The sequence below is a fragment of the Cnephaeus nilssonii genome (genome assembly GCF_951640355.1).
Source record: "Cnephaeus nilssonii genome assembly, contig: SCAFFOLD_114, whole genome shotgun sequence".
NCBI classification, from domain to species: domain Eukaryota; kingdom Metazoa; phylum Chordata; class Mammalia; order Chiroptera; family Vespertilionidae; genus Cnephaeus; species Cnephaeus nilssonii.
Window position 1 is genome coordinate 1 of NW_027645410.1, and position 70958 is coordinate 70958.

The 70958-nt window shown below is 50.1% G+C and overlaps 1 long non-coding RNA gene across 3 annotated transcripts; it reads left to right on the forward strand.

The window, feature by feature from the left end:
- The first annotated feature begins 53 nt into the window (after positions 1-53).
- On the forward strand, positions 54-18336 carry LOC307096646. 3 transcript variants are annotated; one of them, XR_013813304.1, is made up of 5 exons: positions 54-8838; positions 9707-10744; positions 11111-11600; positions 16637-16795; positions 17060-18336. It is a non-coding gene; the product is annotated as an uncharacterized lncRNA (long non-coding RNA). The 3 variants fall into 3 exon arrangements; XR_013813302.1 differs by having other exon boundaries at positions 54-10744; XR_013813303.1 differs by lacking the exon at positions 11111-11600 and having other exon boundaries at positions 54-9818.
- The last annotated feature ends 52622 nt before the right edge of the window (positions 18337-70958 follow it).

Consider the following 70958-nt stretch of genomic DNA (forward strand, 5'->3'; position numbering starts at 1 on the left):
AGTTTTTAATTGATTACAGGGAAGAAGGGAGAGAGAGAGGAGAGAGAGAGAGAGAGAGAGAGAGAGAGAGAGATCATGAGAGAGAATTATAGATTGGGTATCTCCTGCATGCCTCCTTCTGGGGATCCAGTCCACAACCGGGCATGTACCCTAACCATGAACCTAACCGTGACCTACTGGGTTCACAGATGGATGCTCAACCCCTGAGCCAAACCAGCCAGGGCTTTCTTCCAATTTTTAACCATATTTATTTGCTATTGTGTGTTTTGAATACTTTTTCTAGTTTATAGTAAAATAGATCTCCTTTTGCATATGTTGAATTGTGCTTTCCAAATATTAAATTCTTGTTTTATTTACAAACTAGTGGTCCACTGCTCGGATTCCAGCACATTGAAAGGAATTAATTAGAAGAAACATCTTAATATCACTACTGGCCCCTTCTCTATAACTGAAGTGTCAGAGATGAAAGAAAATTAGTAAAATGTATATTAAAATAGTATATAAATTGATTAATAAATAGAAAATTACAGCATGATATAACAACAAAGACTTACAAAAACATGATATAGATAAAATATTGATGAAAGCAATGACTGATAATTGATTAAACTTATTCTAATATCTCCCTGTTTACCACATTAAGAGTAAAACCCTTTTCAGAGTGCTTGACTAATTTTCTTTGTGATAAAATATTTACAACTTTAATGTCACAGGCTCCTGGAACTCGAGAGGAAGCAAAATATAACTGACCATGTCTGAAAAGGGATTTAGGTAGGAATATTCCTACTCTGTCTGGAGTTTGTCCTTGTGATTTATTAACAGGTACATTTTGTCATTGACACTGCTTTCTTTCAGCTTCAGAATGTCAACAGAAATGACCAAATTCATGATCCACAATGACAGATTGAACCACACGTACGTGATTGGCACCAGCTAGCACTTTATATGTATTTGCATTGTGAAAGTCAACTTTTTTTTTTATTATTGATTACAGAGAGAAAGGGAGGGGAAGAGAGAGAGAGAAATATCAGTGGTAAGAGAGACACATCAATTGGTTGCCTCCTGCATCTGCCCAACTAGGGTTGATCAAGGCTGCAACTGAGGTACGTGCCCTTGACTGGAATTCAATCCAGAACCTATTTGTCCTCAGGTTGATGTTCTATCCAATGAGCCAAACCGGTCAGGGCATCAAGGTTTAGTTTTAAATTGCCAATGCGCGTCCCGTGTACGGGATGGTTGGTCGACGGACTTACCGTCAGTCACTTATTCTTTTATATATACAGAAGATTCCATGTTTTTGGCAACTCTGCATTCAGGAAGTCTAGTGTGGCTATTTTTCCATTAGGCTCAATGTCTACCAGTGTTTACCCATAAAGTGATTTTAATGAATTGATGCAGAACAGTGTTCGGCAAACTGTGGCTCTCAAGCCACATGCGGCTCTTTGGCCCCTTGAGTTTTTAGCAAAGGCCAGCTTAGGAGTACCCTAATTAAGTTAATAACAATGAACCTATCTATATAGTTTATGTTTTAAAATTTTGGCTCTCAAAAGAAATTTCAATCGTTGTACTGTTGATATTTGGCTCTGTTGACTAATGAGTTTGCTGACCGCTGATGTAGAATGTTTTCAGCAACACTGTTGTCTTCTTCATGGCCTTTATTATTGTGTTACATAACATGACTTTCTCTCTGTATCACAATATTTGCTTTATTTGGTTGATCTGATCCGAATGCACATATCTTCAATATATTCCTATGATTTCCAAGTATGGTCTCCCACCCTCCAGTTGATTTCCTTTTCATTTAATTTTGTTATTGCTTTTGTGCTGGGAAAAAGCACTTTGATTTGTTTTAGCTCTGACTGTTGATTTTCTCTTTTTTTGCCCGGTGGTTGGTGCCACATCCCAGAAATCATGTCCAAAACAAGTCTCCAATCGGTTTCCCTGGGTCGTCTTGAAGAACTTCAAAGTTTTAACATGGACATTTAATATTTTCATGCAATCTGAATAAATGTTTATCGGTGCTTTTGTTGTTTTCCATATGAGTACCTGTTTTTTCAATAACCCTCATTGAAGAAACTGTCCTTTTTTTTTTCTTTTTTTTAAATATATTTTACTGATTTTTTACAGAGAGGAAGAGAGAGGGATAGAGAGTTAGAAACATGGATGAGAGAGAAACATCGATCAGCTGCCTCCTGCACACTCCCCACTGGGGATGTGCCCACAACCAAGGTACATGCCCTTGACCGAAATCGAACGTGGGACCCTTAAGTCCACAGTCTGATGCTCTATCCACTGAGCCAAACTGGTCCGGACGAAACTGTCCTTTTTTAAGATTTCTTGTGGTTTTGTCAAAGATTACCTGAACCTATGGGCCTGGGTTTATTTCTGTGTTTTTTGCCTTTGTTTTTGGTTGTATTTCAATACCAAACTGTTTGGTTGCTTTGGCTTTGTAATAGATTGAAAACAGCAAGTGTGATGCCACCTCGCTTGTTCTTGCTTAAGATTAAGTTTGCTATTTGAGATCATTTGAGGTTTCTGAGATTGGAGTTATCATCCAGATTGCATTTGATTTGGAGATTGCTTTGGGCAGAACAGGATTTTAAGGATATTAATTTTTCAAATGCAAGTACACCGGATATCTTTTCACTTTTTGTGGTTTCTCCCATTCTTTCACCACTGTGTTCTAGCGTTAGGTGTACAGATGTTACATCTTTATGGTTAAATTTATTCCTGAGTATTTTATTCTTTTTATTGCTATTTTAAACTTGACTATTTCCTTCATTTTTTTTTAATGAGTTGTTGATTTTTTAGAAGGAGAGGAATGGAGAGAGAGAGAGTGAAACATCCAGCTGAGAAACAGCGATCAGCTGCCTCCTGCACGCTCCCTACCTGGGTTCTTGCCCACAACCTGGGCATGTGCTCTGACCAGCAATAGAACTGGTGGCCTGTCAGTTCATGGGAAAATGATCAATCAACTGAGCAACACCATTGAGGGTCCTTTCTTCCTTTCTTTATCAAAAAATCCACTGTTGGTATTTAGAAATGGAACTGATATTTGTATGTTGATATTTTATCCTGGAACTTTTTTAAAAATTTCTTTTTTATTTAATACTGGTGGCCAGGTGCACAGATTCTTGCACCCACCATGTTCCCCAGGGACACCAGCCCTGCTGCCCCGCCTCTGCTCCCAGCCTCTTGGTCTCAGCCAAGTGGACACCCACAACTTGGATGCGCACTTTCATCAGGGCAGCGGCTGTGCAGAGCCAAGCTGGCTCCAGGCCTAGGTTGGGTGCACCCTTCCCCCACCCCAAAGTCCTCTCCTTCGCAGACTCTGGCGCCCCAAGTCCACTGGTGCACAGGTGTTGACAGAGCCGGCAGGGGTGCTGGAAAGTGTTGCACATGGAGGCTGAGAGCCCAACCTGCCAGATCCACAGTCCTGGGCTTGTGGCCACCCAGCTGCTCTCTCTCTGTGGAGTCAGAAGGAGATGACGCCCGAGGCGGGGCATGGACAGGGAACACGGGACAGGGGGCCTGGAGTGGGGCCTGTGTGAAGGGGCTTGTTTTTCTCGCTCCGACTCAAAGTTGTTTGGGATCCTGGTCTCAGCTGCACGATCGCAGGGCTTCACATTTTGACAGGATATCCTGGAGCTCTCCAGAAGTGGCCTTGTGAATCAGTCTACAGCTGTCCCACGTCTATATTTATTTGGGCCTTATCTTAATCAGGGATTGGTGCCTTCTTTACTTCTCTCCAATCCTCTTTAGGGCAGTAGGCTGGACGATGGGGGGGTCCCCCACCCACTCACACCCCCACACACACACCTGTCTTGGCTGTCGGCCTGCGTCCTCTTGCCAGCTCCCACAGGGGTGGGGGGTGGGAGGTGGGGATGAGGAAGAGCAGCTGCTGCGTTGAGCGTTTGTTCCCTGGTGGTCAGTGCTTGTCATAGCGACTGGGCATTCGGCCTTTTGGGCGATTTGCATATTATATTTTAGTATATAAGGTAGGATTTGTTTATTGCTTTTAAAGTGAGTGAGACACAGACATTGTTCTCTTCCACCCATATTTTTATTCATTGGCTGCCCGCTGCATGTACCCTGATGGAAAATCAAACCCACTACCTTGGCCCATCGGATCCACACTCTCACAAACCAAGCCACCTCGCTAGCGCTCTGAATTTTTTAAATTAATTTTGGAAGTTTATAGTGAGTTTGATAGAGCTAAACTAGGTTGACTCCATGAAGTTTTTTTTGTTACTTTTATAATGCTTCTTTTGTTCTGTACCCGCCGTTCTGCAACTCTTCTTGCTGCCCTTCCCTGTAAACCGCGAGAATGTAACAGTTGCACAAACCTGCCAATAGGAATGCAGAGAAGTGGACTCAGTCCAAATTAGGCAAACTGCACAGTACCCCTGTGTAACCAGACCCTTGATCCTGCCCCCTGACCAATCGACGGGGGCCACGAACGTTCCCCCTGCCCACTGCTTTGGACCCCCTATAAAGCCTTTGTTCTCCCAAGCTTCTCTCTCTCTCCCGCTGCTGCGCCGGTGACTGTTGGAGATGGGAGCTCGTGCTAGCACGAATAAAGGTTCTTTTGCTTTTGCATCGGTCTCAGCTGTTCCCTGGTGGTCTCTGGGGATCATGAAATCTGGGTATAACATTTGGGGGCCCACCCGGGATCCCCAAGACCCCGGAGGGACCTCAGACCTGGAGAACCTGACTGGCCATGGTAGGTGTCTGTTTGTCTTTTGTCTCTTGTGTGAGCTCGAATCTGAATTTCTGGCAGTGCCTGAAGCGGTCTAGGTGGACACACTGGAAGACCACGGGTGGGAGGAATCGGGAGACGTTCCAATTCTCCTTCAGGAGGGACGTGTATTCCCCTTACAATCTGAGACGAGGCGGGTCGCTCCTGCCAGTCGGCGTGAGGCTGTCGTCTAGCTTTTGGTTTTGCTTCCACGGAGTTGGAAGACTGTTCTCTGGGGCCCTTTGTTTGTCTGTGTTTGTGTTTCTCTGTTTTATTCTGTGAACTTACTGGATGGACATTATGGGACAGACTCAGCCCACTCAAAGTGAGTGGAAGGGGGGGCTTGATAGCGCCCCCACCTCCGGAGGCCATAGAGCTTCCTCAGACAAATTAATCAGGAGTCAGGAATCAGGTGACTGTTGAAACTCTGGTAAATATATGGTAGGAGCCAAAAACTCAGACTGTTTGGTATATAAATGTAAGTGTAAGAGTCTATGTAAAATAAAAACTACTCTGTGCTATCTGGCTGTACACATGAGAGTATTTGTTATCTCTTTCTATTGTTTAATTTGTTTAAAGATAAAACCTGCTGTGATAGTCTGCAAACGTCTTAAGCAGCGCTGCTGAGTAATTTTTTTCTCAGAGATGTTTGCTCTCTACCATGGTGGGAGGGAATCATCCCATTTAGTTAATAGAAATTTCTCTCTCTGTTTGTATGTTTGTATAAGTAAGAGTTTCAGTTTGCTCTGATTTGTGAGTTTGCTACATTTCAAAGAACAAAGAACTTTTATTTATGGCTTTCTTATCTCTTTTGGTGCTGGGAGACTTCCAAGGACAGGGCTCACAGCTCCACAGGGCAGAGAGATTTACAGGCCCTGTCCCTGCTGGTGACATCATAGTCCAACATGGAACTAAGGCTGAAGTTATTATTAACTCTCTATAGACCCCGTTAACTGTTTGTTTAACTTACTGTTTTCAGTCATTAGGATCCTCATAGAGGACATAACCTGGACTTTCCCTTCCTCTCTCATCCTGATTCTGATAGCATCTGTAACTGGATTAAAGATCTTTTCTTTCAGGAGGCCATCCAAGCTTTCAGCTTGCAAGAAATCTCCCTCCTGAGGAAGAGGAGAAGGACCCCCCAGAAGGGGCTGGAGGCTCTCCCTCCTGACAGGTGTTTGTTTTGTGTGTTTTCGTGTTGGTGTCAGGACTGTTTGTTTTGTCTTGTTGTCTTGGTTTGTCTGTCATATTTAGGCCCTATGTGTGTATTATTTGTTGAGTTTTGATTTGTCAAGGTTTTGTCAGTTTGTTGTCAGTTAGTTGAAATCCTCTTAGAGGACATTGAGTGGTTCTTCCCTTCCTGTTTAACCTTTGACTGTATGATTAAATTACTGTGCTTTTTACCAAGGTTCCTTGCAAGGTTTTGCCTCTCCTGGAATAACCCTCTATGTATAACCTGTCCCTCCCCGAGCCAGACTGCAGGATGACTTTTCCTTCACAGTCTCTGGCGGACTCCAGGAGTGTTTTAACTTTTTTTCCTTTAACACACTGGTCCTGCCCAGTGGCCTGCGGTGGTGGTGTCAGCGGAGCCAGAAAAAGCGGTGGCTGTGGCGGGGCCGCGGAGTTTGCGAGTCTATTCATCTTGTTTCCTTTGTCCAACATGAGTGCCATTTCTATTTTGCTGAAACATGGGTCAAGAATCCTGTCTTGGGATATGGGAAAGGGAAGCCCCCATCAGGGGACTTAGAGGCAGTGTTCCTGTTATCTGCTCAGGTCCCAAGACTATAAGAATACTTGTTTACTAAAATGGTATAAGTACAGATGTTTATTTAATATTTTGTTTGTCTGCCTGGTTGTAATTATTTGTTCATATGTAGAAGTCTGTAAGAAGGAGGAGGGGAAAAAAAAAGTCACCCAGCCTTCAGCACCCCTCTACTCTGTCTTACAGGGGGGAACCGAAGAAGAATTAATTTTTCCTCCCCTGTATTAGCCCCCAGGATGCCGAGAGACGCAATCCTCCCCCTCCTGGGGAAGCAGACCCTGTTCCGAGAGCAGGGGGCGGAGGCGCTCCAGTGGGAAGCCCGCCCATTACCAGACAAAGGGCTCAAAGGGAGCAGACTGCCTCCACCGCTGACTCCACCATTCTATACCTGCAAGCCACCGGTTCCCCAAACGCGGGGGGAAATCAGCCCTATCACTACTGGCCTTTCGCCACTAGTGACCTTTACAATTGGAAAGCTCAGAATCCTAAGTTTTCTGAGAAGCCGGCAGGGCTTATTGATTTACTAGACTCTGTCCTTTTCACCCATTAGCTGACTTGGGATGACTGTCAGCAGCTTTTGCAGGTCCTATTCACCACCGAGGAGAGGGAGAGAATACTCAATGAGGCCCAAAAGTTAGTTCCGGGCGCAGACGGGAATTCTACCACCAACCAGGCTCAGATAGATACCTCTTTTTCTCTAACTAGGCCTGAATGGGATTTCAACATGGCAGAAGGTAAAGAGAGGCTCTGGGTCTACCACCAGACTCTAATGGGGGGTCTCCGCATGGCTGCTAGGAAGCCGACTAATCTGGCCAAGGTAGGGAATGTTCAACAGGGAAAAGATGAGTCTCCAGCGGCCTTCCTAGAGCGAGTCATAGAGGCATTCTGTACCTATACCCCCATGGACCCAGAGGCTACCGAAAGCAAGGCGGCTGTTGTCATGGCCTTTGTAAACCAATTGGCTGCAGACATTAGGAGAAAATTGCAGAAGGTAGATAGATTAGGAGAGAAAAATCTGCAGGACTTGCTGATAGCCGAGAAGGTGTACAACAATCAGGAGCCGCCTGGAGATAAACAGGCTCACGCTGTGGCGGCTGCCAGCAGTAAGCAAACCCGAGACCTAGCTAAGATCCTGCTCGCCACCACCACGGACTCTTCCAAGGAACAGAACCGCCGTCTCCGCTGACTCGCCAGCAACCAGGAGGACGGTAAGGGGACCTCCCGGGGCGGGAGGCGGAAGCTGCAGAAAGATCAGTGTGCTTACTGTAGGGAGATTGGGCACTGGAAACAAGAGTGTCCTAAAAGGGAGGCGAAGCAAATCGAGTGAAGGTCCTGGAGCTAGATGAACTGAGTGATTAGGGGAGTTGGGGTTCAGACCCCCTCCCTGAGCCCAGGGTAACTCTTAGAGTGGAGGGGACCCCTATTGACTTCCTTGTCGACACTGGAGCGCAACACTCGGTCCTCCGTACGCCTCAAGGAAAATTAGCAAATAAGAAGTCTTGGGTGCAAGGGGCAACTGGTATGAGCCAGTATTCATGGACTACCCGAAGAACGGTGGATTTAGGGATGGGACGAGTATCCCACTCTTTTATGGTAATTCTGGAATGCCCCTACCCACTGTTAGGACGAGACTTGCTCACTAAGATCGGAGCTCAAATAACTTTCAGACAAGGGGGGCCTCAGGTTACTGATGGCGAGGGCCACCCCATTCAGGTCCTGACCATGAGGCTGGAGGATGAGTACCAGCTTCACCAAAAAGCCTCTCCAGTAGAGGACAGCATGGACAAATGGCTGCAGAAGTTCCCCACGGCTTGGGCGGAGACAGGGGGAGTGGGGCTCGCCGCCCACAGGGCCCCAGTCCTGGGAGATTTAAAACCAGGGGAAGGCCCGGTGAGAGTCAAATAGTACTCCATGCCTCAGGAAGCCCGGAAGGGAATTCAGCCAAACATTCGGAGACTGAGGGGTATAGGGGTGCTGGTCCCCTGCCAGTCTGCCTGGAACACCCCCCTCCTGCTAGTCAAGGAGCCCCACACGAATGACTACCAGCCAGTACAGGACCTCCGGGAAGTAAATAAAAGAGTTATGGACATACATCCAACGGTCCCCAACCCATACACTCTCCTAAGCTCTCTGGCGCCCTCCCATGTCTGGTATACTGTGTTAGATTTGAAGGATGCCTTTTTCAGTTTGCCGCTGGCACCCCACAGTCAACCCCTGTTCACCTTCGAGTGGCATGACCTCGAAGAGGGCTACAGCGGACAACTGACATGGACCCGGCTGCCTCAGGGGTTCAAGAACTCGCCCACCATCTTCGACGAGGCCCTGCACGAGGACCTGAGTGAGTACCGGAGAACACACCCCAACCTCACTCTCCTTCAGTATGTGGACGATATCCTGATTGCAGCAGACACGGCTGAAGACTGCAAGCAGGGGACAAGGGACCTGCTGGCCTCCCTGGGGGCCCTTGGGTACCGGGCTTCTGCGAAGAAGGCCCAGATATGCAGAGAAAGGGTTAGTTACCTGGGATACATCCTGGAGGGTGGACAGCGGCGGCTGTCAGATGCCAGAAAAGAGACTATGCTGAAAATCCCAACCCCCACCTCCCGAAGGGAAGTAAGGGAATTCCTAGGATCGGCTGGCTACTGCCGCCTCTGGATACTGGGTTTTGCAGAGATTGCCAGGCCTCTATACGAGGCAACCAAGGAGGGAAAGGCATTTGAATGGACTGAGAGAGAGGAGACAGCCTTTAAGTAGTTAAAGAAAGCCCTCCTAAATGCTCCAGCCCTGGGCCTTCCAGACATCGAAGCCCTTCCATCTCTTCGTAGATGAACACAATGGAATAGAGAAAGGGGTCCTGACTCAAACCCTAGGCCCCTGCAGCCGCCCAGTGGCTTATTTGTCCAAGAAGTTAGACCCTGTAGCTGCCGGCTGGCCGCCATGCCTAAGAATTATTGCGGTGACAGCTCTCTTAGTCAAGGACGCCGATAAACTGACCCTGGGGCAGGAAGTCTGGATCACAACCCCACATGCAATAGAGGGAGTCCTGAAACAGCCTCCTGATAGATGGATGAGCAACACACGGATGACCCATTATCAGAGCCTCCTGCTCAACCCTCCCAGAGTGCGGTTCCACCCCAGTGCGGCCCTCAATCCTGCAACCCTACTGCCTGACCCTGACCTAGATGCCCCCCTACATGACTGTGCAGGAATCCTAGAGCAAGTGCATGGGCTCCGGAAGGACCAGACCGACCAGCCCCTTCCTGATGCAGATGTCACCTGGTTTACGGACTGAAGCAGCTTCGTACAGGATGGAAGCAGGTATGCGGGTGCAGCTGTAGTCACTGAAACGGACACTGTATGGGCAGAGGCCCTGCCCTCTGGGACATCAGCCCAGAGAGCAGAGCTTGTGGCCCTCACCAAGGCCCTGACACTGGGAGTTGGAAGGCGGCTCAACATCAACACAGACAGCCGTTATGCGTTTACCACCGCTCATGTTCATTGGGGCAATCTACCATGAAAGAGGGTTACTAATAGCAGAGGGGCAGACTATAAAGAATAAACAGGAGATACTCGACTTGCTCTCGGCCTTATGGCTCCCCGCCAAATTGGCCATCATACACTGCCAAGGGCCAGAAGGCTGACGACCCAGTGGCAAGAGGAAACCGCAGGGCTGACCAGGTGGCCAAGGCAGTAGCCCTTTCTCCAATCCCCACTATGGCCCTACAGCTCCCAGACCCAGGGGACCAAGTACTGCCAGTTCAGCCAGGATATTCCCTGGAGGAGTTACAGCGCATTAGGAACCTTCCCCAAGCACAGGAGGAGAAGGGGTGGTGGTATACACCACAAGGGGAGCTCATACTGCCAGACCAGCTTGGAGTCTCCATGATAAATCACATGCACCGGTCCACTCACCTGGGGGCACGAAAATTAAAGGACTTAATCCGACACGAAAGAATTAAGATCCACCAGCAGGACATTAAAATAGAGTAGGTTGTATCTGCCTGCAAGACCTGTCAACTCACAAATGCGAGAACCGGGCCGAGTGAAAAAGGAACCAGGCTCAGAGGAACCAAGCCTGGAGCACAACGGGAGGTCAACTTCACTGAGGTTAAACCAGGAAAGTATGGCTATAAATATCTTTTAGTATTTGTAGATACCTTCTCCGGACGGGTAGAAGCATACCCAACTAAGCATGAAACAGCTCAGACGGTAGCTAAGAAGCTGCTGGAAGACATCTTGCCCAGGTACGGTTTTCCCGCTGAGATAGGGTCGAACAATGGACCAGCCTTTGTCTCGCAGGTAACACAGGCAGTGGCCAAGGCCATTGGGGCAAATTGGAAATTGCATTGCGCTTATAGGCCCCAAAGCTCAGGGCAGGTAGAGAGAATAAATAGAACTCTAAAAGAGACCCTTACCAAATTGACCATGGAGACTGGCGGGGACTGTAGCTCTCCTTCCATATGCCCTTTACCGGGTTAGGAACTCCCCCTACACCCTGGGTTTTACTCCTTATGAGATCATGTTCGGCCGGCCACCCCCTATTATCCCTAACCTTAAAGCTGAATTTCTTGCAGAATTTGAAAGTCAAGAACTGTTTCTTTCCTTGGAAGGGCTCCAGAGGGCACACGAGGACATTTGGCCACGCCTCCGTGCTATCTATGAGATTGGCTCAGCCCCGACTCTTCATTAGCATAAGCCCGGGGACTGGGTCTACGTGAAGAGACACCGCCGAGAGACCCTTGAGCCACGTTGGAAGGGTCCCTATGTCGTGGTGCTGATGACCCCCACCGCTCTCAAAGTAGACGGTGTCGCGACCTGGGTCCATCACACCCACGTTCGGCCAGCAGACCCCTCAGCAATCTGGGAAGACTTCATCGCCCAGTGGAGCATTACTCGAGACCAATGCAACCCGATCAAGCTCAAGCTGCGATGTTCTCAACCTGCCTGATGCTGGTAACCCTGCTTGCGGCCACTCCCACCACCGGGAGTCCTCACACCCCCTTCAACATCAACTGGCAGATCATAGACACGAGCTCAGGAACTATACTTAATCAGACTTCCCAGTTACACTCTAGAGACACGTGATTTCCAGAACTCCAGGTAGACCTCCAGACTTTCTTTCCCGACATCCGGTACTCCCCCGCATTCTTCGGAGGGTATAATGATCCAAAGGCTCTCTGAACCCTGTACTTCTATGTTTGCCCTGGTTAACCACCCTCGTCTCCGCCCTTATTGGGCCCCTTATAATCCTACTCCTGCTGCTGACCTTCGGCCCCTACATCATCAATAGATTAGTTTGGTTCATCAAGGAACGAGTAGTGGTCGTACAGATGATGGTATAAGCACACTAGGTATAAGCATCTACCAACGGAAGAAGAAATGGGAGTACCAACCGACCCATGATTGGGCCTGGAGGTCTCATGACAAGGGGGGAATGATAGAGCTAAATTAGGTTGACTCCATGAAGTTCTTTTTGTTACTTTTATAATGTTTCTTTTGTTCTGTACCCACCGTTCTGCAACTCTTCTTGCTGCCCTTCCCTGTAAACCGCGAGAATGTAACAGTTGCACAAACCTGCCAATAGGAATGCAGAGAAGTGGACTCAGTCCAAATTAGGCAAACTGTACAGTACCCCTGTGTAACCAGACCCCTGATCCTGCCCCCTGACCAATCGACGGGGGCCACGAACGTTCCCCCTGCCCACTGCTTTGGACCCCCTATAAAGCCTTTGTTCTCCCAAGCCTCTCTCTCTCTCCTGCCACTGCACCGGTGATTACTGGAGATGGGAGCTCGTGCTAGCACGAATAAATGTTCTTTTGCTTTTGTTTCGGGCTCGGCTGCTCCCTGGTGGTCTCTGGGGATCATGAAATCTGGGCATAACAAGTTCTTTACAGTTTTCTCCATGTAAGTTCATGTCATTTGTCAACAATTCTTATGCACCATTGTGCTTCAATGTCAGGTGTAATGTCCTGTCTTTCATTTATACTACTTTTACTTCTTTTCCAATTTGGATGCCTTTCATTTCTTCTTCTTGTCTGATCACTATGGCTAGCACTTCCAATACAGGTGTGGTGAAAGTGGGCATTCCTGTCTTGTTCCTGTTCTTAGGGGAAATGGGTTTAGTTTTGGACCACTGAGTATAATGTTGGCTGTAGGTTTCTTATATAATGCTTTATTTATGTTGAGGTATGATCCCTGTACTCCCACTTTGCTGTGAGTTTTTATCAAGAAAGGGTATTGGATTTTGTCAAATGCTCTTTCTGCATCAGTTGATATGATTATATAATTTTTGTCTTTTAATTTGTTTATGTGATGTATCATGTTTATTGATTAGTGGATATTGTACCATCCTTGCATCCCCAGAATAAATCTCACTTGGTCATGGTGTATGATCTTTCTAATGTAATTCTGGGTCCGATTTGCTAGAATTTTGTTGAGGATTTTAGCATCTACGGGGACTACTGTGAATACAGTGGGAGAGCTGCTGTGCAGGAGACACCCCTATGGAGCAGGACTTGCTTCATTGGGGCTTTTGTGCTCAGTGAGTCTGCTCCTTGAGTGTGTTGCTTATGGATGTAAAGAGTTGTAAGCTGGTATGGTATGACACTGCCCACTGGGTACAGTGGCTCTTGGGTCTCTAGGGAGGTGTAAAGTCAGCCACTGACTAGGGCCACCCAGCAGGATCTACAGAGAAATCTGCAGAATCTCCTCTTTGTATTGGGTTTGGAAGGGCCCCGACAAGGCCCAGCTGTGAAGCAAGGAAGGCTAGTGCTGGTGCCAGGTCTTGGGCTTTATTGATAGTTTTGGAACTTCTTGACCCAACTGCAACTTGTTTGACAGATTTTAGCCTGAGCAAGGACAGGCCATTCGTATACAAAAGCTGCATCACACAGCTTGGGTGGCTTGTAAAGTGGGTTTGGTGTGGTCTCAGGGAATCACCAGGGCGAAGCAAACAGAAATGGCTGCCAGTCAGCCCTGGGACCCAGAATGTCCCAGCATAGGTGTAATGACTGCTGTTACCACCTCCATCTGGTAGAAAGCCGCCCTCAAGTTCCATCCCCGATGCCAGTCCATTTTCACTTCATAATTGTCTGGGTCCCCCGCCTTCCCCCCTTCTGAGGTTTGTCCAACAGTGTAATTCAGAGGAAGCGGGAGCTTGTAAATTCAGTTTGTGGTGCTGGCATTGTAAGAGGAGCAACTGGGGTCACCTGCAGCCTCTGTGTCACTGAGCCCCAATATGCAATGGTTTTTACAGCCTGTAGTTCTTACTGCCAGTAGGGTGTTCTCCCCAGCTCTGAGGCCCTGGGCTGGGCATCTTCTGTGGGATTGGGACTCCTTGCCCCTCCAGGTGACCTCTGCAGAGACGACCTCGCTCCCAATTAAAAAAGTGGCCCACATGGGTACAGGACCTGCACCTTCTGTGCCTCCGCACCTCCTACCAGTCTCCGTGTGCTGTCTTCTTTACTTCTCTAGTCATAACACTTCTTTCAGCCAGCTTTCCAGAGGTTCTGGCTGATGGTTGTTCTGTATTTTAGTTTTAATTTTGATGGGGTTGTGGGAGGCAGCGAGTACAGGCCTTTGCCTATACCGCCATCTTGGATGTCCTCTCCCGTAACTTTTCTGAATTTCATTCCTTATTCTTCTTTTATCTTCACCCGAAGAGTGAGAATATTTTTTCCACTGATTTTTTTCTTAGGGATAGAGAGGAGAGATGAGAGAAAGAGAGAGAGAGAAACATCATTTAGTTGCCTCCCTCATGTGCTGCCACTAAGAGGGGGGATCAGACCTGAAATCCACGTCCCTGCACTTTACTAGGAATCGAACCCGTGACCTTCCAGTGTACAGGCAGGCACTCTCAGCACTGAGCGACATGGGCCAGGGCTCTTTATTTATTCTTTAAATTCTTTATTTTTTAAATATATTTTTATTGATTTCAGAGAGGAAGAGAAGGAGAGAGACATAGAAACATGAATAATGAAAGAGAGTCATTGATCAGCTACCTCCTGTATGCCCCCCACTGGAGAGTGAACCCAAAACCTGTGCATGTGCCCTGACAAGGAATAGAATTGTAATGTCCTAGGTTATGGGCCGATGCTCAATCACTGACCTGTACTGGGCAGCCTTTATTTATTGATTTTAGAGACAGGAATGGAGACAGAGAAAGAGAGGGAAACATTGATGTGCTGTTCTACCCATCTACGCATTCATTGATTCTCCCCTACATGTGCCCTGATGGGGGATGGAACCCACAACTGTGGTGCATCGGGACCACATACTCAACAACTGAGCCACCTGGACAGGGCTCTGAATTTGTTTATTAATTTCAGAAGCTCAAATAGGATCTTGACAAATTTCTCTATGGAGGGTCATTTCATTTCCTAACATCAACATCTCTTATGATGTTTTGTGGTTCATAATGTGAGGTGCATTGTCTTAACTTTAATTTCTTTTTTCATTTCTTTGAAGCTTGTTTTCTTGTTTGTTTTTTGCTTTAGTCTAGCTCCAGGTTTGCCAACTTTTGTTTTTTTTTAAAAAAATACCCATCAGGTATCCTTTTATTTTATCTTATCTACCTTTTATTGATGCTTGTTCAAATATTTGTTGTTTCCTTCCTTTGCAAACTTTGGGTTTACGTTCTTGTTGTGTTTCTAGATTCCTGAGATGGTAGGTTAGGTTTTTTTGAGATCTGTTTTCATAATGTAAGCATTTATCCCTATGAAAATTCCTCTTAGAATTGCATTTTCTGAATTTTGTAAATGAATTTTTGTAAGTGGTCTTTTTATTTACTTTGTCTCTAAACTTTTTTGAGTTCTATTTTGTGTTTGGGTACTTGAAAATACATATATATATATATATATATATATATATATATATATATATATATCTTATTGATTTCAGAGAGGAAGGCAGAGGGAGAGAGAGATAGAAACATCAATGATGATAGAAAATCATTGATTGGCTGCTTCCTGCAAGGTCCCGCCCCCCCACCCCCACCACCGCCCCCACCCCGGGATCGAGTCCACAACCTGGGCATGTGCCCTTGACTGGGAAAGAACCTGGGACCTTTTAGTTTGCAGTCTGATGCTCTATCCACTGAGCCAAACCGGCTATGGCTACCTTGAAGTTCTTATTTCTTTGTTTAATATTGGTTTCAGATAAAGAGGAAGAGAGACGGGGGGGGGGGGGGGAGAGAAAGAGAGAGGGAGAAAGAGAGAGAAGGAGGGAAACATCAGTGTGAGGGGAAAACATCAATCAGCTGCCTTCTGCACACAAACTAACTTGAAATGGAACCCGCATACTGATATGTGCCTTGCCTGGAAATTGAATACTAGACGCTTTGTTATACAACCAACTGAGCAATACTGGCCAAGGCAGTCTGTGGTTTTTAAACACAATGATTTCCAGTATTTTTTGAAGAATCCACTATGGCCAATGATAGCAGAAGCACAGAGGCTGCTGGAGGACCCTTGTTTTTGACTGTGGGTATCTTCACGTATGTTTGTTCACCCAATCTTTCCAGTCATCCTTTCTGTACAGTTCTCCTTTATTTGTGTCTGTAATGCTATTTGTCTTCATGGTACCCTGATTCCCATTTCCTGTGGGCTTCTTTGTTTATGCATAGCTGTCTATTTACACTGGGATGGGGGGAGATGCTCATATTTCTGCTCCTGCCAATTTTCTGATGTCACTCACATAGGTCTTTTGCCTGTGATCTCATTTGTCCTTTGTTGTCTACCACAGCGTTGATCATCCATATTTTCTGTTTTTCTTTGAAGATTCGCATCATTTATCCCATGCAATGGCTCAAATGGGCTTTAAGGGGAAGAATCATTTGTGCATCACAGAAGAAACGTGACTTTATGAATGACACAGTAGACCCACAGGCGGTCTTGCCTTGATGAAGCGTCGTTGGGGAAGCTTTCACGCCTGGCCTTTGTTACATTCATAACTAGAAACTCATTTTATTCATCAGTGTTTTCTTACTGTTGCCCAGTCCTTACCCAGTTATGCTTGTTTTGGGTTATTATTGATATTTTGCCAACGACACAGGTTGAATAGTGATCATTTCTACTCCGATTCCCAGCCCACGGATAACCTTAACCTCTCTGGACTTTGCACCTTTGCCTCTTTCACAGGTCTCTCTTTACTGCAAACCAACGTTGGACCATGCCTGAACTACCTTGGAGTGCACAAGTATTATTATATTGACGTTGAACCTCGTGTGCTCTAATACAATTAATGTTTATGGGATGAGCACCTTCAAATGATTCTATACGGACTCACATGGCCAGCAGGTAAGGTCCTCAGAAAAGCCTTTGTGCAGGAACAATGAGTAGAGAATTCTTCTCCTCTTTGTATCCCATCCTGTGCTTCTGTCCTTCCAGTGGTGATATTTTCATTGTTGACTGACCACGTTATGTACTTTAAGAGTGATTTCCTCAGAGTCTACTTCACTTGTCTAGAAAATCTCTCTAGTCATAACCGATAAATATTTATGGTAAAGATACTGTGATTTCATAATATCAACATGTACTTTACCAGATTTTCCTTTTGTTCAGGTTGCTGCTGTGGAGCAGAGAAAGTTGAGACCCCGACTGAACAGAAGGTTTCTGTAAGAGTGTCACAGGCAAGGAATCCCAAGGTAGCCTTATCTTCCCAGAAGAGCCATCCCTGTGAGAGTTGTGGGCTCGTCTTGAGAAACATTTTCCACTTGACTGATCTGCAAAGAACACAACACGGACAGATACTGTTGAGGTGTGGCGCATGTGCAAAACCGTTTTAAAACCGTGTAAAATTTCACCAACAGCACGTGAGACACTTTCAACACAGGTGCGGACAGGATATCATTTGCAAACAGCTGCAATTTCAATGTATCACAGAATCGTTTCACATGTGGGGAGGTTGGGCATGGTGTCTTTAACTGGTCAGGACATCTCCACCTAAAGGGTACTCAGACCAGGGACAGTCCAACTGCAATTTTGACGTGTGGAATGACATTTCAAAGGCGAAAAAATGATTACACCAGAAAAGAATGTAAGGAAGACATTAGTTTTACCCACATGTTTATTCTGGAAAAAGGTGTCTATGTTGGAAGTCAGTGTTTTGATAGCTGTGAATGTGGAAAAAATGTTACCAAATATTCTAGCTTTCATTATCAACAGCGAGGTCACAATGGAGAAAGGCCTTCTCAGTGTAGTGAATTTGGGAAAGCTTTTAGCAGTAGTAACAGCCTAGGTAATCACAAAGCTTTGCACACTGGAGAAAGGCCTTATGAGCTCAGTGAATGTGGAAAAACTTTTACCGGTAGCAGTGTCCTCCATTATGAGCATAGAGTTCACACAGGAGAAAGGCCTCAGGAGTACAATGAGTGTGGGAAATCTTTTACCAGTAACAGTATTCGTCATTGTCATCGGAGAGTTCACACTGGAGAAAAGCCTTATAAATGCAGTGAATGTGGGAAAGCTTACAGCACTAGCAGTCATCTTTATTGTCATCAGAGACTTCATACAGGAGAAAAGCCTTATACATGCAGTGAATGTGGAAAATGTTTTACCTCTAAACGCATCCTTCATCAACATCAAAGAGTTCATATGGGAGAAAAGCCTTATAAATGTAGAGAATGTGGGAAAGCTTACAGCACTAGCAGTAATTTTTGTCATCATCAGAGTTCATACGGGAGAAAAGCCTTATAAATGTAGTGAATGTGGGAAATCTTTTACCCAGAATACTAGCCTTCATAGTCATCAGAGAGTTCATACAGGAGAGAAGCCTTATAAATGCAGTGAATGTGGAAAATGTTTTACTCAGAGCACTACCCTTCATTATCATCAGAGAATTCACACTGGAGAAAAACCTTATCAAAGCAGTGAATGTGGGAAATCCTTTACCCATCGCATTGCCCTTCGTAATCATCAGACACTTCATACAGGGGAAACGCCTTATAAGTGCAGTGAATGTGGAAAATCTTTTAAAGGGTGCAATGCTCTCCAATATCATCAGAGAGTTCACACTGGAGAAAAAAAGCCTTATCACTGCAGTGAATGTGGAAAATGTTTTACAAATAGCAGTGGTCTCCAATATCATCAGAGAGTTCACAATGGAGAAAAGCCTTATCACTGCAGTGAATGTGGAAAATGTTTTACAAATAGCAGTGGTCTCCAATATCATCAGAGAGTTCACACTGGAGAAAAGCCTTATCAATGCAGTGAATGTGGGAAATCTTTTACCCATGGCACTGCCCTTCGTAAACATCAGAGACTTCATACAGGGGAAAACATGGTGACAAAGACTATCTTTAGTCCAGGGATGTGGCTTTTTTGGGTTTGGGTGAAAGTTCTTCATTGTTTGTTACATTTTCTGTCATTGAGATGAGACTCTCACCCAGAGGGCATAAGTAGGGGGAATGAATATAGAGTTACAAAACCTGTTCTTCCAGAATAGCTGAACTTATATTTGTTTTCTCTTGGACCATTGATAAAAACTGTAATGAGTAAATTACATGTGTTGACTATAGTGTTTCATAAATCTTGACATGTGCATGAAACTGAAGCCATCATTACAAATTCATAATGCTGACCATATCTGTCTGCGTAATTGGTTCATGACCTCTTTTAATCTGTCCATGTTCGTCGCAGATTTCCTAGTTTCCATGGATTTACATTCCATTTTCATAGAGAACTTTATTTTTCTAAGTATTTTTGTGCTTTAATTTATGTTTCAGAAATACTTGGAGATTAAGTAAAGTTACATTAATAATGCATCTTTATGGTGGGGGTTGATGACAAATATGTGATACCTTAATCAATAAAGTAATTAAAAAAATAATGCAACTTTTTTTCTGATAGATATTCTTTTAAAAAATATATATATATATATATATCCTACCTAATAATAGAGTAAAATGCAAATTGACCGCACCTTCGCTATGCCTAAGCCACGCCCACCAACCAATCAGGGTGAGTATGCAAATTAACCCAACAAAGATGTCGGTTAATTTGCATATCAAGACAGCGTAGAAAGAAGCGAAGCTGTGAAGAAGCAAGCAGGCAGGGCAGCGGAGAAGGGAGGCAAGCCAGTGCTGCCTGACTTAGCCCGATTGGTCCAGGCCGCCATGGACCCAGTAGGCTGGTGGGCAGCACCTGATGTCAACCACAAGGTCCAGGCCATGATAGTGACCGGGCAGACTCGGCAGGCAGCACCTGACGCTGTCCGCAGGGTCCAGGCAGTAATCGGGACCAGGCAGGCCCAGCTGAGAGTGCCCGACATCACCCACGGGACCGGGAAGCCATTGGGACTAAGCATAGCAGCTGTCTGCGGGGTCCAGGGGGCGATCCGGTAGGGCAGGCGGCATGGACAGCGCCTGATGTCACCCGTGGGGTCCAGGCGGCAATCAGGACTGGGCTGGCCCGGCAGATGGCGCCTGACGTCGCCCGCGGAGTCCAGTCTTCAAACGGGACCGGGAGTTTCAGCAGGCAGCACCTGACGCTGCTCACGGGGTCCAGCGGGAGATCAGGACCTGGCAAGTGGCATGGACAGCGCCTGACACTGCCCGTGAGGTCCAGGGTGCTATCGGGACCAGGCATGCAGCATGGACAGCACCTGACGCTACCCACGGGGTCCAGGGGGAGATCGGGACTGGGCAGGCGGCATGGACAGTGGCTGATACTACCCACGGGGTCCAGGCAGCGATCGGGACCGGGCAGGTGGCATGGACACCGCCTGACGCTGCCCGCGGGGTTCCCGCAGCGATCGGGACCTGGCTGGCGGCATGGACACCACCTGACGCTGTCTGTGGGTTCCAGGGGACTATCAGGACCTGGCAGGCAGCATGGATAGCGCCTGACATCACCCACAGGGTGCAGGCGGTGATCGGGACTAGGCAGTTCTAGCAGGCAGCGCCTGATGCTGTCTGTGGGATCCAGGGAGCTATCGGGACCAGGCAGGCGGCATGGACAGCACCTGATGTCACCCGCGGGGTCCAGGCAACGATCAGGACCAGGCAGGCAGCATGGATAGCACCTGATGTCACCCGCAGGGTCCAGGGTGCAATCGGGACTGGGCAGGTAGCGTGGTCAGTGCCTGACTTTGCCTGCGGGCTCCGTAGGTGGAGGTGGCCAGGGTCTCTGGGATCACTGTCTGCCCTGGGCCACCTGAGGACACCAGTGGAGCAGGCCAGGGTTGAACATTTTAATGAAAATCCGATGCCTGTGCCCTGCCCCACCGCGCCCTGTCCCTGGAGAGGAGAGGGAAGTGGGCAGTTAGGAGGCACCGGGGTTCTGAAGTGGCTGGGAACAACCTGCAGGTGAGCTACCAGGAAGAGGTGCTGAACCATGAGGATGCAGAGGGCTGGCTGATGGAGGTGAGCAAAGATGCAGATGAGGCGGCTCTTGCCAGCACTGAGCTGGAAAAGTGCATCGAAAGCCTGATGGACAAAATCGCCTTTCTGAAGAAGGTGCATGTCCAGTATGCTCAGATCTCCGTGGAAATGGACGTGTTCTCCAAGTCCGACCTCTCCACTATGCTCAAGGACATCCGCACCCAGTATGAGAAGCTGGCTGCCAAGAACATGCAGAATGCTGAAGAATGGTACAAGAGCCGTTTCACCATGCTGACAGAGAGCACTGCCAAGAGCACCTACATGGTGCAGGCCAGCAACTGCTCAAGGCCAAAACCCTGGAGATTGAAGCAAGCTGGGGCATGAACAAAGCGCTGGGAAAGCAGCTGCAAGAGCTGGAGGATAAGCAGAACACTGATATTAGTGCTATGCAGGACACAATCAACAAATTAGAAAATGAGTTGAGAACCGCAAAGAGTGAAATGGCAGGATACTTAAAAGAATACCAGACCTCTTCAATGTGAAGATAGTTTTGGATATTGACATTGCAGCTTACAAGAAACTCTTGGAAGGTGAGGAGAACGGCTCAGTTTCACCAGCATGGGAAGCATAGCCAGCAGCTACTACCAGAGTTCCCAGGTCTTTGGTCGATCTGCCTACGGTGGTTTACAGACTAGCTCCTACTTGATGTCTGCTCACTCCTTCCCTTCTTAGTACACCAGCCACGTCCAGGAGGAGCAGATCTAGGTGAAGGAGACCATTGAGGCTGCAAAAGCCGAGGAAGCTAAGGATGAATCCCCTTCTGAAGGAGAAGCTGAAGAGGAGGAAAAGGAGAAGGAAGAGGCTGAGGAAGAGGAAGGAGAGAAAGAGGAAGAAGGTGCCAAGGAAGAATTTGAGGCTGCAAAGGAGGAAGAAGGAGTTGGATGTGAAGGAGACGATGCCCAAGAAGCTGAGGACGAGAAGAAAGATGAAGGTGCTGGGGAGGAGCAAACAACCAAGAAGAAAGATTGAGCCCTTCTTTCCTTAATTATTTCAGGAATAATCCTCCCAAAACCAGGTCAACCCCGCCACCAACCAAGCAGTTGAGTTCCCAATACTATATGAATTAAGAAGTCAATATATATAACATTCTGAGGTGACTCAGGTTGGACATTAAATGTTATGCTATGACTTTTCTCATTATGCAAAGTATCTGTTTGCTTGCAGAGTGGCCTTCCTGGCTTGCTGCCAGCCTGTGCATGGTCCACACTTATGAGTTCAGGATCTATGACAATGTGAATAATTCAGATGTTTACAATAAAAACACATGAATACAGGAATTCACTAATGTTAATGTTAAATTTCATGGAAAAAATAATCCTTTGAATATTTGGTGGTTAGAAATTAAAGACCTCAAATCATGTGCAATAAACAGTAAATAAAGTTACACTGAATGACAAAAAAAAAATACATTAGGGGCCAGGAAATGTCAAAAGAAGTGGGGAACCATTCCCAGATCAGGAAGGGAAGTCACAGGGTATATATTATTGCTACAAATACAGTATTTCCTACTACTTACAACATATACAATGTAATGTATTAGATGCCTTCCTATTGGATGAAGTATGTATTCTCATAGAGTAATACTGGTAGATATGTTATAGTTATGGCAGTATGTCATATCCTATCTATATTAATAAAAGGGTAATATGCTAATTATACCATGAGACCTTCCAGATGTCCTTCTGGACAAAGCCATGGTGGTGGGGATGAAGCAGAAGCGGTTATGGGTAATCAGACCAGGAGGGGAGGGCAGTTGGAGGTGAGCAGGCTGGCGGGGGGGTGTAGTTGGGGGCAAGCAGGCCAGCAGGCAGAGTGGTTAGGGGAGATCAAGCAGGCAGGCAGGTGAGCGGTTAGGAGCCAGTAGTCCCACATTATGAGGGGTTTGTCCAATTGCAGGTTTAGGCCCGATCCCACAGGGGTCCCAGATTGGAGAGGATGCAGGCCAGGCTGAGGGACCACCCCCTCCCCGTGCATGAATTTTGTGCACCGGGCCACTAGTATATATATATTATTGATGGTAAAGAGCGGAAGTGAGGTGTAGAGAGTTACAAACATCAATCAGCTGTCTCCTGCACAACTCCTACTTGCAGTGTGCCCGCAACCAAGCTACATGCCCTTGACCAGAATTGAACCTGGGACCCTTTAGTCTGCAGACCGTCTCTGTATCCACTGAGCCAAACCAGTAAGGGCTCTGATACATATTCTTATCATTGATATATCACCCTCAGTGTGACCATTTTAATAAATATTTGGTTATTTCTAACAAAGGTGGCACAAATTGTTCTGTATAATTCCTTGTCCTCCCTAATAATAGACAAACATGTAAATTGACCATACCTTCACTATGCCCATAGCCAATCAGAATGAGTATGCAAATTAACCCAAAAAGAGGCAAGGCAAGTCAAGGCAAGAAAAGGCAAGGCAAAGCAAGGCAAGGAAAAAGGCAAGGCAAGGCAAAAGGCAAGGCGCAAGGCAAGGCAAGGCGCAAGGCAAGGCAAGGAAAAAGGCAAGGCAAGGCAAAAGGCAAGGCAAGGCAAAAGGCAAGGCAAGGCAAAATGCAAGGCAAGGCAAAAGGCAAGGCAAGGCAATGCAAGGCACTGAGTTCTCTGTGAGATCTGACATTCTTTGTTCTTCTCCAGAATACCTCAAGGACAAATACATCACTTATTTATCCATGCATTCTTAATACCTAGCACAATTTGGGAATATGGTAGCAGTTCCTTAAGTACATCTGTGAACATCTGGGTGTCCCTACTATGGGGGTACAAGGGAAAAGCTCTGCCCAAGTCTCCCCATCCAAAATGGTGCCTCCACTCACTCTCCCTGCCCTTTCCATGCTTCTGTTCTCATCAATGCACTCATCAATGCTTGGCATAATTATATTTGTATTTGTTTTTCAGCTTTATTGTTCATCTTTCCCACTAAAGTAGCAGACCATGAAGGCAGAGACTGTTCCTAAATGTACTCACCTAGAACAGGATCAGGCCCCTAAAAGATGGTCAGTCACTGATTTCACTCCACAAAGAAGCGAACAAAGTGATTCAGGATGGTGGAGCAGAGAGGATAAGGGAGAGCTTCCAAACATCAGTCCTGGCGGCCCACCCCGACCCAGTCTCTTCCTATTATTTTCACCTGACACCCTGAACTCTCTGCCTGGGCCGTTTGGACCCACTACATCCTCCTTCCGCTTTCCCTCTACTTATGATCCCACCCGAGGCTTCTGTTGGAGGCCTCCTGGCCAAGGTGGCCCTCTGCCTCCTTCACAGGTACTGACAGAGGCGAGGCAGGTCTGTGAGAAATCAAGGCTAACGTCTTGGCCTCAGCCAACCTACCCAGGGCCAAGCCCTCAGCCAGCCAGCAGCCAGGCCTTTGCTGCTACTGGCTCCAGGTTAGCGTACAGAGGGTTTCTCTGTCTCAGGCCCGGCCTCTGCCTTCCAGCTTCTCTCCAGGTTTTCCTTGTTTCCAGCTTTTCTGTGTTCCTTTGCTCATCCTCGGCTTTTTTGCCAACCTAGGGTCGTGGTCGGAAAACTGTGGCTCGCGAGCCACATGCGGCTCTTTGGCCCCTTGAATGTGGTTCTTCCACAAAATACCACGGCCTGGGCGAGTCTATTTTGAAGAAGTGGCATTAGAAGAAGTTTAAGTTTAAAACATTTGGCTCTCAAAAGAAATTTCAATCATTGTACTGTTGATATTTGGCTCTGTTGACTCATGAGTTTGCCAACCACTGACCTAGGGGGACTTGCAGTAAATGTGCATGGAGAGAATAGTGAGAGATGCAAAATGGCATTAAACATGCAAAATGGCATTAAACATTTTGAGGAGCCTCGGAAAGTCGTTGCCCTGTAATTTCTCAGCAGCTTGGAAACGGTGTGCTATCCTGGTGACTTCTTGTGGTTTTCCCTACCCAGGCAGCATGTAGCAGACACATGGCCAGTTCTGCCTTCTCTCCCTTTTCGTGTGGCACAGATGTGGGGTTTATCACTTCTGCCATCTTCTCCAGGGACCTGTGAAGGTCTTTGCCAAGTCACAGTCATTAGAAGCAGGAACCCCCCAGCCCACCTGGCCAAGAAAAGTGAGGGAAGATTGTGGCGGGCTGGCACGGCCATGGCATGCTCAGCCCCAAGGCGCCTTCTGTGCCGCGCCAGCTCAGCCAGGTCCAGTGACCCTGAGTGGGGGTGGCTGAAAGGCTTAGAAAAGACAGACAAGAGAATGAAAGCTGGGTCTCGGTGGGACGCTGCTCCCTCATGGAGAGACAGCGCCACGGATTACAAGCCATGTCTTTATTTTATAGCAGTTGCCATGAGGCAAAGGAAGGGCATGGTCGAGATGTTTACAACATTCTCCTGGGTTTGGATCCTACTCAATTACATGTACCCCATCAAGCTGTGTTAACTGGCAGCCTATATCACTTAGGCACGTGGGGCCACGTGTTCGGACCATAGCTTCAAGCTTACAACTATAGCTGTTGGCTATAATTGTGCTGGGAGGGCTCTGCCCTCCACGCTGGAACTTGCATGGGGCCATGAGAGGACTGTGCCTTCTCATCAGTCCAAGGTTTGAACCGGTCAAAACACTGTAGCTGCGCCCCACAGAAGATGTAGTCCGAAGCTGCAGTCCTTATGGGAGCAGAACTCCAGCAGGTTTGCTGCTTTCTCTGGCAGTTCACATAGGGGCCTCCTGCATCGCGGCATCCACTTGTGACCGTGTCCCACATACACCCTACATGTCCTAGGTGATTTCTGGCTGCAAAAAAAAAATAAAATACAACTTTGACATCTTCCCTGGCCTTAGAATCATGAACACTGGAGCTGAAAGGAATATTACAGAGCATCTGAGCCTGTCACTCCCGGCACCAGTTCACACACATATGACCTCAAAATTGTTTGGGACACGTGAAAAACACAGATGCCTCATTGGTGCCACCCAGATTCGGACCCAGTAGGTCTGAGTGGACCCAGGAATCTGTATTTTCACAGGCAAAGCACAATGGCTTTTCAGGGGAGTGAAACTAAGCTGTATGAAATTATATAGGCGAATCCATTTGTCCAGAAGCAAAGAGTGAACCCTAATGGAAACGGTGGACTTGGGGTGGTGATGACATGTCAATGTTGTCAGTTGCAACTAATAGCTGTTGGCTATAATTGTGCTGATGTTGATACTGGGGGACGCTGTCCATGTGGGTGTGGGGGGAACCTCTGTACCCTCCTGTCAATTTTGCTGTGAACCTAAAAGAGCATTTAAAGAGTCTCGCTGCCCTCACTCTTGTCTACAACTTGCCTGGAATTGAACCTAGGACCCTACAGTCTCCAGGCCCCAAGCTGATGCTCTATCCACTTAGCCAAAATCAGCTCAGGCTGCTTTCCCTTCTTCCCAAGGCAGTTTATAGGTTTCTAGGCATCACCTGTTGGCCAGAGCTGGGCTCAGTGCAGAGCCACAGAGATGAGAAACCTAGTCTCTGCCCTCAGATTTTTAGAAAGTGAGGAAAGGAGGGAGGGAGAGGAGAGAGAGAGAGAGAGAGAGAGAGAGAGAGAGAGAGAGAGGAAGGAAGAGGGAGAGAGAAACATCTATGTGAAAGCAAACATCAATTGGCTGCCTCCTGCACACCTCTTACCAGGGATGGAGCCCACAACCCAGGCAGGTGCCATGACTGGGAATCAAACTGATTACCTCTTGGTTCATGGTTGTCACTCAAACACTGAGCCACACCAGCTCGGGCTACATTCACTTCTTCCTAAGGCAGTTTATAGATTTCTAGGCATCACCTGTGTGCCAGAGCTGGGCTCAGTGCAGAGCCACAGAGATGAGAAACCTAGTCTCTGCCTTCAGGTTTTTAGAAAGAGAGGAAAGTGAAGAGAGAGAGGGGAGGGAGGGAGAGGGAGAGAGAGGGAGAGGGGGAGAGAGGGGGGAGAGAGAGAGAGAGAGAGAGAGAGAGATAGAGAGAGAGAGAGAGAGAGAGGAGAGAGAGAGGAAGGAAGAGGGAGAGAGACATCTATGTGAAAGCAAACATCAATTGGCTGCCTCCTGCACATCTCTTACCAGGGATGGAGCCCACAACCCAGGCATGTGCCATGACTGGGAATCAAACTGATAACCTCTGGGTTTATGGTTGTCACTCAGACACTTAGCCACACCAGCTGGGCTATTCTGTCTTTCAATGTTACTCTAAATAAACATGCAGATGCTACAATGTTAGCTCCATGAAGCAGAGAGATTTCTGTCATTTCTATCCTTTTCTGTCCAATAACATAGTCCAAATACCCAAAATAGTGCTGAGCATGGAGTAGGCCCTTAAATATTTGTTGAATTAATGATAAGGATCAAATAAAATCTCTACTGACTCATTCCAACAATATCAGCTTCAAACAGCCCCAAGTTCTCTGTCAGAGCCACTGGCCTCTAGTCCCAATTTTGCCTCCCCAAGATCAAATGTCAGCCCGGTGCTCCATTTTCCTGATCTGTACAGGGGGAGCAGCATACCCTAGCCTGCTTGCCTGATAGGGCCTTTCTAGGGAACTCAAAGAGAGGCCCATGGGAGTGCAGACCCTGAGTAGTGCAGGCCCTCTCAGACCTAAATTCATGCACGTGCTGCGGAGCTCTTGTTCAGAGGCAGGCTCTGACTCAGATCTGGTGGGCCCACGACTCTGCCTTTCAAACAAGCTCCCAGGTGATGCTCTGCTCCTGGTCCTCAGGCCACACTTGGAGTAATCCGAGGTCAGTTCCGAAGCTAAAGTGATGCTTGGTCCCTGGAGTCGTGGGAGTTCTTACTTCTCTGACATGGCGAACAGAGATGGTTTGTGGGCTCATTGGCCCCTCACTTCCGGCTGTAACTGCAGATATTCAGTGCTGCTGATTTAGCGACCCTGCTCTCATTTTATTAGCTCGTCCCTGGTGAACATTAGCCAGGACTCCCTGGCTAAACACCAACTGGAGTTTGAAGCTTCGTGATCCTCTATTGGTATTTTGGCTGCTAACATGGGCCTGTTCAGTATTCATCAGTCCCCTTGATTTCCTTCTTTATTTGTTTTGGGTGTGACTAATCCCACACTGCTCTTGGGCCTGCAGCATTTTCCTGAGTAATTTGTAAACTGATATGTTTTCCAGGAGACATATAATCAGCGAATTATTGCTCGGCCTCAAATGGTTTATTGTGTAAGAGGCACAGGGATGCGGCCGGGGAAGAGGTTCTGGTGAAGAAACAGCATCCAAGGAGAGTGGAAGGAGGCCTCTCCTCCCACCTCCTCCTCTCTCACCCCCCACCCCCAGTTCACCGCTCAGCAGTCCCATGACAACAGATGTGCTGATTTCTGCATAACAGAAATATCAGTTCATGCCATAGCTTTAGGGATTGTCCCATGCAGTTTGAGAGTGAGTGACAGTTTTAAGGTTTTAACAGTCAGTGGAGGGTTTGTGTGGCTGCTGAGAGATGGGATGAGGAGGAGGCAGGGCTGGCATCAGAATGTAGGGATGGTTTACGATCTCATTTGCTCAGGTTGACATAGTAATGTTTTTTTTAATTTCTTTATTGATTAAGGTGTCACATATTTGTCCTCATGCCCCCATTCCCATCCCACACCCCTCCCCACGGATGCCCCCACCCCCCTGTTGTCCTTAACCATTGGTTAGGCTCGTATGCATGCACACAAGTCCTTTGGTTGATCTCTCCTCCCTACCCCCACACTCCCCTACCCATCCTCTGAGGCCCGACAGTCCGATCGATGCCTCCTTGTTTCTGGGTCTGTTCTTGTTCATCAGTCTATGTTGTTCATCATTTCCCCTAGATGAGTGAGATCATGTGTTACTATAAATATACTTATAAGAACCGAATGTGAGACGAGCAATAATAGTTATGCTGACAGGCAAATGAATCAGTCTGTAATGAGTTTCTTTCTGGACCAACAGTTCTTTTGAGACCCAATTTCAATGTCCACCAGTTCCTTATGTGTACATATCGGCACTGACTTTTCAGCTCTGGATGGTGGACAAATGGTGGTAATGCAGGTCCGACTCCCTCTGGTTTGGTCTCGCCCAAACCCTGGGGCGCGGCCTCACCCTGACTCAGGGGCGCGCAGCCTCACCCGGACCTGGAACCCAGCATCACCCAGGACCTGGGGCGCGTGGCCTCACCCGGACCCAGGGGCACGTGGCCTCACCCGGACCCGGGGGCGTGTGGCTTCACCCGGGCCTGGGACTCAGCCTCATCTGGACCCAGGGGCGGGTGGCCTCTCCCGGACCCAGGGGCGCGGCCTCACCCAGACCCGGGACCCAGCCTCACCCGGATCCAGGGGCGCGTGGCCTCACCCGGACCCAGGATCCAGCTTCACCTGGACCCAGGGGCGCGTGGCCTCTCCCGGACCCAGGATCCAGCATCACCCGGGCCCCGGGGTGCGCGGCCTCACCCGGACCCGGGGGCGTGCGGCCTCACCCGGGCCCGGGACCCAGCCTCATCTGGACCCAGGGGCGGGTGGCCTCACCCGGACCCAGGGGCGCGGCCTCACCCAGACCCAGGGGCATGCAGCCTCGCCTGGACCCGGGACCCAGCCTCACCCGGACCCAGGGGCGTGCGGCCTCACCCGGACCAGGGACCCAGCGGGGCTTCATCTTCTTGATCCCAATTCCTGTCAGTCAATTCCCTCTCAGCAATTCCTTTGGCCATTTTCTCAAAGCTCTGGGGCGGCTTCCACGGAACTCGCTGGGTGGCAGGCTCGGCGAAGCTCCAGTGCACCCGGTGCACGGCGGCGGGCTGGTCCGAGGTCACTGCGGCGGCACTCGGGTCTGCAGCGGTGGCCGGTCGCTGGGCATGCGTACCTGGCCACTTCCGGGGAACAGAGATTCTCGAATGACTCGGAGGTCAGCAAGCGCGGAGTCTCCCACCCCATGACCCCCAGGGGCTCGTCTGTCCATGCTCGGCAGCGAGTGGAGCCATCCCCTCAGCCAGAGACCTCCGGGGGAACCGCGCCGAGCACGTTCCAGGCCACCATTGTGTCGCCAGAGCCGTAGTTCTTAAAGTGTGATCTTTGGCTCATCGGCATCAGCATCATCCCGCGTCCCCCTCTCTTTTATTCTAGTTGTAGAGCATCCGCTCAGCCAGCCCTCCGGTGGTTCTGGATGGTGTCTGCTCTGTTTTCCAGTTGTAGTTTCAAAATTGTTGTGGTAGGCAACAATCAGGCGTCTGCCCTATGCCGCCATCTTGGTCCTCCAAAAGATTCTTAAGTAACCTTATAAATGTGGTTCTGAACACTGTGTCGTCCATTAGTTTACTTTCCTTCATCCCTTCTATTCGTGACCTGCTTTGGTGTCTCCACATTTTGGCTGCCTCCCTATGTTGATGGAGTGGCTTTGTGTGGTCAGTGACCTATAGGGGCTGGTAGCTCAGCTTCCCCAATCTCCCTAGGTGGTCGCTCTTGGTACCCCCCTTTGTGGGCTGAGTGCAAAGTCTTGGTGTTGTTAAGCCTTGGTACACTGGGAGGATTTGACCTCCAGTCCAATTGGCTGTGAGGATCAGCTGTGTCTACGCCGGGAGACAGCCTTATTCAACTAGACTTGCAAAATTGTAAAAGCCTCTGTGCTCAGCTTGGATGGGGCGGAGTTTCAGGGTGGAGCCTACAGCCTTGGCTTCCCGTCAGCCCCGCCCTATGAGGTTCCTGTGTCTCAGTGTCCCTCTGTACTCCCTGCAAACACCTCTGAGAGAAAGGCGCCCTGGAGTTTCGCCCGCTGCCAAACAGTCTAGTCTCTCCCCCAATGAATCTGGATTCCCAGATTCTCGCCCGGAACTGGGTTTCAGTGTAGTCGGAACTGGGGCTCAGCGCAGTCTGGAGCTTTTGTCTCCTTTCCACTAGGGCAATTCACTGGCACAGTCAACAGACCATCCTCTGCGCGCATTCCCGTGCGTGCCTCCGGAGCTCTGCCTTTCGCCGCTCCTCTGCGTTTCCGCCTTACAACCCAGATTCCCCCAGTATGAGCCTGGCTTCCCAGGGTCTCGCCCGGAACTGGGGTTCAGTGCAGTCAGAGCTGGGGTTCAGCGCAATCTGGAGCTTTAATCTCCTTCCCGCTAGAGAACGCCGGCCAGGCACTCAGCAGTCCCGTCCTCTCCGGCTCCGTCCTCCCCACACGTGTGCACGCCCCTGTCTCTGCCCGTGTCTCCATACCTCAGGTTTTTACGGCTCCTCTGATTTTCCTTGTGGTTTTCTCTTTCCTTCTAGTTGTGGGCATTTCAGTCAGCCAGCTTTCCTGTGGTTCTTGATGATGTCCGTTTTGACTTTTAGTTGTATTTTTGAAATTGTTGTTCCAGGTTGTAGGTTAGGTGTTTAACCTATGCCGCCATCTTGGTTTTTTCCCATAGTCAGTAATGTTGAAATCCATGTTATGACCTTTAACCTCATGCTTTTGGTTGCTGGCACATAGACCTAACAAGTTAAAGTGCTGGAGTAACTAACCATCCCAGTTTACCTAGCACTTACCCAGTTTTCACATCAAAAGTCTCACATCCCCGTTTTAACATGGAAATGGTCTCCCAGATGGGACCAAGATTTGAATCCAGGACTATCCTACCTATTGCAGAGCCCTCCTTTTGCTGTGCCAGTGCTCCTCACACTGTAATGACAACCACTTGCTTAAAAGATAGAGTCTAGTTCAGCGGGTCCAGGGCAGGACCTGAGGCTTTGCATTTCTAACAAGCTCTGGGTGATGCCAGCGATGCTGTGGGCCAGGACCACACTTTGAGTAGCAGAGCTCTAGGCATTGCTTCCATGGCAGCCCTGAAGCTCAGCCCCCACACGGGCTCCCACCATGTGGGGCCTGGTATGGCCATCAGCCCAGAAAGCCCACCAGAACCATGAGTGATGGTCCTGCCAGTTGATCGGTGGGGATTCCAGGGACTTCTGGTGTAGCCCCTCCCCTCTCCACTGACCCCTCTGACCTCAGACAAGCCCTCTCTCTCCCCTGTGGGAGCCTCACCCAGCTGCCCTATTCCCCTGACATTTATTGAGGGACCTCAATGCCAAGTTTATGTCTCTCAGGTGCAGGCCTAGGAAAGCCCTCTAAAGGCTGCCTGCATGGGTGCTTCAGACCTGCAGGTCTGTCCCCTTGAGATCTGAGTGAGAAGAGCTTACTGCAGGCAAAACGCAAATTGTTTGTCTTAAGGACCTTGAATTTTGGGGACTGATCCAATTACTATGGTTAGGGATGCTTCTGCCTGCCATCAAATATATGTCTAGTTATAATGTGAAATTCTGGGATCCTCTGCCGTTTACAGCACCATTGAATAGGAACCATGTAGGTTAAACTTCAGAAGACTGGAGATAATATTGGCACTGAAGTACATCCAGGATCTGTCTGGCACTGTCCCTCTGATCTGGCCCTGCCTGAGTATACATCAACAAGACTGCAACATGTCGAACATCAGAAGTTACGCAGGTCTCATATAAAGTGTGATCTTGTAAGTGGCTTGAGTTCAGACTCTGCCACTTACAAGCTGAGCAACCTTGTATTAGTTGCTTCCTGAGCCTCAGTTTTCCTATTTATGAAATGGGTTTATTATTACCTGTCTCACCACACCACGGTGAGAATGGAGGAAGATCATAGGAAGCACTCAGTAAATACTACCATCACCACTATCAATTACTGTTATTCTTCCCTCAGGAGAAGATTCAGTTCCTCCCTTGCTCACTGCAAGGTGCTGAGAGCAGAGTCAGTGACTCCTGGGCTCCTGGTTGCGGGCTGAGAGGAGAGTATGATGCCTCCCAGGCTCCCAGCAGGGTGCTGAGAGCAGAGTCAGTGCCTCCCAGGCTCCCGTTTGGGTGCTTAGAGCAGAGTCAGGGCCTTGCTGAGAGAAGAGCACGGTATCTCCCAGGCTCCTGTCAGGGAGCTGAGAACAGAGTCACTGCCTCATGGGTTCATGGTAGGGTGCTGAGAGCAGAGCACAGTGCTTCCTGAGCTCCTGGCAGGGTGTTGAGAGCAGAGTCAATGACTCCTGGGTTCCCGGCAGGGTGCTGAGGGCAGAGCATGGTGCATCCTGAGTTGGCAGGGTGCAGTGACTTCCAGGCTCACAGTTGGGTGCTGAAAGCAGAGCACAATGCCGCCTGGGCTCTCGGCTGGGTGCTGAGAGAAGATTCAGTGCCTCCTGAGCACCAAGTTGGGTGCTGAGATTAGAGCACAGAGGCTCCCGGGATCCTGGCATGGTGCTGAGAGCAGAATGAATGCCTCCCAGGCTCCCAGGTGGGTGCTGAGAGCAGAGTCATTGCCTCCCGGGCACCTGGCAGGGTGTTGAGTACAGAGCACAGTGCCTCTTGGGCTCCTCACAGGGTGCTGGGAGCATAGCTAGTGCCTCCCGGGCACCTGGTTGGGTGCTGAGAGCAGAGCACAGTGCCTCCCGGGCTCCTGGGAGGGTGCTGAGAGCAGAGTCAGACCCTACCGGGCTCACGATAGGGTACTGAGAGCATAGTCAGTGCCTCACGGGTTCCCGGTAGAGCGCTGAGAGCAGAGCATGGTGCCTCCCGAGCTCCCAGCATGGTGCTGAGAGCCAAGTCAGTATTTCCCGAGCTCCCGACAGGGTGCTGGGAGAAGAGTCAGTACATCCTGGGCTTCCGGTTGGGTGCTGAGAACAGAGCACGGTGCTCCCGAGCTCCCAGCACGGTGGTGACAGCAGAGCATGGTGCCTGCTGGGATACGGACAGGGTGCTGCGAGCAGAATCAGTGCTTTCCGGGCTCCCAACAGGTTGCTGAGAGCAGAGTCAGTGACTCACGGGCTCCATTCAGGGTGCTGAAAGCAAAGACAGGGTCTCCCGAGCTCCGGGCAGGGTGCTGAGAGCAGAGTCAGTGCCTCCCATGATCCCGGTTGGGTGCTGAGAGCACAGCACAGTTCCTCCCGGGCTCCCGGCAGGGTGCTGAGACCATAGTCAGTGCCTCCCGGGCTCCCGTTTGGGTGCTGAGAGCAGAGCACAGTGCCTCCCGGGCTCACGGCAGTGTGCTGAGAGCAGAATCAGTTACTTCCGGGCTCCCGGTTGGGTGATGAGAGCAGAGTTAGTGCCTTCAGGGCTCCTGGTTTGGTGCTGAGAGCAGTGCCAGTGCCTTTCGGGCTCCTGGTTGGGAGCTGAGAGCAGAGCACAGTGCCTCCCGGGCTCCTGGGAGGGTGCTAAGAGCAGAGTCAGACCCTACCGGGCTCACGATAGGGTACTGAGAGCATAGTCAGTGCCTCACGGGTTCCCGGTAGGGTGCTGAGAGCAGAGCATGGTGCCTCCCAAGCTCTCGGCATGGTGCTGAGAGCCGAGACAGTACTTCCCGAGCTCCCGACAGGGTGCTGGGAGAAGAGTCAGTACATCCTGGGCTTCCGGTTGGGTGCTGAGAGCAGAGCACAGTGCTACTGGGCTCATGAAAGGGTAGTGAGAACAGAGTCAGTGCCTCCCTGGCTCCCAGTAGGGTGCTGAGAGGAGAGCAGGGTGTCTTCCGGGCTGCCGTCAGGGTGCTGAGAGTATGATCACTGCCGCACGGGTTCCTGGTAGGGTATTGAGAGCAGAGCACGGGGCCTCCCGAGCTCCCAGCACGGTGGTGATAGTAGAGCATGGTGCCTGCTGGGATACGGACAGGGTGCTTCGAGCAGAATCAGTGCTTTCCAAGCTCCCAACAGATTGCTGAGAGCAGAGTCAGTGACTCACGGGCTCCATTCAGGGTGCTGAAAGAAGAGACAGGGTCTCCCGAGCTCTGGGCAGGGTGCTGAGAGCAGAGTCAGTGCCTTCCAGCTCCTGGAAAGGTGCTGAGAGTAGAGCATAGTGCCTCCAGTTCTCCCAGCATGTTGCTGAGATCAGAGCATGGTGCCTCACGAGCTCCCAGCATGGTGCTGAGATCAGAGCACATTGGATACCAGCCTCCCGTCAGGGTGATGAGAGCAGAGTCAGTAACTCCAGGGCACCTAGTTGGGTGCTGAGAGCAGAGCACAATGCCTCCCGTGGTCCCGGCAGTGTGCTGAAAGCAGAGTCAGTAACTCTCGGGCTCCTGGTTGGGTGCTGACAGCAGATCACGGTGCCAAGAGCAGAGTCAGTGCCTCACGGACTCTTGGTAGGTTGCTGAGAGCAGAGCACAGTGCCTATGGGGCTCCCGACTGGGTGCTGAAAGCAGAACACAGTGCCTCCCCAGGTCCCAGTTGAGTGCTGAGGGCAGAGTCAGTGCCTCACGGGCTCTCGGTTTCAGGCGAAAAGAGCAAGGTGCTTCCTAGGTGCCCGACAGGGTGCTGAGAGTAGAGCACAGTGCCTGCCTGGCTCCGGGCAGGGTGCTCAGAGCAGAGTCAGTGTGTCCCAAGCTCCCAGCAAGGTGCTGAGAGCAGAGTCAGTGATTACTGGCTTCCCGGCAATGTGCTGAGAGTAGAGTACAGTGCCTCCTTAGCTCCTGGCAGGGTACTGAGAGCAGAGTAAGTTCCTCCCAGGCTCCCGATTGGGAGCTGAGAGAAGAGCACGGTGCCTACAGGGGTCCTGGCAGTGTGCTGAGAGCAAAGCACAGTGTCTCCCGGTCAACAGAAGGTTGCTGAGAGCAGAGCACAGAGCCTCCCGGGCTCCAGGCAGGGTGCTGAGGCCAGAGTCAGTGCCTCCCGTGCTCCCGGCAGGGTGCTGAGAGCAAAGTCAGTGTCTCCCTGTCTTCAAATTGGGTGCTGAAAGCAGAATCAGTGCCTACCATGTTCCTGGCAGAGTGCTGAGAGCAGTCAGTGCCTCCTGGACTCCTGGCAGGGTGCTAAGAGCAGAGCACGGTGCTACCCAGGTTCCCAGCAGGGTGCTGAGAGCATAGTCAGTGCCACCTAGGCTCCCGGTTGGGTGCCGAGGGCAGAGCATGCTGCCCCTAAGGCTCCCAGCAGGGTGCATAGAGCAGAGCACATGCCTCCTGGGTTCCCAGCAGGGTGCTGAGAGCAGAGCCAGTGCCTCCCAGGCTCCCAGTTGGATGCTGAGAGCAGAGCAAAGTGCCTTCTGGGCTCCTGGCAGGGTGCTGAGAGCAGAGTCAGTGGCTCCCTGTCTCCAAATTGGGTGCTGAGAGCAGAGTCAGTGCCTCCCGGGCTCCAGTTTCGGTGCTGAGGGCAGAGTCAGTGCCTCCTGTGCTCCTGGCAGGGTGCTGAGAGTAGAGCACAGTGCCTTCCGGGCTCCTGGCAGGGTGCTCAAGCAGAGTCAGTGTGTCCCAAGCTTCCGGAAGGGTGCTGAGAGCAGAGTCAGTGATTACTGGCCTCCTAGCAATGTGCTGAGTGCAGAGTACAGTGCCTCCCGTGTTCCTTGCAGGGTACTGAGAGCAGAGTCAGTGCTTCCCGGGCTCCCGGCAGAGTGCTGAGAACAGAGTCAGTGGCTCCCTGTCTCCAAACTGGGTGCTGAGAGCAGAGTCAGTGCTTCCCGGGGTCCCGGCAGTATGCTGAGAACAGAGTCAGTGGCTCCCTGTCTCCAAATTGGGTGCTGTGAGTAGTGAGTGCCTCCCGTATTCCCGGTAGGGTGCTGAGAGCAGAGTCAGTGCCTCCCAGGCTCCCGGTTGGGTGCTGAGAGCAAAGTCAGTGCCTGCCGTGCTCCTGGCAGCATGCTGAGAGCAGAATAAGTGCCTCCTGAGCACCTAGTTAGGTGCTGAGAGCAGAGTCAGTGCTTCCCAGGTTCCTGTTTGGGTGCTGAGAGCAGCATCAGTGCCTCCCAGGCTCATGGCAGGGTGCAGAGAGCAGAGCAAGGTGCCTTCTGAACTCCTGGCACGTTCCTGAGAGCAAAGTCAGTGCTTGCCAGGCTCCCAGCAGGACGTTGAGAGCAGAATAAGTGCCTCCCAGGCACCATGTTGGGTGCTGAGAGCCGAATCAGTGCCTCCAGGGCTCCCATCAGAGTGCTGAGAACAGAGTCAGTGCCTCCCGGGCTCCTGGCAGGCTGCTGAGAGCAGAGCACAGCTTCTCCCGGGATCCTGGCATGGTGCTGAATGCAGAGAAAGTGCCTCTCGGGCTCCCGGCAGGGTTCTGAAAGCAGTGTCAATACCTCCAGGGCTCCTGGTTGGGTGCTGAGAGCAGAACACGTTGCCTTCTGTGCTCCCGGCGGGGAGCTGAGAGCAGAGTCAGTGCGTCCTGGGCACCAGGTTGGGTGCTGAGAGCAGAGCACAGTGCCTCCCTGGCTCTCGGCATGGTGCTAAGAGCAGATTCAGTGACTTCCAGGCTCCTGATTGGGTGCTGAGAGCAGAGACAGTGCCTCTCGGGTTCCCGCCAGGGTGCTGAGAGTAGAGCATGGCGAGTCCAGGACTCCCAGAAGTGTGCTGAGAGCAGAGTCAGTGCCTCCCTGGCTCCCGTTTCGGTGCTGAGGGCAGAGTCAGTGCCTCCTGTGCTCCAGGAAGGGGTCTGAGAGTAGAGCACTGTGCCTTCCGGGCTCCCGGCAGGGTGCTGAGAGCAAAGTCAGTGGCTCCCTGTGTCCAAATTGGGTGCTAAGAGTGGAGTCAGTGCCTCCCTTTGTTCCCGGCAGGGTGCTGAGAGCAGTCAGTGCCTCCTGGACTCCTGGCAGGGTGCTGAGAGCAGAGCACGGTGCTTCCCAGGCTCCCAGCAGGGGGCTGAGAGCACAGTCAGTGCCTCCCAAGCTCCCGATTGGGTGCCGAGGGCATAGCATGGCGCCTCTCAGGCTCCCAGCAGGGTGCTGAGAGCAGAGTACAGTGCCTTCCGATCTCCTGGCAGGGTACTGAGAGCAGAGTCAGTTCCTCCAAGTCTCCCGATTGGGTGCTGAGAGCAGAACACGGTGCCTCCCTGGCTCTTGGCAGGTTGCTAAGAGCAGATTCAGTGACTTCCAGGCTCCTGGTTGGGTGCTGAGAGCAGAGACAGTGCCTCTCGGGTTCCCGGCAGGGTGCTGAGAGTAGAGCACGGTGCGTCCAGGACTCCTAGCAGTGTGCTGAGAGAATAGTTAGTGCCTCAAAGGCTTCGGGTTGGGTGCTGAGAGAAGAGCACGGTGCCTATAAGGGTCCTGGCAGTGTGCTGAGAGCAAAGGACAGTGCCTCCCAGTCAACGGAAGGGTGCTGAGAGCAGAGCACAGCGCCTCCCGGGCTCCAGGCAGGGTGCTGAGACCAGAGTCAGTGCCTCCCGTGCTCTCGGCAGGGTGCTGAGAGCAAAGTCAGTGGCTCCCTGTCTCCAAATTGGGTGCTGAGAGCAGTCAGTGCCTCCCGGGCTCCCGGTTGGGTGCTGAGGGCAGAGTCAGTGCCTCCTGTGCTCCCGGCAGTGTGCTGAGAGTAGAGCACGGTGCCTCCCGGGCTTCTGGCAGGGTGCTCAAGCAGAGTCAGTGTATCCCAAGCTCCCAGCAGGGTGGTGAGAGCAGAGTCAGTGATTACTGGCCTCCCAGCAATGTGCTGAGAGCAGAGAACAGTGCCTCCCGAGGTCCTTGCAGGGTACTGAGAGCAGAGTAAGTTCCTCCAAGGCTCCCAATTGGGTGCTGAGAGCAGAGCACGGTGCCTCCTGGGTTCCCAGCAGGGTGCTGAGAGCAGAGTTAGTGTCTCCCAGGCTCCCAGTTGGGTGCTGAAAGCAGAGCATGGTGCATCCCGGGAAGGTTGCTGAGAGCAGAGTCAGTGTATCCCGGCCTCGCGGCAGGGTGCTGAAAGCAGAGACAGTGGCTCCCTGTCTCCAAATTGGGTGCTGAGAGTAGAGTCAGTGCCTCCCTTTGTTCCCAGCAAGGTGCTGAGAGCAGAGTCAGTGCCTCCTGGGCTCCGGGCAGGGTGCTGAGAGCAGAGTCAGTGTCTCCCAGGCTCCCAGTTGGGTACTGAAAGCAGAGCACGGTGCATCCCGGGCTCACGGCATGTTTCTGAGGGCAGAGTCAGTGCCTCACGGGTTCTCTGTTTCAGGCGGAGAGCAGAGCAAGATGTTTCCTAGGCACCCGACAGGGTGCTGAGAGTAGAGGACAGTCCTGCCTGGCTACAGACATGGTGCTCAGAGCAGAGTCAGTGTGTCCCGAGCTCCCGGCAGGGTTCTGAGAGCAGAGTCAGTGTGTCCCGAGCTCCCGGCAGGGTTCTGAGAGCAGAGTCAGTGATTACTGGCCTTCCAGCAATGTGCTGAGAGTAGAGTACAGTGCCTCCCGAGCTCCTGGCAGGGTACTGAGAGCAGAGTCATATCCTCCCAGGCTCCCAATTGGGTGCCGAGAGAAGAGCATGGTGCCTATAGGGGTCCTGGCAGCGTGCTGAGAGCAAAGCACAGTTTCTCCCAGTCAATGGAAGGGTGCTGAGAGCAGAGCACAGTGCCTCCTGTGCTCCAGGCAGGGTGCTGAGACCCGAGTCAGTGCCTCACGTGCTCCCGGCAGGGTGCTGAGAGCCAAGTCAGTGGCTCCCTGTCTTCAAATTGGGTGCTGAAAGCAGAATCAGTGCCTCCCGTGTTCCCGGCAGAGTGCTGAGAGCAGTCAGTGCCTCTTGGACTACTGGCAGGGTGCTGAGAGCAGACCACGGTGCTTCCCAGGTTCTCAGAAGGGTGCTGAGAGCAGTCAGTGCCTCCCAGGCTCCCCGTTGGGTGCTGAGAGCAGAGCACAGTGCCTCCCGGGCTCGCAGCATGGTGATGAGAGCAGAGTCAGTGCTTCCCGGGCTCCCGGCAGGGTGCTTGGAAGAGTCAGTGGCTCCCTGTCTCCAAATTGGGTGCTGAGAGTAAAGTCAGTGCCTCCCCTGTTCCCTGCAGGGTGCTGAGAGCAGAGTAAGTGCTTCCCGGGCTCCTGGGAGGGTGCTGAGAACAGAGTCAGTGGCTCCCTTTCTCCAAATTGGGTGCTGAGAATAGTGAGTACCTCCCATATTCCCGGCAGGGTGATGAGAGCAGAGTCATTGCCTCCCGGTTGGGTGCTTAAGGCAGAGTCAGTGCCTCCTGTGCTCCCGGCAGGGTGCTGAGAGTCAAGCAGGGTGCCTCCCGGGCTCCTGGCAGGGTGCTCAAGCAGAGTCAGTGCCTCCCGTGCTCCAGGCAGGGTGCTGAGAGCAGAGTCAGTGATTACTGGCCTCCCAGCAATGTGCTGAGAGCAGAGAACAGTGCCTCCCGAGGTCTTTGCAGGGTACTGAGAGCAGAGTCAGTTCCTCCAAGGCTCCCGACTGGGTGCTGAGAGCAGAGCACGGTGCCATCGAGTTCCCAGCAGGGTGCTGAGAGCCAAGTCAGTGCCTCCCAGGCTCCCAGTTGGGTGCTGAGAGCAGAGCACAGTGCCTCCCGGGCTCGCGGCATGGTGCTGAGAGCAGAGTCAGTGCTTCCCAGGCTCCCGGCAGGGTGCTGAGAAGAGTCAGTGGCTCCCTGTCTCCAAATTGGGTGCTGAGAGCAGAGTCAGTGCCTCCTGGGCTCCCGGTTGGGTGCTGAGAGCAGAGCACGGTGCCTCCCAGGCTCACGGGAGGGTGCTGAGAGCAAAGTCAGTGCCTGCCAGGCTCCCGGCAGCATGATGAGAGCAGAATAAGTGCCTCCTGGGCACCTGGTTAGGTGCTGAGAGCAGAGTCAGTGCTTCCCGGGTTCCCATTTGTGTGCTGAGAGGCGCATCAGTGCCTCCCAGGCTCATGGAAGGGTGCAAAGAGCAGAGTCAGTGACTCCCTGTCTCCAAATTGGGTGCTGAAAGTCAGTGCCTCCCCTATTCCCTGCAGGGTGCTGAGAGCAGAGTCAGTGCTTCTCGGGTTCCCGACAGGGTGCTGTGAACAGAGTCAGTGGCTCCCTGTCTCCAAATTGGGTGCTGAGGGCAGAGTCAGTGCCTCCTGTGCTCTCAACAGGGTGCTGAGAGTAGAGCATGGTGCCTCCCGGGCTCCTGGCAGGGTGCTCAAGCAGAGTCAGTGTGTCCCAAGCTTCCGGCAGGGTGCTGAGAGCAGAGTCAGTGATTACTGGCCTCCCAGAAATGAGCTGAGAGCAGAGTACAGTGCCTCCTGAAGTCCTTGCAGGGTACTGAGAGAAGAGTCAGTTCCTCCCAGGCTCCCGATTGGGTGCTGAGAGCAGACCACGGTGCCTCCCGGGCTCCCGGAAGGGTGCTGAGAAAAGAGTCAGTGGCTCCCTGTCTCCACATTGGGTGCTGAGAGTAGTGAGTGCCTCCCGTATTCCTGGCAGGGTGCTGAGAGCAGAGTCAGTGATTACTGGCCTCCCGGCTATGTGCTGAGAGCAGAATACAGTTCCTCCCGATCTCCTGGCAGGGTAATGAGAGCAGAGTCAGTTCCTCCCAGGCTTCCGATTGGGTGCTGAGAGCAGAGCACTGTGCCTCCCTGGCTCTTGGCAGGGTGCTAAGAGCAGATTCAGTGACTTCCAGGCTCCTGGTTAGGTGCTGAGAGCAGAGACACTGCCTCTCGGGTTCCTGGCAGGGTGCTGAGAGTAGAGCACGGTGGGTCCAGGACTCCTAGCAGAGTGCTGAGAGCATAGTTAGTGCCTCCTAGGCTTCGGGTTGGATGCTGAGAGAAGAGCACGGTGCCTATAGGGGTCCTGGCAGCATGCTGAGAGCAAAGGACAGTGCCTCCCGGTAAACGGAAGGGTGCTGAGAGCAGAGCACAGTGCCTCCCGGGCTCCAGGCAGGTTTCTGAGACAGAGTCAGTGCCTCCTGGCCTCCCAGCAGGGTGCTTAGAGGAGAGCACGGTGCCTCACAAGTTCCCAGCAGAATGCAGAGAGCATAGTCAGTAACTCCCAGACTCCCGGTTGTGTGCCGAGAGAAGGGCACGGTGCCTCTCAGGCTCTCGGCAGGGTACTGACAGCAGAGTCAGTACCTCCCGGGCTCCCGGTAGGGTGCTGAGAGCAGAGCATGGTGCATCCTGAGCATCCCACTGGGTGCTGATAGCAGAGTCAGTGCCTCCCAGGGTCCCGGTTGGGTGCTGAGGGCAGAGTCAGTGCCTCACGGGCTCTCGGTTTCAGGCGGAGAGCAGAGCAAGGTGCTTCCTAGGCGCCCGACAGGGTGCTAAGAGTAGAGCACAGTGCCTGCCTGGCTCCCGGAAGGGTGCTCAGAGCAGAGTCAGTGTGTCCCAAGCTCCCGGCAGGGTGCTGAGAGCAGAGTCAGTGATTACTGGCCTCCCGGCTATGTGCTGAGAATAGAGTACAGTGCCTCCAGATCTCCTGGCAGGGTACTGAGAGCAGAGTCAGTTCCTCCCAGGCTCCCGATTGGGTGCTGAGAGAAGAGCACAGTGCCTATAGGAGTCCTGGCAGCGCGCTGAGAGCAAAGCACAGTGACTCCCAGTCAACGGAAGGGTGCTGAGAGCAGAGCACAGTGCCTCCCGTGCTCCCGGCAGGGTGCTGAGAGCAAAGTCAGTGGCTCCCTGTCTCCAAATTGGGTGCTAAGAGTGGAGTCAGTGCCTCACTTTGTTCCCGGCAGGGTGCTGAGAGCAGTCAGTGCCTCCTGGACTCCTGGCAGGGTGCTGAGAGCAGAGCACGGTGCTTCCCAGGCTCCCAGCAGGGGGCTGAGAGCACAGTCAGTGCCTCCCAAGCTCCCGATTGGGTGCCGAGGGCAGAGCATGGCGCCTCTCAGGCTCCCAGCAGGGTGCTGAGAGCAGAGTCAGTGTCTACCAGGCTCCCAGTTGGGTGCTGAAAGCAGAGCACGGTGCATCCCGGGCTCAGGGCAGGTTGCTGAGAGCAGATTCACTGCCTCCCGGCCTCCCGGCAGGGTGCTGAGAACAGTGTCAGTGGCTCCCTGTCTCCAAATTGGGTGCTGAGAGTAGTAAGTGCCTCCCGTATTCCCCGGCAGGGTGCTGAGGGCAGAGTCAATGGCTCCCTGTCTCCAAATTGGGTGCTGAGAGCAGAGTAAGTGCCTCCCAGGCTTGCGGTTGGGTGCTGAGGGCAGAGTCAATGCCTCCTGTGCTCCCGGCAGGGTGCTGAGAGTAGAGCACAGTGCCTCCCGGGCTCCTAGCAGGGTCCTCAAGTAGAGTCAGTGTGTCCCAAGCTCCCAGCAGGGTGCTGAGAGCAGAGTCAGTGATTAGTGGCCTCCCAGCAATGTGCTGAGAACTGAGTACGGTGCCTCCCGAGGTCCTTGCAGGGTACTGAGAGCAGAGTCAGTTCCTCCAAGGCTCCCGAGTGGGTGCTGAGAGCAGAGCACGGTGCCTCCCGGGTTCCCACCAGGTTGCTGAGAGCAGAGTCAGTGCCTTCCAGGCTCCCAGTTGGGTGCTGAGAGCAGAGCAAAGTGCCTTCTGGGCTCGCGGCATGGTGCTGAGAGCAGAGTCAGTGATTCCCGGGCTCCCAGCAGGTTGCTGAGAAGGGTCAGTGGCTCCCTGTCTCCAAACAGGGTGCTGAGAGCAGAGTCAGTGCTTCTCGGGCTCCCGGTTGGGTGCTGAGAGCAGAGCACAGTGCCTCCGGGGCTCCCGGCAGGGTGATGAGAACAGAGTCAGTGGCTCCCTGTCTCCAAATTGGGTGCTGAGAGTAGTGAGTGCCTCCCGTATTCCCGGCAGGGTGCTGAGGGCAGAGTCAGTGCCTCACGGGCTCTCAATTTCAGGCGGAGAGCAGAGCAAGGTGCTTCCTAGGCGCCCGACAGGGTGCTGAGAGTAGAGCACAGTGCCTGCTTGGAGCCCGGGAGGCGCTGTGCTCTGCTCTCAGCACCCTTCCATTGACTGGGAGGCACTGTCCTTTGCTCTCAGCATGCTGCTACTACCCCTATAGGCACCGTGCTCTTCTCTCAGCACCCAATCGGGAGCCTGGGAGGAACTGAATCTGCTCTCAGTACCCTGCCAGAAGCTTGGGAGGCACTGTACTCTACTCTCAGCACACAAGCATGGTGCCTCTCAGGCTCCCAGTTGGGTGCTGAGAGTAGAGCACAGTGCCTCCCTGGCTCGCAGCATGGTGATGAGAGCAGAGTCAGTGCTTCCCAGGCTCCTGGCAGGGTGCTGAGAAGAGTCAGTGGCTCCCTGTCTCCAAATTGGGTGCTGAGAGTAAAGTCACTGCCTCCCCTTTTCCCCGCAGGGTGCTGAGAGCAGAGTCAGTGCTTGCCGGGCTCCCGGCAGGGTGCTGAGAGCAGAGTCAGTGCCTCCCAGGCTCTTGATTGTGTGCTGAGAGAAGAGCTCAGTGCCTCTAGGTGTCTGGGCAGCGTGCTGAGAGCAGAGGAGAGTGCCTCCTGGTCAATGGAAGGGTGCTGAGAGCAGAGTCAGTGCCTCCCGTGCTCCCTGCAGGGTTCTGAGAGCAGAGTCAGTGCCTTCCCGGCTCCAGGCAGGGTGCCGAGAGCAGAGTCAGTGCCTCCTGGACTCCTGGCAGGGTGCTGAGAGCAGAGCACGGTGCTTCCCAGGTTCCCAGCAGGGTGCTAAGAGCATAGTCAGTGCCTCCCAGGCTTCCGGTTGGGTGCCGAGGGCAGGGCACGGTGCCTCTCAGGCTCCTGGCAGGGTGCTGAGAGCAGAGTCAGGTTACCCAGGCTCCCGGCAGGGTACAGAGAGCACAGCACAGTGCCTCCTGGGCTTCCGGCAGGGTGCTGAGAGCCGAGCTCAGTGCCTACCCATCTCCTGGCAGGGTGCTGAGAGCAGAGTCAGTGCCTCCCCGGCTCCTGGCAGGGTGCTGAGAGCTGAGTCGGTGCCTCCCAACCTTCAGGTTGGGTGCTGAGAGCACAGCACGGTGCCTCTCGCGCTCTGGGCATGGTGCTGATAGCAGAGTCAGTGCTTCCCCGGCTCATGGCAGGGTGCTGAAGGAAGAGCACAGTGCCTATTGGGATCCGGGTTAGTTTCTGAGAGGAGAGCACGGTGCATCCCGTGCTCCTGGTAGAGTGCTGACAACAGAGTCAGTGCCTCCCGGACTCCCAGTTGGGTGCTGAGAGCAGAGTCAGTGCCTCCCGGGCTCCCAGCAGGATGCTGACAGCAGAGTTATTGCTTCCCAGGCTCCCCGCAGGCTGCTTAGAGCAGAGCACAGTGCCTACTGGGCTCCCGGCAGGGTGCTGAGAGCAGAGTCAGTTACTCCCGGGCTCCTGTCAGGGTGCAGAGAGAAGAATCAGTTACACCCTGGCTCCCAGCAGGGTGCTGGGAACAGAGTCAGTGCCTCCCGTGCTCCCGGTTGGGTGCACAGCGAGTCAGGTTACCCAGGCTTCAGCAGGGTGCAGAGAGCACAGCACAGTGCCTACCGGGCTCCTGGCAGGGTGCTGAGAGCAGAGTCAGTGCCTCCCGGGCTCCCACAGGCTGCTTAGAGAACACAGTGCCTCCCTTGCTCCTAGCAGGGTGCTAAGTGCAGATTCAGGGCTCCCCGGGCTACCCGTTGGGTGCTGATAGCAGAGTCAGTGCCTCCCCGGCTCCCAGCAGGGTGCTGAGAGCAGAGTCAGTGCCTCCTGGGCTCTCAGCATGGTTCTGAGAGCAGAGTCAGTGCTACCCGAACTCCTGGTTGGGTGTTGAGAGCAGAGTCAGGTTACCCAGGCTCCAGGCAGGATGCAAAGAGAACAGCACAGTGCCTCCTGGGCTTCTGGCAGAGTGCTGAGAGCTGAGTACAGTGCCTCGGTGCTCCCGGCATGGTGCTGAGAGCAGAGTCAGTGCCTCCCGGGCTCCCATTAGGGTGCTCAGAGCAGAGCACAGTGCCTCCCAGGATCCCAGCAGTTGCTGAGATCAGAGTCAGTGCCTACTGGGCTCCTGGCAGGGTGGTGAGAGCAGAGTCAGTGACTCCCGGGCTCCTGGTGGGTGCTGAGAGCAGAGTCAGTGCCTTCTGGGCTCCTGCAGGCTGCTGAGAGCATAGCACAGTGCATCCAGGGCTCCCGGCAGATGCTGAGAGAAGAGCACAGTGCCTCCCGGGCTCCTGGCATGGTGCTGAGGGCAGAGTCAGTGTCTCCCAGGCTCCCAGCAGGCAGCTGAGGGCAGAGCACGGTTCCTCCCGGACTCCCAGAAGGGTGCTGAGAGCAGAGGTGCTTAGGACCCTCCCAGTAGGGTCCTAAGAGCAGACTCAGGGATACCCGGGCTTCCAGTTGGGTGCTGAAAGCACAGCACGGTGCCTCTCGCACTCCCGGCAGGGTGCTGATAGCAGAGTCAGTGCTTCCCGGGCTTGCGGCAGGGTACTGAGAGCAGAGCACGGTGCCTCCCAGGCTCCGGGTTGGGTGCTGAGAGCAGAGCACAGTGCATCCCGCGCTCCCAGTAAAGTGCTGACAACAGTCAGTGCCTCCCGGACTCCCAGTTGCATTCTGAGAGCAGAGTCAGTGCCTCCCGGGCTCCCGGCAGGGTGCTGAGAGCACAGTCAGTGCCTCCCGGGCTCCCCTCAGGATTCTGAGAGCACAGTCAGTGCCTCCCGGGCTCCCCGCAGGGTGCTGAGAGCACAGTCAGTGCCTCCCGGGCTCCCCGCAGGGTGCTGAGAGCACAGTCAGTGCCTCCCGGGCTCCCCGCAGGCTGCTTAGAGCAGAACACAGTGCCTCCCGGGCTCCCGGTTGGGTGCTGAGAGCAAAATCAGGGCTACCCGAGCTCCCGGTTGGGTACTGAGAGCAGAGTCAGGTTACCCGGGCTCCTGGCAGGGTGCAGAGAGCACAGCACAGTGCCTCCTGGGCTTCCGGCAGGTTGCTGAGAGCCGAGGACAGTGCCTACTGGGCTCCCGGCAGGGTGGTGAGAGCAGAGTCAGTGCCTCCAGGACTCCCAGCAGATGCTGAGAGAAGAGCACAGTGCCTCCCAGGCTCCCGGCAGGCAGCTGAGGGCAGAGCACAGTTCCTCCCGGGATCTCAGAAGGGTGTTGAGAGCAGAGTGAGTGCTTCCCGGGATCGCGGCAGTGTGCTGAGAGCAGAGTAATTGCCTCCCGGACTCCCAGTTGGGTGCTGAGAGCAGAGTCAGTGCCTTCTGGGCTCCTGGCAGGGTGCTGAGAGCAGAGTCAGTGCCTCCCAGCCTCCAGGTTGGGTGCTGAGAGCAGAGCACGGTGCCTCCAGGCTCCGGGCAGGGTGGTGAGATCAAAGCACAGTGTCTCCAGGCTCCTGGCATGGTGCTGAGAGCAGAGTCAGTGCCTCACGGGCTCCATTCAGGGTGCTGAGAGCAGAGCACTATGCCTCCCGGGCTCACGGCACAGTGCTCAGAGCAGAGCACAGTGCCTCTCAGGCTCCCTGCAGGTTGCTGCGAGTAGAGTCAGGGCTACCCAGGCTCCTGGTTGGGTGCTGAGAGCAGAGCATGGCAAAAAAATGTCGAATTTAGTGCCAAAAAAGAGCCTTTGCGGGAAGTTTTAATTAATTACTGGTAACTCCATCTCTGGCCGTGGTCTGCAAACTGTGGATCGGTTTGCTCGCTCTGTTGACTGATGAGTTTGCCCACCACTGACCTAGACCAGTGGTCGGAAAACTCATCAGTCAACAGGGCCAAATATCAACAGTACAACGACTGAAATTTCTTTTGAGAGCCAAATTTTTTAAACTTCAACTATATAGGTAGGTACATTGAATTAGGGAACTCCTAAGCTGGCCTTTGCTAAAAACTCGAGGGGCCAAAGAGCCGCACATGGCTCGCGAGCCGCAGTTTTCCGACCACTGACCTAGACTCTGGATTCCAATAATTACAGGCTGTTGTTGTCCTTGTGACTTGTGATGAAGTCCCTATGCATTATTAACCCATACACCCTGTAAAACCAGTTTTGTGGTCTGAGCACGCTTCCTTGTGGACATGTCTGGAATTGCGTTGTATGTTTAAACTTTTATTTCAGCCATCACCCAGCAAAACTACAGTTAAATTACTAGCACAGAGAAGTCTCCTCATGAGCAATCTTAAATTACCCGTATGATACCCCGTGACCCCCCAAATAGTTTAATTTTTTCTCCCAAATACTTCAGGGGCAGTTTCCTATAAACCAGGGCTTTCTCCTGCACGACCATCAGAATCAGGAAGTTCACGCTGATGCGTCTCTTCCGCCCAGTCCTCTGGTGGGATTCAAATGTTGTCCGTTGTCCCAGGAATGCCCTTCGCAGGTGGCCAGAGACCCTACCCCCACCCCCGCCTACACCCCCTTCCCGTGAGAGGCGAACTTTGTATTGAGTCCTCATCTCTCGCCAGTCCCCCTCTTTGAACCTTTTAAAGACTTGAGTGCTTTAATGCTTTGCTGAACCAGAACATACAAATGTCCGGAATCAGGGACCCTCCAGGCTCCAGAGACACCTCCGGAAAGTAACCAGAACCGGGGACATAGCCAAGGCCCCCAGGACCTCCAAACCGCAAGAGATCAGGAGCTGGGGTGACCCCTCCGCAGGGGTGGATCAAACCCAGGACACCCTCAGAGCAAATGCGGTGTTAACCCTCAGTTAATACGGTGTTAACCCTAAGTTAACAAAGTTAACAGCCCACAGCCAAGGAGTCTTTCTTTCCTGGGCACAGCGATTACACGTGGGTGCGTCAGGCCAGTGAGGCTCAGTGGTTGATCTTTGACCTAGGAACCGGAAGGTCACGGGTCCGATTCCTGGTTTGAAGCTCCATCCCCGGTATGGGGGTGCAGGAGGCAGCCGGTCAGTGATTCTCATCATGGAAGTTTCTCTTTCTATCCCTCTCCCTCCCTTAAATCAACTTAAAAAAAATATTTTTTTGGTAAAGGTAAACGCAGTGGCAGCTGTGCCAGCTTGCAGGGCTGAGGGTGGGGATGGCCTGTAGGGTGAGGGGGCAGCGGCAGGAGGCACTTCAGGAAGCAGAGAAATTGCTGTCTTGGGAGGACCCTGCCCTGGGGCCGCCTGACCGTGGCTGCAGGTTCACAGGCTGAGGGCGAGGGTTAGAGCACAGAGTCCCTCCTGGAGGCCCTGGAGCCTCAAGTGCCTGGTACGTTCACCTCCGATTTTCAAGCAAAATCTCCTTTTGTCTCTGTTCTTTGGAGCTTTGACTGCAAGGAGACCATTACAACCACCGCATGCCCTCTGGCCGGTGTTGCTCAGTGGTTGAGCTTCGACCTATGAACCAGGAGGTCGTGCTGTTCCATTCCCTGACCGGGCACAGGCCTGGGTTGTGGGCTCGATCCCCAGTCTGAGGCGTGCAGGAGGTAGCCGATTGATGGTTCTCTCATCTTTGGTGTTTCTCTCTGCTCCTCTCCCTTCCCCTCTGCGATCAATAACATATTAAAAAAAACAAAAACACACAACAAAAAACACAAAACCTTTTTTAAAGTCCAGCAAGTGAAATGGCAAGTACCAGGACACATTTTTTTTATTTTTATTTTGTTGTTGTTGTTGTTAAATATATTTCTTTATTGATTTCAGAGAGGAAGGGAGAAGGAGAGAGAGATAGAAACATCAATGATGAGAGAGAATCATTGATGGGCTGCCTCCTGCACACCCCCCACTGGGGATCAATCCCAAAACCCAGACATGTGCCCTCGGCTGTAATCGAACCTCTGTCCCTATAGTCCGCAGGTTGATGCTCTATCCACTGAGTCAAGCCGGCTAGGGCACATATGTTGATATGTATGTGAGTTTATATATATGCTATTTTGAATTAACAAGCTTCAAAACTTCATGTCAAATCTTCTGAAGGTGTTAACATCATAGATATTTTTTCGCCTAAAAATGTCGAATTTAGTGCCAAAAAAGAGCCTTTCCGGGAAGTTTTAATTCATTACTGGTAACTCCATCTCTGGCGAGCCGCGGTTTGCCTGCTCTGTTGACTGATGAGTCAACAGGGCCAAATATCAACGATTGAAATTTCTTTTGAGAGCCAAATTTTTTAAACTTTAACTATATAGGTAGGTACATTGAATTAGGGAACTCCTAAGCTGGCCTTTGCTAAAAACTCGAGGGGCCAAAGAGCCGCACATGGCTCGCGAGCCGCAGTTTTCCGATCACTGACCTAGACTCTGGATTCCAATAATTACAGGATGTTGTTGTTCCTTGTGATTTGAGATGAAGCCCCTATAGAAAACGATCCGCATTATTAACCCATACACCCTGTAAAACCAGTTTTGTGGTCTGAGCACGCTGCCTTGTGGACATGTCTGGAATTGCGTTGTCTGTTTAAACTTTTATTTCAGCCATCACCCAGCAAAACTACAGTTAAATTACTAGCACAGAGAACTCTCTTCATGAGCAATCTGAAATTACCTGTATGATACCCCGTGACCCCCCAAATAGTTTAATTTTTTCTCCCAAATACTTCAGGGGCAATTTCCTATAAACCAGGGCCTTTTCCTGCACAACCATCAGAATCGGGAAGTTCACGCTGATGTGTCTCTTCCGCCCAGTCCTCTGGTGGGATTCAAATGTTGCCCATTGTCCCAGGAATGCCCTTCGCAGGTGGCCAGAGACCCTCCTTACACCCCCTTCCCATGAGAGGCATACTTTGCATTGAGTCTTCATCTCTCGCCAGTCCTCCTCCTTGAACCTTTTACAGACTCGAGCGCTTTAACACTTTGCTTAACCAGCAGATACAAATGTCCGGAATCAGGGACCCTCCAGGCTCCAGAGACACCTCCGGAAAGTAACCAGAACCGGGGACGTAGCCAAGGCCCCCAGGACCTCCGAACCGCAAGAGATCGGGAGCCGGGGTGACTCCTCCGCAGGGGTGGATCAAACCCAGGACACCCTCAGAGCAAATGCGGTGTTAACCCTCAGTTAACAGATTTAACAGCCCACAGCCAAGGAGTCTTTCTTTCCTGGGCACAGCGATTACACGTGGGTGCGCCAGGCCAGTGAGGCTCAGTGGTTGAGCTTTGACCTAGGAACCGGAAGGTCACTGGTCCGATTCCTGGTTTGAAGCTCCATCCCCGGTGTGGGGGTGCAGGAGGGCACAGCGATTACACGTGGGTGCGCCAGGCCAGTGAGGCTCAGTGGTTGAGCTTTGACCTAGGAACCGGAAGGTCACTGGTCCGATTCCTGGTTTGAAGCTCCATCCCCGGTGTGGGGGTGCAGGAGGCAGCCGGTCAGTGATTCTCATCATGGAAGTTTCTCTTTCTATCCCTCTCCCTCCCTTAAATCAATTTTTTAAATGTTTTTTAAAAATAAACGCAGTGGCAGCTGTGCCAGCTTGCAGGGCTGAGGGTGGGGACGGCCTGTAGGGTGAGGGGGCAGCGGCAGGAGGCACTTCAGGAGGCAGAGAAATTGCTGTCTTGGGAGGACCCTGCCCTGGGGCCGCCTGACCTTGGTTGCAGGTTCACAGGCTGACGTAGATGGTTTGAGCACAGAGTCCCTCCTGGAGGCCCTGGAGCCTGGATTGCCAGCTCCTAATCTCTTGTGGTTCGGAGGTCCTGGGAGCCTTGGCTACGTCCCCGGTTCTGGTTACTTTCCGGCATGATTAACCCGCTCTGGCCACACCGAGCTGGTGTGGGAGGGAAGCCTTTATGTGCAGCGCCTGGGCAGTGGGATCTCCATGCTCTTTGTCCCTTCCATGCAACTGAATGCACTTGGAATCAAACCTGCAGGGAGCCGCTGGGGGCATGGAGAAGGCGGGATTTCTCGGGGAGCGACAGGATGGAGCACCAATCTCAGGCCTGCTCCACTGAGTTGCTTGCTTTAAGACCCTGGCAGGTGCCTAATGGCTCTGGAAGTGGCAGATCCTGTGCTAGCAGGTGGTAGGGGCTGTTTGCAGTGCTCGGTTCAGGTTTCCGGTGAAGTAGGTCGTGGACTTCCATCATGAGGAGAAGGTGCGGGCTGTGGGGGAGTTGGGGATGCAAGAGGGGGGACGCCCGTCCCAGGTGCAGGACCTGTGGGGCTTCCAGAGGCCCCTCTGGGCCCTGAGCAAGGGTGTCACACTTCATTTACTAGCCTGTGACTTGAGACAGGATGGGAATGTGGCTTCTCGCCTTTAAGATAAAAGTTACACGCCCTTGCAGGTTTGGCTTGGCAGATAGAGCATTGGCCTGGGGACTGGTCCTGGGATCAATTCCGACCAAGGGCACATGCCCGGGTTGCAGGCTCCATCCCCAGTGTGGAGCATGCAGGAGGCAGCCGATGAATGATTGTCTCTCTTCATTGATGTTTCTCTCTCCCTCTCCCTTCCTCTCTGAAATTATATATGCACTAGAGGCCCGGTGCACGAAATTCATGCACTGGGGAGGGTGTCCCTCAGCCCAGCTTGCACCCTCTCTAATATGGGACATCCCTCTCACAATCCGGGACCACTGGCTCCTAACCGCTCACCTACCTGCCTGATTGCCCCCTAACTGCTCCTCTGCGGGCCTGATTGCCCCCAAATACCCTCCCCTGCTGGCCTGATCACCCCCAAGGCTTTTATTAGTATAGATATGACCCTGCACAGAAAATTTTACTAACCCTGCTTTACAATAAGGGCTTGAAGACTGAATCATTAGTACCAGACACCAAGATTTCCTTTCTTTGAATAGTGGAGGGAATACTTATCTTGTCTTTAACTTGCCCAGAAATTAAAATGAGATAATGACTTAGAAAAGTATAAAAGCACCATATAAAGACAACTGTCTTTTTAATGAAGTGGCAAAATGAAAAACACTTTATTCTCCCCTTCCTTCCTTTACAGCTTTTATTTAAACTTTGAAATTTATAAAAATTTCACTCCAGTTTTCATTTCTTTACATTCAACATTATTTTGTATTGGTTTCAGGTTTTATATTAGTTACAGAATAGTGGTTAGACAATCATATACTTTACAAAGTGTTCCCCGATATTTCTAGTACCCACCTGGCATCATACCATCATTACAACACTATTGACTATATTCCCTATTTAAGTGACAATGGGTTTACAGGTTCCTTTCAGTCTTTCTTTTGTGTTGCTTGTCCTTCCTTTTCTTTCTCACTTCTTCCCTCATTTTCTTTATATAGTATCTCAATTGGCCATCAAAGCTCAGTGAAGGCACTGGGACACGCTTAATCCATTTTACAGACCAGGAAACTGAGGCCAATTCCAGTTGGCTGTGGAACTTGACTCAGCACACAGGAAGCCCTCAGAGCCATGCTCTTTGCGCTTCCTAAGGGGCAGCGGCCCAGCAAACAGAACAAACCTTCCAGTCAGGCTTCCGAGCCTCTTTCTCAAGCACCTCTTCATTGCGGATGCTCCACATTCTTTCCTCTCCCCCCATTCTTTACTGCCCCCCCTTCTCCGAAGCAGGTGGAAGGCTTCCCACTCACTGCCTAGGCATGCTCTGCTATGGGGCAGGGTGTAGCGAGCTTGCTTTTGGGTCAAGGCAGGAGCAGGAGTCACTGCCTCTGAAGTGTGAAGGCCGCCTGAGCAAGGCCCATTAGCACTGGGAGCTTCTCTGAATCACATCAGTCAGTCCAGTACCCTGCAGTGCAGCACCCCTCCACTGAGGTGGCACCACCCCTCAACCCCCGCCTCAGGGGTGAGGGTCCTGGCCCTCTGCCAGGAGTTCGTCCTTGCCCCTTGATCCCTGCCTGGGCCCACCCACGTCTTGGGGGCACTGCAGAACCTCTGTCTCTCTGCAGATGAGGCAGATACCTGCCCTAGGTCTCCGCAAAGCTATGAATCTGTGGCCAGAGGCCTGGTCTGGGTCTCAGCAACCACATGCCTGCAATGTTCCCAGGGACCCTGGGAGCGGCTGGGCGAGTCCCGCCTCACCTCCCCGGGGTGCCGATCTCCCCAGGGACCCCTGGGAGAGGCTGGATGGGCCGGCTACGCCACCCGGGTTGCCGATCTCCGGGACACGTCCCCCTAGGTTGCCGATCTCCCCAGGGACCCCCCTGAGAGTCTGGATGGGCCCGGCCACGCCCCCCTAGGTTGCCCATCTCCCCAGGGACCCCCGGGAGGGGCGGGATGGGCCGGGCCACGCCCCCCCAGGCGGCCGATCGCCCCTGGGACCCCCAGGAGGGGTGGGATGGGCCCGGCCACGCCCCCCAGGTGGCTGATCGCCCCCAGGACCCCCGGCAGCGGCGGGATGGGCCCGGCCACGCCCCCCAGGCGGCCGATCACCCCCAGGACCCCCGGGAGGGGCGGGAGGGGCCCGGCCATGCCCCCCCAGGCAGCCGATCACCCCCGGGACCCCCGGCAGCGGCCCTCCAGGTGGCCGATCGCCCCCCCCGGGACCCTGGCAGCAGCAGGATGGGCCTGGCCTCGCCCCCCCAGGTGGCCGATCTCCCCGATACCCTCTTGAGTGTCTGGGCAGCCAGGTCTCGCCTCCCTGGGGCAGCGATCTCCCCAGGGACCCCCGAACTAAGAGGACTGGGCGCCGCCATCTTGATCTTCTCAACGGCCGGATAGGCCACCCGGAGTCCCGCCCCCCAGCCTCCCACCGGCCCAATCGTGGGCGTAGCGGAGGTGCGGTCAATTTGCATGTTTCTCTATTATAAGGTAGGATAAGGCTAATTTAAAAAGGTGTACTTTAAATATATATAAATAAATGAAATGAAAGCTACATGATAATTTTGTGTTAATGTAAGAAGGTCCTCTCCTTGGGGCTCCAAGCCTGATGTTCTGGACACTGGCTCGGCTCTAAGGAGATGTCCCCTGGCCAGGCCTCAGCGCCCAGCCCCACAAGTCACTCAGGCCACAGCCTGGCTACACTGGAGGGCTCCCCTAGCCTTGAAGGGGCCAGAGCCCCATCTTGCTCTGACGAGCAGTCCCGTCCATTGCCCACACCTGACCTGCGGCAGCAGCAGGTATGGCCAATGGATGGACTGCTTGGCCCCAGGATGCCCCAAACTACCTGTGTCTCACCAGGTGCGGCTCACACCCTCTTTTCTTCCTTCCCTGCCTCCCTAGCCCTTGCACTAGGCTGGGCAGCCCCGTAAGGGGCACAGGAAGGCAGGTAGGAGGGGTTTGAGCCCCCTACCCTGCCTGCTTCCATTGTAGGCCTCAAGTTTCCCCTTTTCTCACATGGGGCGCTACTCACAAGGACCTAGCCTTGCCCACTCCCACCCCCTGCTCCTCCCCAGATAGGTACGGGATCCTGTACAAATCTCCATCCTTTCCCATTTCAGTGTTTTTGTTTTTTACTGGAAAGATAGGAGAATTACAGGCCACACCCTGACCAGGGCCAGGGATCCAGTCTTCAACCGAGGTATATACTAGCTGTACCGGTTAATCATGCAGATTTTGTAATCAAAGAAAACAGGATATTTTCAAGAGAAACATCAAAAGTGCTTTATTCAAAGTAATGTCCATCGCTAGCTACACATTTCGCCCATCTTTCACGTAATTTGTGGATACCGTTCCAATAGAACTTTTCTTGTTTTGAGGAAGGCCATTCAGAGACCCAATTTTCCACTTCTTCATATGTTTTGAAGTGCTTCTCAGAAAGTGCATTTGCCATTGATTGGAACAAGTGGTAATCTGAAGGAGCAAGGTCTGGTGAATATAGTGAGTTGGTTAATACTTCACAGGCAAGATCTTTTCATGTGTCTTTAACTAGTGTTGAAGTGTGTGATGGTGTGTCACCATGAAGCTTAATTACTATGCCATGTCTTCTGGCCCATTCTGGTTGTTTTATGATCAAAACATAGTTCAAATTGATTTATTTGTTGTTTGGAGGGATCAGAAATAACGGTTTCACCTGGTTTTAGAAGCTCATAATACACCACACTTTCCTGATCCCACCAAACGCAGAGCATTGTCTTCTTTCCAAAGTGATTTGGCCTGGCATTCAATGTTGATGGTTGACCTGGATCAACCCATGATTTTGTGCATTTGGGATTCTCAAAATAAATCCACATTTCATTGCCAGTCACAAATTGATGCAAAATAGACTTTCGTGCTGTTGAAGCAACATTTTACTGATGACTTTTCGGTTTTCCATTTGTCTTTTGTTCAGTTGATGTGGCATCCATTTTCTTTCCTTTAAAAACTTTCCCATTGCTTGTAAACGATCGGAAATGGTTTGTGGAGCAATGGTTAATCTTTTTGCAATTTTTTTTGGAGTTTGGCATGCACCTTTATCCAATAATGCTTGTAATGGTTGGTCTTCAAACTTTTTCGGTTGACCTGGACATTCTTTGTTTTTCACATTGAAATCATCACTTTTAAAGCGTTTAAACCAGCGTTCACAAGTATCTTGAGATGGAGCATGTTCACCATAAGCTTCCGGAAATATTCAGCAGAACTTTTCTTCAAAATAAAGTAATGAATTAAAACTTCCCGCAAATGCTCTTTATTTTTGGCACAAAATTTGAGATTTTTAAGTGTAAAAATATCTATGATGTTAACACCTTCAGAAAATGTGACATATGAAGCTTTGAAGCTTGTTGTCAATACAACAAAATAGCATACATATCAAATCACATATATATCAACATATGTGTAATTCCATCTATTGAAAAAAATCCGCATTATTAATGACGACACCTAGTGTCCTTGACTGGGAATAAAAGAGAATTGAACCCGAGGCTCTTTGGTCTGTGGTGCAATGCTCTAACCACTGACCTAACCATCCAGGGCTATAAATACTTCTCTTAGTGTGTCAGAGGCAGTGGCTCATGCAGCTGATTTCTCTTTTGCTTCCCAGTGAGGTGATTGCGGAGGACTCCACATTCTATCTCCAAAAAGCCCTGAGTCACCTTCGGGAAATATGGAAATTGATTGGGATTCCTGAGGACCAGCGGTTACTATGCCTTTCCCTGTACACACGAGTCTGCTCTGGCCCCAGGGAGACAGGCTACTTGTCTGCTGGAATGCACCTCTCTCTAGCTGTCTCCTTCCCGCGCCTCGCGCCCCGTCAGCCCACCATGGAAAGTTGTACCAACCACCCTCTTTAGAGTAGGCTCTCTGCCCACCCCCTCCCACCCCCAAGCGAGAGCTAGGCATATGTTCTCTTTGTGCTCCCGCACAGGCACTCTCCTCTTTCCACAGGCACTCACCTCTTAGCGCAGCAGCTCCTGTTTGCTACAGGGGGTGCTGTGCTTCAGCCTCCTCTGCAGATTGGTTTCCAGGGAAGCCATCGGCTGTCCACCTCAGAAATGTCTTTCTTTCTTTTTCCAGTGATGTCCACCTTTGAAAAAAAAAAAAGGCACCATTACCCATGCGTATTGGCAATGATTGATTTTTCAGGTCCACCTACTTGCAGCAGAGTAATGAGTATCTGCACTAGCCTTTCCCCGATGTGCAGCTGCTGTGATCCCGGTCTTACATTTTCCAGATTTTGTCTTCCCATTTCCCATCACATCGTTAGGGTTAGTAGAACAGACGTAGAGGAGGTATGAGCTTAGGTGGAGTAGGAGAAAGCAGAAGCAATCTCGGACAGTAGAGAGTGCACTTGGGGAGCACCAAGTGGAGTCTTTTAACTTACTTGTTTCCGAAGCCTTCTGTCGTTTTTACACACCCATGGATATTTTTGTTCTTCCACAGGACTCAGTTATTTTCGGTTGAACGTGAGTTTCCATTTCCTTAGGTTTATTGTCGTCTTTGCTTCTTTTGGCGTGCACAAGACATGATTTTCTGTTCCTCAAAGAATCCCTACTTTTCACATTGTACGCTGAGGTGGGGTCATGGATGCTTTGGCTTTGCCCTGCTGTGGTTTTACGGGTGACTGCTGTGGTTGTGGGTCCTCAGGCATCAAGGCCGAGGCAATCTTAAATGTGTTTCACATTTCCTTATTATTATTACTTTTTGGAGTGGGTCACTGGAGTACGTCCTGATTTCCTAGGGATGTATAGTATCGTTTCCAGATTGTGGTGCTTCAGGGCTGAGGTCCGTGAGGGTAGCGCCCCTCATGTTGGAATTCAGCTCTGTTACGTGCATTGATTCATCACTCAACTGTCTGAAAGAGGCACACTGTCTGGCGGAGCTGGCTTGCTAGGCCTTATGGGAACTCCCCATGTCGACAAACTCACTTATGCCGCCTGACTGAATTACCTATGGGCAAGCAGGTCCCTCCTCAGCTGTGCCCCCTCACTCCTTCACCAGAGCTTGTAAGTCGCCTAAGGGCACCCAGGAGTCGCCTGGGAGGGAGCATCTCCCCCTTCTCCTCTGAGCCGACCTTGTTCAGCTCAAATTTCTTAGTCCCTGATTCCCTGCCCTCACTCTGTGAACTTCATGTGCATTGATCAGCCAAAATCAGCCACAGCCACCCACTTGTCCCCTCCAGAATTGCCTCACTCTGGGTTCCCCTACCCCTTGATGTCAGTTGCGCCCCGTCCGATCATCTCATAGTGAGGCTGACTTAATTGAATTCCTGCATTCTACAGAAAGAAGGGAATGTGGTGCCTCCAAGAGATAACTCACCCAGGTTCACCGCATGCGGAGCTGGGCAAACGGCGGGGCACAATGGGCCCCTTGCTGGATCCGAGCACCGAGACCCAGTCCTCATGGTGCTCCCGGGTGAGCTGCTTTGGAATCCTCCCGCTGCTGTGATAAGTGAGGTGAACGTAAGGTCTTTGCTGCTGCTCCTCCTGTAGTTTACTGAGTGAGTGCTTTGCAGTGGCTCTTTGAACATCTGCAGGGAAGGTGAATTACTGATTTGTGCCTCGGGGAGAGGAAGGGGAGTTCTCACTGCTTACTTATCTTTTCTCCTCAAAAGTAAACTGCATCACTGGCCCACACGGAATTCATTGGATGCCAGATTCTGGGTGTGGGGCAGGGCTCCGCGCGGAAAGGGCAGAGATTGGGTCAACAGTGGGATGATGGGCATTCCCTTATCTTGCAGGGAGGGGCGCTGAGTGCTTGCCCTACCTGATGTTGGGCCATTACCTTGATAGTCGTGACAAAGGGCGAGTGCCCTGACGCCTTTGGTTCTGCCCTCGGGGCTCCGGAAAGAGGGAAGTCACCACTTGCCCAGACATCTTTGAGTTAGGTAGACTCTGCTGCCAGAAGACAATTGCTCAGCTCAGTCCTGAGGTTCAGATGCAAAAGTCACAAGGCAGGCCCCTGTCCTGAATACAGGCATGTGATCCGCACCGTTTCACCCCTCTTCATTCCTTCCAGGAGCAGTGACCTGTTCTCCCCCTGTCACTGGCTTGACTTCTTGGTACAGCGCCTGAAGAGATGGGCCCTGCCTGTGGGATTGCCATGTTCCCTTAAGCCCACGGTCCTGCCTGCTTCCTGAGGTGAGTTGCACAGGGAACCTGTGTAGGACGGTCCATTGTGGGGTGTGATTTGCAATGTGTGCCCCGTGTTGAGTGCCTTGGACAAAGTTTGCGCGCCTTTGCCTGTGCTTACTTTTGTTGCTGCGACTTTTGCGTGCCGGGGTCTGTCCCCCAATTTCGCCGAGCTTGTTTGTCAGCCTGCACGGCCGTCCGCCCCTTCTGGGGTCCCGAGTGCCTTATGCTCAGCATAGTCCTTTTCCGCCTGTGGTTTCCCTTTACATGCACCTTCCTTCAGAGATAAAGCCTGTCTTTTCTTTCCTTTGCAGCATGTGCATTTGATTTTTTTATCCTCTGCTGCCACCTTTTGGCTGCTGTTAAAATTGATGCTCCTGTCTTTTCTCCCTTGCATAGTGCGCATGTGATACTCTGCTGCCACCTTGTGGCTATTCTTGGAATGGCATGCCATTTCACTAAAGGTTTGTGCCTGCATGGTCTAGGACTAGGTGTTATTTCTGGTTGTAGTGACGTTTCTCTCTATGTTTCAGACCTTGGAGAAGTCATGCGAGGTGCGGCGATTTGGGAAGCTCCTTTACTGTGATGGATCTCTGCTGCCGACCGGTGAGTGATTATGGGAGAGCAGTTTTCTTTCTTTCAATTTGGAGGCTTTGCCGGGTACTTTGTAGGCAAACAATGTGTAGGAGTGCAGTTTGGCAGTACTGTGACGTCTGTTTAGCGCTCATTTTTCTTTCCTTGTGCCACATGGTCTTCGCCAGATGCAGTGTTTCTTATTGCTTTCCTGTGTTCCTGCATGCAGGGGCACTTTCCGCCTTCTTGTGCCATTGGCTTCTTGAACCCTCAGTTACCTTCTGCCATATGGCTGCCACTGTTATTGTTGGGTGGCTTTTGGCTTACATGACAGTTTGCTCTGCAGCGAATTTATTCCAGGTTACTTTTGCCCATAACTGTTTTTGTTGGCATTGTCTGGAGACGTTCAGTGTTTGCTCCACATTCCTTCTGTGTCACACTTTCAGGCTTACTTTTCCCGTGTTCTCTGTCACGTTCATACACGCTGTGGTTTGGTCAGCCGCAGTTTCTGTATCGGCGTGTCAGCACCGCATGCTTCTTTGACACTTGAAGTGCTTGCAAAACAGACCTTTGTTCTCTGCGTTATGTTCTTGTTTTCTGCTCGCTGCATTGTCAGGGTTTTCAACTACTTCTGTCAGACACATTTCTGTGTGGGTATGTTTCCAGAAAACTGTTTTTTGAGACCAAAGCAGTTGCTTGCAACTGCATTTCCTGACTGTCAGTGCTGTTTGTTGAAGTGCTCCTTCCCTTGCTTTTCATTGCAGTTTTCCATGTTGTTCCTCCTGAAACATTTACTTGTAGTTGTTTTGAGGGCATTTTATTTCACTGTGCTTCCTTCCAGCAAACACTGCATCCATCCCACCTCACATTGTCTCCAATTTGTGGGTGGCGTCTAATGTGCACACACTGATGTTTCCCATAATGATTTTTTATGCGGTGTATGCCTGGCTGCCTGGGTCATTTGACATCCATGACCTTATGGATGCTTGCGTGATTGTTTGCTAGCCCATATAGGTACCCATGCGAATGCACCTGGCCCTTCACTCTGCCATTGTTCTCCTCCCCCCAAGTACGTCTCTGGAAACATATCCCTGCATGCACTTTCCTGACACTGATAGTTTGTCTTTGTTTGGTATGCATGCCAGGTGCAGCGCAGAAAGCTGGGGCCGCAGTTGTTCTCCAGTGTGATGAGGCCTTCTTGGACATGTGATTTGCTTCCTGGTTGATTTCCCTCAGTTCCGGAGGCTTATTTCCATTGCGTCAGTCTTCCAGAGTCACCTATGTCTGGAGTTATGATTGCCTGGCACACTCGTGCTGTGTCCTACAAACCTGTGAATCTAGCATATGTGCCTGTGTGACGCTGCTCAGGTCCTCATTTTCATGGACATTGTGTTTGGCAATTATTCGAAAATCTCCTTCCTTATGTGAGTGTTGTTCTGATTTGCCCTTTTGTTGGGTGTCTCCCTCATTCCCATTAATCTTTGCCTTCTCATTGCTTGGTGTTTCATGGTTGTGTGGCTTAAAAGCTTCATTATGCGTTGCAATTTCCTTACATCACTGGCATGTTTCTCCAGTGATGAATGCAGGGTGACAGTGCTGTTGCCTGCATTTGATTTCCTTTCTGTGTGTGTCATTTGTCTCGTGCTGATCATTTTTGTCATCCAGGACGAGGGGTCCTGTTTCCAAGTGATGTTTGCTGGGCTTTCCTTTGTGCTGCATTGTCTGCTAACATTTTTGATTCCCATTCAGGTTAGTTCCATTTTACTCACAGAGGAGAGGGAGGACCTAAAAGGGGAAGGAAGGAAGGAAGGAAGGAAGGAAGGAAGGAAGGAAGGAAGGAAGGAAGGAAGGGAGGCGGGGGTAGGTTGCTGCAGGATAGGCTTTCTAAGTTTTGGTGGCTGTCTGGCAATTTAGCTCTGAGGATTATTAGTTCAGGTTGCCACCTGTGTTTCCTGACTATATCAGCACAGTTACCAGGTTGATAGTTAACAGGTTCAGATGTTGCTAGGTACCTGGTTACCGGTTACTGGTTAACTGGTAACCAGGTAACTATAACTGGTTACCAGGTTACTAGTTAAATGGTTACCAGTTACCAGTTAACCATTTACCGGTTTACCAGTTACCAGTTAACAGGTTACCAGTTTACTGTTTACCGCTTACCAGTTAACCGGTCAACGGTTACCAGTTTACCGGTTACTAGTTAGCTGGTTACCGGTTACTAGATAACGGGTTAGGATTAGGGGCTTAGGGGCTTAGGGTAGTGTTAGGGTTAGGGCTAGGGCTAGAGCAAGGGTTAGGTTTAGGGCTAGGGCTTGGGTTAGGGTTAGGGCTTGGGTTAGGGTTAGGGTTAGGGCTAGGGTTAGGGCTAGGGCTAGTATTAGGGCTAGGGCCAGGGTTAGGTTTAGGGTTAGGGCTAGGGATAGGGCTATAGCTAGGGCTAGGGTTAGGGTGAGGGTTAGGTTTAGGGTGAGGGTTAGGGTTAGGGCTAGGTTTAGGGTTAGGGTTATGGTTAGGGTTCAGGTTAGGATTAGGATTCGTGTTAGGGCTACAGTTCAGGCTCAGGTTAGGGTTAGGGTTAGGGTGGGGCTAGGTTTAGGGTTAGGGTTAGGGTTTGGGCTCGGGATAGGGTTAGAATTAGGGTTAGGGTTAAAGTTACTGTTAAGGTAAGGGTTAGGTTTAGAGTAAGGATTAGGATTAGGGTTACGGCTAGATTTCAAGCTCAGGTTAGAGTTAGGGTTAGTGTTAGGGCTAGGCCTAGGGCAATGGCTAGGCTTAGTTTTAGGGTTAGGGTAAGTGTTAGCATTAGGGTTAGGGCTAGGTTTAAGGCTCAGGTTGGGGTTAGTGTTTGGGCTAGGGCAAGGGCTAGGGTTAGGTTTAAGGTAAGTGTTAGGGCTAGGGTTTGGCTTAGGGTTAGGGCTAGGGTTAGGGTTAGGGTTAGGGCTAGGGCTAGGGTTAGGTTTATGGTAAGGGTTAGGGTTAGGGTTAGGATTAGGGTTAGGTCTAGGGTTAGGGTTAGGATTAGGCTTAGGGCTAGGGCTAGGGATAGTCCTAGGGTTAGGGTAAGGCTTAGGGTTATTTTTAAAGTTAGGGTTAGCACTAGGGCTAGGGTTAGGGTTAGGGTTAGGGTTTGGGCTAGGGCAGTGATGGGCAACCTTTAGAGCTTGGTGTGTCAAACTTCGCCAAAACACTGAGTATAACTCGGGTAGTGTGTTGCTTTGAGGAAAAAAACATTATTTCCCGATATTTATAGTTTAAATAACATAAATGTATAATTGTTATATATAATTGTATTTAATAAACCTCAGCGGCCTCGTGTCATCAGAAATGGCTACGCGTGTCAGTACTGACACGTGTGTCATAGGTTAGCCATCACTGGGCTAGGGCAAGGTTTATGGCTAGGGTTAGGGTTAGGGCTAAGGGCTAGGTGTTAGGGTTAGGACTAGGGCTAGGGCTTGGTTTAGGGTTAGGGTTAGTGTTACGGCTAGCATTACGTTTCAGGCTCAGGTTTGGTTTAGGGTAGGGCTAGGTTTAGAGTTAGGGTTAAGGTTTGGGTTAGGTTTAGGGCTATGGTTAGGTTTAGGGTTAGGGTTAGGGCTATCGTTAGTTTTAGGGTTAGGATTAGAATTCGTGTTAGGGCTAGGGTTCAGGCTCAGGTTAGGGTTAGGTAGGGCTAGGTTTAGGGTTAAGGTTAGGGTTTGGGCTTGGGGTAGGGTTAGAATTAGGGTTAGGGTTAACGTTAGGGTTAGGGTTAGGGTTAGTTTTAGGGTTAGGGTTAGGATTAGGATTAGGGTTAGGGCTAGGGTTAAGGTTCAGTTTAGGATTAGGGTAGGGCTAGAGTTAGGTAGGGTTAGGGTTAGGGTTATGGTTCAGGTTAGGGTTATGGTGTATTAACATTTGGAATTCACAATGTATGAGCTTCAATCACTGGACAAATATAAATGTAGCACTGAGAATTCACAATGATAGACTAGGGAAATATTTAGGAATGTGCTTCATATACTAAAATACATGTTCAAATAGATTTAATATCTTAACGACACAATTTTGTCACCGGGAAATCGTGTTCAAAGAGCTGAGAAGTGAGTGCGATACTGTTTACATTTATTATTCCCATCAAAATGAGTTGGTGTTTTTGGAAGAATGTTGGTGAAACACTTAAAAATTCACTTTCATAGAGCTATATAACAGTTTGAAAGTATTTAAAACACTAAGAAATTAAAATGATAACTGGCTAGTGTTCAAAGTACTAATAATATACCTTTAAAGAGCAGGTATGATACCTGTATTAAAATGTTAAAATTCTCAGAGGTCAAAATAACAGACCAGGGGATGTGTAAGAGTGTTTCTAAAACACTTGGAATATGTTTTAGAACCTTAACATCTCTAATGAATGTTGAAATAACTGAGAATTTGTATTCAAAGGGCTTTGAAAGGTAGGATAGTCTTTCAAATGGTAACAATTCATATTTAACCCTTTGCATTCACTTGCTTTTTTATCGATTCCTTTATTCTACTCGGGATTAAATTTTTTAAATACCCCAGATTTTACAAAGTGTGGCAGTAGAATAAAAAACTGGAGTTTCTTTTCATACAAACTTATTTATTTGGATTTTCTTATATTTCAAATTATTGATACATTCAAAGAGTAATTTTAATCTCTATAATTTTTCATGGTGTGATATTTTTTGAAACATTCACCCACATGAAGACCTGGTTTACATTCACATGTTTAAATTCACTCAGAACGTGCGACTGCTAGGGGGCAAACCAATCATCCAACTAAACCCTGTGTCATGACAACATCTGTGGTATGGTAATAGAAACCTACACAAACCTAGGAGACGAAAAGATAAGGAAGGTTCTTTACCAAGGTAAGATGATGCAAGCTCAAAAAGTCATGATGCAACGACTCATGCCTTGGACCCTCCTACTCAAGATTCCTGCCTATGCAAAAGATAAGCTTAGGTGGTGGCATCAGTTGAGACGGCATTTACATTTTATTTGTCCTTTCATGCTAATGAAAACAAGAAAAGATACTGGAAAAATAGACAAAAATCCCCCTTCCCCCCGCAGTGAAACTACGTGTCGAGTATGGCTCAACATACGAGCTGCTACCAATGCTAACCATGTCGAGTCACACTAGACATCTGAGTGCAAAAGGTTAAAGTGCTGGTATATATGTAAAAACGGTGTTTAAACACTTGGAATTCACAATGAATGAGCTTGAAACACTCTAAGCATTTAAACCAGAAGTGCTGATGTCATCAAGGGGGAGGGGCCACGTGGACAGGCTCAAGTGCTCAGGTGGTAATGGTTTGGGCCAGGGGACCTGCTAGGAGTGCTGATGTCATCAAGGGAAAAGGGCCACGTGGACAGCCAGAAGTGCTGAGGTGGTTAATGGTTTGGAGCCAGGGGACCTGCCGGGAGTGCTGACATCATCAAGGTTAGGACTAGGGTTAGGGTTAGGGTTAGGGATAGGGTTAGAATTAGGGTTAGGGTTAGGGTTAGGGTTAAAGTAATGTTTAGGGTTAGGTTTAGGATTAGGGTTAGGGTTATGGTTATGGTTATGGTTATGGTTATGGTTATGGTTATGGTTATGATTAGGGTTAGGGCTAGGGTTCAGGCTCAGGTTAGGGTTAGGGTAGGGCTAGGGTTAGGGTTAGGGTTAGGGTTCAGGTTAGGGTTATGGTGTATTAACATTTGGAATTCACAATTTATGGGCTTCAATCACTGAACAAATGTGAATGTAACACTGAGAATTCACAACGATAGACTAGGGAAGTATTTCGGAATGTGCTTCATACACTAGAAATACATGTTCAAATAGATTTAATATTTGAACGACATAATTTTGTCAGTGGGAAATCATGTTCAAAGAGCTGAGAAATGAGTGCGATACTGTTTACACTTATTATTCCCGTCAAAATGAGTTGGCGTTTTTGGAAGAAAGTTGGTGAAACACTTAAAAATTCATTTACATAGAACTATATAGCAGTATGAAAGTATTTAAAACAGTAAGAAATCAAAATGATAGCTGGCTAGTGTTCAAAGTAGTAATAATGTACCTTTAAAGAGCTGGTATGATACCTCTATTAAAGTGGATAGAGCATCAGCCTGCAGACTAAAGGGTCCCAGGTTCTGTTCCAGCTGATCAATGTTTCTCTCTCATCGATGTTTCTAACTCTCTATCCTTCTCCCTTCCTCTCTGTAAACAAATCAATAAAATATATTTTAAAAATGAAATAAAATAAAAATATCACATTATTAAGAGACAAATAAGGCTATTAGAGAATATATATATATATAAAATCCAATTTTATTTGTTTAAAAACAAAATTTGAAATGCTACAAAGAACAAAAAGTTGACATTACATACATTGTTAGAATGTTGATAGTCAATTCACATTGTGAAGCTATGGAGCTAATAGCTACCGAATGTTTTCTACAGGTGCCAGGCCTTGAATTCAATGCTTTACATGCATTATGTCAACTAGTCTTTCTGCAACCTGATATTTTATGAAGAGGAAATTGATGCTCATAGGCTTAATGTAAATTGCCTGATTGTAGAGTTAAATAAAGGCAGGACTGGAAGGCAAACCCTTGTGCTTCTAATAACATAGCTCTACTTCTAATGTTAGGCTCTGCTGCCTCCTGGAGGGCAAAATTGTTAATGCACACCCATTAGACAGGCTAGATGTAATAGTAACAAATAGCCCCAAAGCTTTAGTGGCTTAGAGTAAAGAAGGTGTCTTTCTTGTTCATGCCACATGCCCTCCCTGGTTCTCCAGGGACCAGGATAAAGGTGCAGTTACCATGTAGCTGTTAGTAGCAATGAACAGAGAGAATGCCAGTCTCTGGTTCCTGACTCTTGTGTTAGTAGTGACAGACTTCACTCCCAACACATTTCATTGGTCAAAGCACATCACAGGGCTGCAGCCAAATTCAGGGGGTCAGGAGGGGAACCTGATATACTTGGTGGGCCCTATGAAGGACACCACATGGTGAAAGCAATCTGGGGGACTTTTCAGGTGTGAAGGAGAGGAATGGGCATTGGTAGGAAATAACCACAGGAGTCAGTCAGCATGGATTGCTTTCTCTTCATCTGTGTGCACTTTGTCCCTGAGCTTCCCTAAGCCATCACGGGCAAGATTCAAAGGAATGAACATCAAACAAAAAGGAGTTTGGTCAGTGTTCACTGGTAGTAAACTCAGAACCACTTCTGAGTGTGAAGTTTAAGTCTCTGGCTGCCTCAGCTCACACACTGTGGTGATTGGGAAGGACACAGGACTGCAAGCATTCCAGCATCCATGTTCTTTTACATTAACATCAGTCACTACCCTGCCTCTAAGCATGTTATCATTTCAATTGCCCTGGTCTGCACTTCCATTGGGAATCATGGTAAAATATGCTGACATTTACATCAATGGTGATTCTGAGGTTTCCACTCATTCTGTGCATGAACATGTGCTAAATGTGGTTTCGCCACAGTTCTCCCCATCCCCATTGGAGAGAGCACTGGGGCTACATCCTCCTGCTGTTCACAGTGCTCCCGGATGGCCGTGCACTTCCACTATATTATCAGGATACAGAAGGTTGGGAGTGATGCTCTGAGCATCCCTAGGTACCTTCCTCTATTACAGTGGTTCTCAACTTTCCTAATGCTGTGACCCTTTAATACAGTTCCTCATGTTGTGGTGACACACAACAATAAAATTACTTTTGTTGCTACCTCATAACTGTAATTTTGCTACTGTTATGAATCGTAATGTAAATATCTGATATGCAGAATGTCTTAGGCGACCCCTGTGAAAGGGTCGTTCGACCCCTAAAGGGGTCGTGACCCACAGGTTGAGAACCGCTGCTCTATTATGTTTCAGCCTAGCTTTCACGTGGGCAAGGGTGTGAGAGAGACCAGAGACCAGGAGTCTCACAGGACTGTCCCTGCCCTCTCCAGCAATATCCAGTTTCTTATTTCTAGGGGATAATTATGGGCCTAAGAGTTGTTCCCCTCAGCATTGCCCATATACATCCACATGCATCAGAAAGCAAATTAGGCTGCATGGAGGGCAGCTGTCTCAGGCAGACACAGCTATGGCCTGTAAGGACTGAGGCTGTGGACACTGTTGACTCTTCCAGACTTGAGAAGTATCAAGTGTTCTGTCTTTGGTTGCTGACATTCTAGTGGAGGATATCCCAAAAACAATGGGGCAGGATAGCTACAACAGGTGATAAGACAGAAACATGAAGCCAGGGTGGTCACTGGGACCTCCCTGAGAAAGTCTGAGAGGGGTGGCAGGGCCAGGACAAGTGCATTGGGGCCTATTTCCTTTTGAAAAGTAAGATGTACATTTTACTTTTCCAGTTTGAAAAGTAAAACGCACGTCTCTATAAAGAACCTTTACCAGAATCATCTGATCTCAGTGGAATTCTGCCTTCTTTCACATAAGAGGCTAATAGAATCAAGACCACAAGTCTCAGAATAATTCCACATAATTTGTGTCATAGTCATGATACCCTCACTGCTTTTATTTAAGTACAAAAATCCCCAATGCTTTTTGAATAAAATAATCTTTATTTTTTAACTTAGGTTAGTCTTTGAGTGATAAAAATTAACTTACCCGTGAGAGAAGGTGATTCTGAAGGATTGCAACATAGCTTTGGAAACTGGAGAGTGTAGAGCTCATGGTGAACTAGAAACTGCTTTCTCTAGAGAAACCAGTTTCTAATGTCTAAAAACACTAAGTAGGAAGCACAATTCGGTCAACGTGTAGTCTTTCTTTTTCTTTTTTTTCCCCTCACCCTATGATTCTTTTTCCATTTACTTCTAGAGAGAGTGGAATGATGGGAGGATGTGGAAAGAAAGAGACGAGAGAGAGAGAGAGAGAGAGAGAGAGAGAGAGAGAGAGAGACATCCAGAAGAGAGAGACACATCTATGGGTTGCCTCCTTTGTGTGCCCGGACATGGCCTTAGGATTAACCTTTTGCACTAGGATGTCGAGTATGACTTGACACAGTTAGCATCGGTAGCAGCTCGTATGTCGAGCCACACTCGACACGTAGTTTCACTGCGGGGGGAAGGGGGATTTTTGTCTATTTTTCCAGTATCTTTTCTTGTTTTCATTAGCATGAAAGTAAAATGTAAATGCTGTCTCAACTGATGCCAAAAAAGAAAAAATGAAAAACCGATAATGCATGTGAAATTTATTAGGAAACTAGTACATGATCTTGTTGGAGAATTCAGAGATGGTACACTAACTTCCAGGGGTAGATTATTATCCACTAACTTAGAGCAATGTTTAGATGGAAAGCTCCATATAATCACACCTCACCCTAACAAACAACACAAAGATTGTGTTGTCTGTTCTAACAGAAAAATCAAAGGAGGAAGAAGAGAGACGATTTATATTTGCGAAACATGTGAATGTAAACCAGGTCTTCATGTGGGTGAATGTTTCAAAAAATATCACACCATGAAAAATTATAGAGATTAAAATTACTCTTTGAATGTATCAATAATTTAAAATATAAAAAAATCCAAATAAATAAGTTTGTATGAAAAGAAACTCCAGTTTTTTATTCTACTGCCACACTTTGTAAAATCTGGGGTATTTAAAAAATCAAATCCCGAGTAGAATAAAGGAATCGAGAAAAAAGCAAGCGAGTGCAAAGGGTTAAACCTGCAACTGAGGTCTTTGCCCTTGACCATAATGGAACCAGAGACCATTCGCTCCTGGAGCCAAAGCTCTAACCACTGAGTTAACTGAACAGTACAGTCTTTCTTAAAACACGGGAATCCAATGGAGACCTCTATAGGCTGATGTTGGCTTTCTAAAAATGATTTTTAAGCTAGATTTATTGTAAATGTCATTATCTCAAATATTACTTCTTTTATTCCATATCCTGTCCCATTATTGTGAATTTTGGCCAGATAATCTGAAATTCTGTGGATGCTTATCATCAGTACTGCCTCAGTGTATATCATTTTTCTCTGGAGTACTATCCTTGCGGTGTGTATACTAAAGTACCTTACATGGGAAAACATAAAAATCCTACAAAATGTCATAGGCAGCAAAATAGCAGACATATGTCATAACAATATCAAACACAGCCCCTAGGGCAAAGGAGACTAAGGAGAAAATAAACAAATGAGACTACATCAAAATAAAAAGCTTCTGCACAGCAAAAGAAACCAACAAAACAAGAAAGCCCACCGCATGGTAGAACATATTTGCCAATGATATTTCTGATAAGGTTTTAATCTCCAAAATTTACAGAGAACTCATACAACTTAACAAAAGGAAGATAAACAATCCAATAAAAAAAAATGGTCAAAGGATCTAAATCAGTGATGGCGAACCTATGACACGCATGTCAGCACTGACACGCGTAGCCATTTTTGATGACACGCGGCCACTAAGGCGGCCGCATGCCGAGGATGAAACATTTGCTGCTCCTGAGGATGAAACATTTGCAAAATAATGTTTTTTCCTCAAAGTGACACACTACCCGAGTTATGCTCAGTTTTTTGGCGAAGTTTGACACACCAAGCTCAAAAGGTTGCCCATCACTGATCTAAATAGACACTTTTCGAAAGAGGACATACAGAAGGCCCAAAGACATATGAAAACATGCTCAAAGTCACTAATCATCCATGAGATGCAAATCAAAACAACAATGAGATACCATCTCACACCTGTCAGAATGGCTATCATCAACAAATCAACAAATGACAAGTGCTGGAAAGGATGTGGAGAAAAAGGAACCCTCCTTCACTGCTGATGGGAATGCAAACTGGTGCAGCCACTGTGGAAAACAGTATTGAATTTCCTCAAAAAACTGAAAATGGAACTCCCATTTGACCCAGTAATCCCACTTCTAGGACTATATCCCAAGGAAACAGAAACACCAAACACAAAGGATATATGCACTCCTATGTTCATAGAAGCACAATTTACAATAGCTAAAATTTGGAAACAGCCTAAGTGTCCATCAGCAGATGAGTGGATTAAAAAAACTTTGGTATATCTACACATTGGAATACTATGCCACTATTAAAAAGAAGCAACTTTTACCATTTGCAACAGCATGGATGGAACTGGAGAACATTAGGCTAAGTGAAATAAGCCAATCAGAGAAAGATTAATATCACATGATCTCACTCATATGTGGCATATAATGATCAATATAATTTGATGAACAAGAATAGATCAATCTAGAGACAAATGGTAGGGGAGGGGAGGTTAGAGAGCAACCAAAGGACTTATATGCATGCATATTAGCATAACCAATGGACACAGACACTAGGGCAGTGGGGACTTGCCAGGGCTGGGAATGGATGGGGGAGGGGGTCAATTGGGGGGAAAAAGAGACATATGTAAAATTTAAGACAATTAAAATAAAATAAAATAAAATAAAATAAAGTACCTTACAGATACACTTTTAAGCAAAAGTGTCAGCCACTGGACTTTTTATTTGCATTCAGTTCTGGAAAGTTCCCTCTGGTACAGAGGTACCAATTGGAAGGCAGCCTGGGGCTCAAGGCAAACTGTGAGGCCTCCTGCAAAGAAGGTCAACTCTGTCCACAGGGCCAACAATTCAGCCATGACCCCACTTTCTGATCCTGGTTGTCCAAACCAACCACAGTGACTATCTTCAGCTTCCTGGTCAAAGAACATGCTAAACTGTGGGTTCCACCCCAGTAGGTGGCCTGTATGAGACAACCTATCAATGATTCTCTCTTATCATTGATGTTTCTATCTCTCTCTCCCTCTCTCTAACCTTTCTGAAATCAATACAAACATTTTGAAATATA